The sequence below is a fragment of the Arachis hypogaea genome, chromosome 16 (assembly GCF_003086295.3).
Source record: "Arachis hypogaea cultivar Tifrunner chromosome 16, arahy.Tifrunner.gnm2.J5K5, whole genome shotgun sequence".
NCBI lineage: Eukaryota > Viridiplantae > Streptophyta > Magnoliopsida > Fabales > Fabaceae > Arachis > Arachis hypogaea.
The window spans coordinates 138,553,596-138,614,739 of record NC_092051.1 but is presented as its reverse complement, the minus strand read 5'-3'; the positions used below and the strand labels follow the sequence as shown (position 1 = coordinate 138,614,739).

Sequence of the window (61,144 nt, the reverse complement as noted above, 5' to 3'; positions counted from 1 at the left end):
AGAAAGAGGTGTAGAGTCTGATAGTGAATCTGATTGTGGATCTTGGCACTCAGAAGATATGAATCAAGCGTTGAATTCTGATGAGGAGGATTGTGCGGTTTATCCACCGTATAACGAAAAAGCCAGGTTTGAAGAGCTAAAGCTTGAGGTAGGTATGATCTTCAAGACAAAGCGTGAATTTATGAATGCCACTAGGGACTATACTATACAGTGGAGTAGGAATATTGTTTTCAAGAAGAATGATAATGTGTGGGTTAGGGCTGTTTGTAGGGGATAAAATTGTCCTTGGGTAGTGTATTGTGCTTTGAAGAAGTCTGATATGTCTTGGCAGATTAAGACTTTAGTGGATAAACATACATGTCCTAAGAGTAGGAGTAATAGGGCTGATACTCAGGAGTGGACTATGAAGAAGCTTGTTCCTAAACTAAGAAAACACCCGACAATGAAGCATAAAGAGGTGTATGCATGGTTTATGAGAAAATGTAGCATATGGTTGAACAGTACATGTATCACTAGGGCATTCAGGAAAGCTAGGAAGGTTGTTGAAGGAGATGAGACTAAACAATATGGTCTGATTTGGGATTATGTCCATCAACTGTACACCACTAACTCGGGTTCAACAATTCAGGTTGGAGTGATTCTGATGCCTGCGAGTTCCCCACAGTTTCAGAGATTCTATGTGTGCCTCGACGCTTGTAAGAAAGGGTTTAAAGCCGGGTGTAGACCGTTGATTGGATTGGATGAGGCATTTTCGAAAAATCTACATGGGGGATAGATTTTGACTGCATGTGGGCAGGATGCTAACAATCACGTTTACGTGATTGCTTATGCAATTATGGGAATTGAGAACAAAGACAATTGGAGTTGGTTTTTGGAACTTCTTCACAATGACCTCGGTGACACACAGCATGGCTGGGTATTTATATCAGACATACAAAAGGTGAGGACCATTTTGATTTTCAAAAAGATTTTTAAGGGCTTTTCTGACTTAATGAATAACATTTTAAGGACTAATATGATTTAATGATAATCATTTGAGGACTATTTTAACTCATTATCTTTTCAAGTTTTGATGTTTATACAGGGGCTAATTCCAACTGTGAAAGAAGTCATGCCAAATGCTCACCGCAAATTCTGCGTTTGGCATATATAGAGGAATTTTTCAAAACAATGGGGCAGCATGGAATTGAAGGATATGATGTAGGAATGTGCTAGATCAAGAACTGTATCAGAATTTGAAAGAAACATGAACAAAGTAAAAATGATTAGTGAGCCTACTTGGGCATACCTTAATAAACGGCCAAAAGAAGCATGGACAAAGACACACTTCAGAGAGGAGCCAAAGATGGACACAATATGCAACAACGTGTGTAAGTCATTCAACGCGAAGATAAAGCATGACAGGGCAAAGCCCATCTTGACACTAGCTGAAGAGGTTAGGAGGATCATCATGAAGAGCATGATTGAGAACAGGTGAAAGTTGCTGCACTATCAAGGAATTCTTACTCAGGTTCAACAAAGCTGGCTAGAGGCAATGACAAAGCTGTCAAGAAATTGGTTTTCTCAATGGTCGGGTGATGAGAAAGAGGTGTTGTATGAAGTGCAAGGCTGGCCAACGAATATGGTGGTGGATTTGGAAAGTCGCACCTGCACTTGTAGATTTTGGCAGCTGACAAGTATAAAGAATGTTGGTATAGCTTGTGAGTTTAGGTTGTTATATTATTTTGTTAAGCTTATGAGTTAATGTTGTTATATAATATTATGTGAATCTGTGCATAATTTAATGTTGTTATATTATATTGTTGATGCACTCTATCCCCATCGAGATTGGAAGTCTGTGATTTGTCTTAGGTCTTACTTCATTTAAAGATCAATTTACTATTGAATGCAATATTATATGATACTAGATTTTAACAGTGAACTCTTGAGTCTCTTTATAGTATATGTCCATTGAATTCATTATTATCTTTTAACTAGTCGTCATATATTTTTGTAGAATGATATATTTTTGTTCTACTGAATAGTTAACTAGTTCATAGATTTCATTTTGATACCTGGTGCGGAATTTATAACCCACAAACTAACCGGCAAGTGCATCGGGTCGTACCAAGTAATACCTCAGGTGAGTGAGGGTCGATCCCACGAGGATTAATAGATCAAGCAACAATAGTCAATTGATTATTCTAGTCAGACAGTTAACATAAACACAGAAAATTACATAAGAGCAAACTAAAATTAGTTAAGAAAATAATATGATAAAAATAGTTAAGGTGTCAGAGATATTTAAATTTCGAATTAATATTCAATGTTAACTACCTTGATCATGCAAATATTATGTTCATGGCAAACCTTAAGTGATTAAACCCTAACTCCTTAGTAATTTAATCTCCTCTAACTCAATCAATCGCCAATTCCTTGGTCACTTGATTGAATTAGAAGATTAAGTTCAATTCTAGTTTATGAGCCACACAAACCCTAGATACCAAAAAATAAGACGATTATATGTCACGTATCGCGTTAAATCCAGATAAATAGAGAGTTGTGAGGAATTGATTTCAAGATGTAATTCTAATGATATAACTTTTCCAAGATTCAAATAGAATTCAAGTTGAATTAGAGTTATTTCCCAATAATAACTAATTCTTAGGATGAAGAACGAAACCAATTCTTAAACAATAATTAAAACATTAATCAAGAGTAGAAGAACAAATAATTATTAATCCATCAAAGTAAATAGAGCTCCTAATCTTAACAATGGAGGCTTAGTTCCTCATGGAGAAAATAAACCCTAGTAGAGAAAAGTATGAAAGTGTCAAATGAAAATTAGGAGAAGAGCCTTGGTCAAGATCTCTTCTCCTTTTATATCTAATCCTAATTAATGTAAAATATATTTTTTAAAATAAATAATATCTTTTCCTATTTGTAAATAAAATAAAAGTTTAATCAAAATTAATAAAAGATTGGGTGCTGGCTTCTTGGAGAAGTGGGGACCACCCCAAATTGCTGAACCTGGTGCCAAACTTGGGTTGGGCCAAGTTTGGCGCCACTCCTACCGCTTGAAATTCTCAATTGTTTCTTCATCCTGATGCCAAACTTGGATTTTCCAAGTTTGGCGCCACCAAGGCAGTATGCATGGGAAGCTTTGTGATGATCATGGCGCCATACTTGGAGATTGCCAAGTTTGGCACCCCCTCCTGGTCCAAATCTAGAGAGTAAGCATAGACTATTATATATCGTTGGAAAGATCTGGAAGTTGAATTTCCAATACCATTAAAATCGAGTCATTTGGACCTTTGTAGTTCAAGTTATGCTTGTTGGAGTGTGAAGAGGTCAGGGTTGACAACATCCATGAATTTTCTTTACACTTGTCTTCAATTTTTAGTTCCTCCTTGTGCTTTTACTTCTCTTTTCCTAAAATTTTCCTACAAGAATCATGAAATAAAAAAGATCAAAGTAATATCCAATTTAAGCACCAAAACTCTCCATAATTAAGCATTATGCATTTATTTTGTATATGAAAAAGCATAGAAAAGCCCAACATGATGCGCACGCATCAATACCATTTGAATGATGAATGGCTCATTGTGTATTTTGATTTCAATTAGTTTGATTAAGATTTTTACTATGTTGACTAGATAAAATTTTAAGATCCTAAAATATTATGAATGAAATATGTAGTACTGTTTCTTTAGGGAATTCTTTTAAATATATAAAGATTATGAATGAAATATGAATGAAATTATGTTGTTAAGCTTGTTTCTTTATTGTTTGTAAATTATGTTTCTTTAGTGAATTCTTTTAAATATATAAATTTGTGCTGAAAGAACATTTTTATGTTGTTGTGTGATGCTTTTGTCCTATTATGCAAAGGTATGCCCTGCACGCATGCCATCGTTGCCATTCAAGACAAGAATGACAAGGGGCCTGAGGAGTATTGCCATGAGTGGTTAACGATGGACGCGTATAGAAGAACATACTACTTCAATGTGAATCCAATAAATGGATAAGATCTTTGGGAAAAAAAAAGGGTCGCCAGCACCGGTTCCGCCTCAAGTTAAGATCAAGCCGGGTAGGCCCACAATGAACAGGAGAAAGGACAAAGATTAGCAACCTGTTGGCTCAAAGACACGGATGAAAAGAAAGTATAATCTAATACAGTGCCTGTATTGTGGTGAAGTTGGACACAACAGAAGAACGTACAAAGTGAAGAAACAAGAGAAAGCTGCTGAACAAGCAAGGCTTATTGGTACACGAAATTGTGATGTCCAGGCTCAAACAATCCCTGGCAACGTGAGCAACTTGGTACGCGCAATCGTAATTACACTTTGATTATGTAAAATTCATGGCTCTTTCTTTCCCTGGCAATGGCGCCAAGAACATGGTACCAATACCATGGTTCACAACTTCAATACAACTAACCAGCAAGTGCACTGGGTCGTCCAAGTAATACCTTACGTGAGTAAGGGTCGAATCCCACGGAGATTGTTGGTATGAAGCAAGCTATGGTCACCTTGAAAATCTCAGTTAGGCGGATATAAATTGATAATGAGGTTTTCGAAATTAATTAATAAAATAGGGATAGAAATACTTATGTAATTCATTGGTGAGAATTTCAGATAAGCGAATAGAGATGCTTTCGTTCCTCTGAACCTCTACTTTCCTGCTATCTTCATCCAATCAGTCTTACTCCTTTCCATGGCTGGCTTTATGCAAGGGCATCACCGTTGTCAGTGGCTACATCCCCTCCTCTCAGTGAAAAATATGCTCACATGCTCTGTCACAGCACGGCTAATCATCTGTCGGTTCTCGATCATGCTGGAATAGGATTCACCCTCCTTTTGCGTTTGTCACTAACGCCCAGCACTCGCGAGTTTGAAGCTCGTCACAGTCATTCATTCATTGAATCCTACTCAGAATACCACAGACAAGGTTTAGACTTTCCGGATTCTCTTGAATGCCGCCGTCATTCTAGCTCACGCCACGAAGATTCTGATTAAGAGATCTAAAAGATATTCATTCTAGCTTATTTCATGTAGAACGGAAGTGTTTGTCAGGCACGTGTTCATAGGGGAGAATGGTGATGAGCGTCACACATAATCATCACCTTCATCACGTTCTTGGGTGCGAATGGATATCTTAGAAGCGAAATAAGATGAATTGAATAGAAAACAGTAGTACTTTGCATTAATCTTTGAGGAACAGCAGAGCTCCACACCTTAATCTATGGAGTGTAGAAACTCTACCGTTAAAATTACATAAGTGAAAGGTCCAGGCATGGCCGAGATGGCCAGCCCCTAAAACGTGATCAATAGATCAAAAGATAATCCAAAGATCCAAAGATGTCTAATACAATAGTAAAAGGTCCTATTTATAATAAACTAGCTACTAGGGTTTACATGAGTAAGTAATTGATGCATAAATTCACTTCCGGGGCCCACTTGGTGTGTGCTTGGGCTGAGCTTGAGTGTTGCACGTGTAGAGGTCCTTCTTGGAGTTGAACGCCAGCTTTTGTGCCAGTTTGGGCGTTCAACTCTGGTTTTGGCTCCTTTTCTGGCGCTGGACGCCAGATTTGGGCAGAAAGCTGGCGTTGAACGCCAGTTTACGTCATCTATTCTTGGCCAAAGTATGGACTATTATATATTGCTGGAAATCCCTGGAAGTCTACTTTCCAACTCAATTGGAAGCGCGCCATTTCGAGTTCTGTAGCTCCAGAAAATTCACTTTGAGTGCAGGGAGGTCAGAATCCAACAGCATCAGCAGTCCTTCTTCAACCTCTGAATCTGATTTTTGCTCAAGTCCCTCAATTTCAGCCAGAAAATACCTGAAATCACAGAAAAACACACAAACTCATAGTAAAGTCCAGAAATGTGAATTTAACATAAAAACTAATGAAAACATCCCTAAAAGTAACTAGATCCTACTAAAAACATACTAAAAACAATGTCAAAAAGCGTATAAATTATCCGCTCATCACAACACCAAACTTAAATTGTTGCTTGTCCCCAAGCAACTGAAAATCAAATAGGATAAAAAGAAGAGAATATACTACAAATTCCAAACTATCAATGAAACAGAGCTTCAATCATATGAGCGGGACTTGTAGCTTTTTGCCTCTTGAATAGTTTTGGCATCTCACTTTATCCATTGAGGTTCAGAATGATTGGCATCTATAGGAACTTCAGATTTCGAATAGTGTTATTGACTCTCCTAGTTTAGTATGATGATTCTTGAACACAGCTTCTTTATGAGTCTTGGCCGTGGCCCTAAGCACTTTATTTTCCAGTATTACCACCGGATACATAAATGCCACAGACACATAAATGGGTGAACCTTTTCAGATTGTGACTCAGCTTTGCTAAAGTCCCCAATTAGAGGTGTCCAGGGTTCTTAAGCACACTCTTTATTTTTGCTTTGGACCTTGACTTTAACCGCTCAGTCTCAAGTTTTCACTTGACACCTACACGCCACAAGCACATGGTTAGGGACAGCTTGGTTTAGCCGCTTAGACCAGGATTTTATTCCTTTAGGCCCTCCTATCCACTGATGCTCAAAGCCTTGGGATCCTTTTTATTTGCCCTTGCCTTTTGGTTTTAAGGGTTATTGGCTTTTTGCTCTTGCCTCTTGGTTTTAAGAGCTTTTGGCTTTTTCTGCTTGCTTTTTCTTTTTTTCTTTTTATATAATAATTTTTTTCGCCTATTTTATTTTTTTTTCTGTAAGCTTTGTTCTTTGCTGCTTTTTCTTGCTTCAAGAATCATTTTTATGATTTTTCAGATTATCAAATAACATGTCTCCTAGTCATCATTCTTTCAAGAGCCAACATATTTAACATTCTTAAACAACAACTTCAAAAGACATATGCACTGTTCAAGCATTCATTCAGAAAACAAGAAGCATTGTCACCACATCAATATAATTAAACTAAGTTCAAGGATAAATTCGAAACTCATGTACTTCTTATTCTTTTGATTTAAAACATTTTTCATTTAAGAGAGGTGATGGATTCATAGGACATTCATAACTTTAAGACATAGTTACTACTACTAATGATCATGTAATGAAGACACAAACATAGATAAGCACATAACATAGAAAACGAAAAACAGAGAAAGCAAGAACAAGGAATGAATTCACCTTAGTGATGGTGGCATTTCCTTCTTGAGGAACCAATGATGTCTTTGAGCTCTTCTATGTTTCTTTCTTGTCTTTGTTGCTCCTCCCTCATTGCTTTTTGATCTTCTCTTATTTCATGAAGCATGATGGAGTGCTCTTGATGTTCCACCCTTAGTTGTCCCATATTGGAACTCAATTCTCCTAGGGAGGTGTTGATTTGCTCCCAATAATTTTGTGGAGGAAAGTGCATTTGAGGCATCTCAGGGATCTCATGGAAATGAGCTTCTTGCGCCTCTTGAGCTCCATGACTGGGCTCTCTTGCTTGCTCTATCTTTTTCTTAGTGATGGGCTTGTCCTCCTTAATGAGGATATCTCCCTCTATGTCAATCCCAGCCGAATTGCATAGGTGGCAAATGAGGTGAGGAAAGGCTAACCTTGCCATGGTGGAGGACTTGTCAGCCACCTTGTAGAGTTCTTGAGGTATAATCTCATGAACTTCCACCTCTTCTCCAATCATGATGCTATGGATCATGATGGCCCGGTCTATAGTAACTTCAGACCGGTTGCTAGTGGGAATGATTGAGCATTGAATGAACTCCAACCATCCTCTAGCTATAGGCTTGAGGTCCAATCTTCTTAGTTGAACCGGCTTGCCTTTGGAGTCAATCTTCCATTGAGCTCCTTCTACACATATGTCCATAAGGACTTGGTCCAACCTTTGATCAAAGTTGACTCTCCTTGTGTAGGGGCGTGCGTTCTCTTCCATGTTTGGCAAGTTGAACGCCAACCTCACATTCTCCGGACTAAAATCTAAGTATTTCCCCCGAACCATTGTAACATAGTTCTTTGGATCCGGGTTCTTACTTTGATCATGGTTCTTGGTGATCCATGCATTAGCATAGAACTCTTGAACCATTAGGATGCCGACTTGTTGGATGGGATTTGTTAGAACTTCCCAACCCCTTCTTTGAATTTCATGTCGGATCTCCGGATACTCATTTCTTTTGAGTTTGAAAGGGACCTCAGGGATCACCTTCTTCTTGGCCACAACATCATAGAAGTGGTCATGATGGGCTTTGGAGATGAACCTTTCCATCTCCCATGACTCGGATGTGGAAGCTTTTGTCTTCCCTTTCCCCTTTCTAGAGGATTCTCCGGTCTTAGGTGCCATCAATGGTAATGGAAAAACAAAAAGCTTATGCTTTTACCACACCAAACTTAGAATTTTGCTCGCCCTCGAGCAAGAGAAGAAAGAATAGATGAAGAAGAAGAAGAAATGGAGGAGAGGTAGAATGGGGAGTGTTTCGGCCAAGAAGGGTGTAGAGGGGTGTGTTGTGTGAATTTGATGAAGAATGGAGGGCTTTATATAGGGAAGGGAGGGGGGTTAAGGTTCGGCCATATGGGTGGATTTGGGTGGAAAATTGGTTTTGAATTTTTGAAGGTAGGTGGAGTTTATGAGGTAGGTTTATGGGGAAGAGTGGATGGATGTGAGTGGTGAAGAGGTGATGGAGAAGAGAGTTTGAGGTGATTGGTGAAGGGTTTTTGGGGAAGAGTGTTTATGGGGTTGTGTGAAAGAAAGTGGTGAGAAGAAGTGAGTGGAGGTAGGTGGGGATCCTGTGGGGTCCACAGATCCTGAGGTGTTCAAGGATTTACATCCCTGCACCCATTAGGCATGTAAAAATACCTTTGCACACAACTCTGGGCGTTCAGCGCCAGGTTGGTGGCCATTTTGGGCGTTCAACGCCCATTTGTGTGCCATTTCTGGCGTTGAACGCCAGAACCATGCCTATTCTAGCGTTCAGCGCCCAGAAGCTGCCCATTTTGGGCGTTCAGCGCCAGACAGATGCTCCTCCAGGGTGTGATTTTTCTTCTGCTTTTTTTGATTCTGTTTTCAATTTTTCTATTTATTTTGTGACTCCACATGATCATGAACCTACAAAGACATATAACTAAGAAAAATATAGTTAGATAAAAATTGGGTTGCCTCCCAACAAGCGCTTCTTTAATGTCAATAGCTTGACAGTGGGCTCTCATGGAGCCTCACAGATTTGCAGAGCTTTGTTGAGACTCTCCAACACCAAACTTGGAGTTTGGATATTGGAGTTCAACACCAAACTTAGAGTTTGGTTGTGGCCTCCCAACACCAAACTTAGAGTTTGACTGTGGGGGCTTGGGTTAACTTTGCTTTGAGAGAAGCTTTTTCTGCTTCCTCTCCATGGTTGTAGAGGGAGATCCTTGAGTTTTAAACACAAGGGAGTCCTCATTCCATTGAAGGACTATTTCACCTCTGTCAACATCAATCACAGCTCTTGCTGTGGCTAGGAAAGGTCTTCCTAGGATGATGGATTCATCCTCTTCCTTTCCAGTATCCAGGACTATGAAATTAGCAGGGATGTAAAGGCCTTCAACCTTTACTAACACGTCCTCTACTTGTCCATAAGCCTGTTTTCTTGAACTGTCTGCCATCTCTAATGAGATTTTAGCAGCTTGCACCCCATAGATTCCCAGTTTCTCTATTACAGAGAGGGGCATGAGGTTTATTCCTGAACCAAGGTCACACAGAGCCTTAAAGATCATGGTGCCTATGGTACAGGGTATTATGAACTTTCCAGGATCCTGTCTCTTCTGAGGCAATGTCAGTTGATCCAGATCACTTAGTTCATTGGTGAACAAGGGAGGTTCAACTTCCCAAGTATCAATGCCAAATAATTTGGCATTCAGCTTCATGATTGCACCAAGAAACTTGGTAGTTTGCTCTTCAGTAACATCCTCATTCTCTTCAGAAGAGGAATATTCATCAGAGCTCATGAAGGGCATACGGAGGTTCAATGGAATCTCTATGGTCTTTAGATGAGCCTCAGAGTCCTTTGGTTCCTCAGAGGGAAGCTCCTTATTGATCACTGGACGTCCCAGGAGGTCTTCCTCCTTGGGATTCACGTCCTCCTTTCCCTCTTTGGGTTTGGCCATTTTTCTTATGTCAATGGCCTTGCACTCTCCTTTTGGATTCTCTTCTGTATTGCTTGGGAGAGTACTGGGAGGGATTTCAGTGATCCTTTTACTCAGCTGGCCCACTTGTGCTTCCAAATTTCTAATGGAAGACCTTGTTTCATTCATGAAACTTACAGTGGCCTTAGATAGATCAGAGACTAAATTTGCTAAATTAGAAGTATTTTGTTCAGAGTTCTCTGTCTGTTGCTGAGTGGATGATGGAAAAGGCTTGCTATTGCTAAACCTGTTCCTTCCACCATTGTTAAAGCCTTGTTGAGGCTTTTGATCCTTCCATGAGAAATTTGGATGATTTCTCCATGATGAGTTATAGGTGTTTCCATAAGGTTCACCTAAGTAATTTACCTCTGCTATTGCAGGGTTTTCAGGATCATAAGCTTCTTCTTCAGAAGATGCCTCTTGAGTACTGTTGGATGCAGCTTGCATTCCATGCAGACTCTGAGAGATCATATTGACTTGCTGAGTCAATATTTTATTCTGAGCCAATATGGCATTCAGAGTATCAACTTCAAGAACTCCCTTCTTCATAGGCGTCCCATTACTCACAGGATTCCTTTCAGAAGTGTACATGAACTGGTTATTAGCAACCATGTCAATGAGTTCTTGAGCTTCTGCAGGCGTTTTCTTTAGGTGAATGGATCCACCTGCAGAAGTGTCCAGTGACATCTTTGATAGCTCAGATAAACCATCATAGAATATATCCAGGATGGTCCATTCTGAAAGCATGTCAGAAGGACACTTTTTGGTCAATTGTTTGTATCTTTCCCAAGCTTCATAGAGGGATTCACCTTCTTTCTGTCTGAAGGTTTGAACATCAGCTCTAAGCTTGCTCAGCTTTTGAGGAGGAAAGTACTTGGCCAAGAAAGCCGTGACCAGCTTATCCCAAGAGTTCAGGCTGTCTTTGGGTTGAGAATCCAACCATAATCTAGCTCTGTCTCTTACAGCAAAAGGGAAAAGCATGAGCCTGTAGACTTCAGGATCTACTCCATTAGTCTTAACAGTATCACATATCTGCAAGAATTCAGTTAAGAACTGAAAAGAATCTTCAGATGGAAGTCCATGAAACTTGCAGTTCTGCTGCATCAGAGAAACTAATTGAGGTTTCAGCTCAAAGTTGTTTGCTCTAATGGCAGGAATGGAGATGCTTCTTCCATGTAAATTGGAATTAGGTGCAGTAAAGTCACCAAGCATCTTCCTTACATTATTATTATTTTCGGCTGCCATCTCCTCTTCCTGTTCGAAAATTTCTGAAAGGTTATCTCTGGATTATTGTAATTTAGCTTTTCTTAATTTTCTCTTCAGAGTCCTTTCAGGTTCTGGATCTGCTTCCACAAGAATGTTCTTATCCTTGCTCCTGCTCATATGACAAAGAAGAGGGCACAGAAAAAATAATAATAATAATATGGATCCTTTATACCACAGTATAGGGATCCCTTTGTGAGTGAAAGAAAAGAGGGAGACAAAGAGTGTGATGTAAAGAAAGAAACACAACTGTGAGGATGGCAGAGATGTGAGATGAGATGTTAGTAGATGAATAAATAAATAGAATAGGATGGGAGAGGGAGATTTTTTTCGAAAATAATTTTTTTGAAAAAGGGTTAGTGATTTTTGAAAATAGTTTTTGAAAAATGTTAGTAATTTTCGAAAATTAAGATTTAAAAATTAAAATAATTAATAAATTAAAAAGAAATTTTGAAAAAGGGGAAGATATTTTCGAAAATGAGAGAGAGAGAGTTAGTTAGGTAGTTTTGAAAAAGTTAAGAAACAAACAAAAAGTTAGTTAGTTAGTTGAAACAAATTTGAAAATCAATTTTGAAAAGATAAGAAGTTAGGAAGTTAGAGAAGATATTTTGAAATCAAATTTTTGAAAAAGATAAGAAGATATTTTTGAAAAGATATGATTGAAATTGTTTTTGAAAAAGATTTGATTTTTAAAATTACAATTAATGAATTGATTCACAAGAAATCACAAGATATGATTCTAGAACTTAAAGTTTAAATCTTTCTTAACAAGCAAGTAACAAACTTGAAATTTTTGAATCAAAACATTAATTGTTATTGTTATTTTCGAAAATTTGGTATAAAAATAAGAAAAAGATTTTTTTGAAAAGTATTTTTGGAATTTTCAAAAATAACTAAGAATTTTGAAAAAGATTTGATTTTTGAAAAAGATTTTGAAAAAGATAAGATTTTCAAATTGAAAATTTGATTTGACTCATGAGAAACAATTTGATTTTAAAATTTTTTGAAAAAGTCAATCCAAATTTTCGAATTTGATGAGAGAAAAAGAGAAAGATATTTTTTTGATTTTTGAATTTTTAATGAAGAGAGAGAAAAACAAGAAAAATGATGCAATGCATGAGAATTTTAGATCAAAACATGTGATGCATGCAAGAATGCTATGAATGTCAAGATGAACACCAAGAATACTTTGAATGTCATGATGAACATCAAGAACATATTTTTGAAAAATTTTTAATGCAAAGAAAATATGCAAGACACCAAACTTAGAATTCTTTAATGCTTAGACAATAAGAATTCAAGAATGCATATGAAAAACAAGAAAAGACACAAAACAAAAAATCATCAAGATCAAACAAGAAGACTTACCAAGAACAACTTGAAGATCATGAAGAACACCATGAATGCATGAGAATTTTCGAAAAATGCAAGATGCACATGCAATTGACACCAAACTTACAACATGACTCAAGACTCAAACAAGAAACAGAAAAATATTTTTGATTTTTATGATTTTCTAATTTTTTTTGGATTTTTTTTCGAAAATTATATGAAAAAGAAAAAATAAGGATTCCAAAATTTTTAATATGAATTCCAGGAATCTTGCCATGTTAGTCTAAAGCTTCAGTCCAGGAATTAGACATGGCTCACTAGCCAGCCAAGCATTCAATGAAAGCTCCGATTCAAAACACTAGACATGGCCAATGGCCACCCAAGCTTCAGCATGTAATTCAGACATGACATGCCTGACATACCCTACAGTCGTATAATAGCTGATGGTTGGAAGCCTCAGTCCAAAAGAATTTAGACATGGCTTTACAGCCAGCCAGGCTTCACATGCTTCATGAAACACTAGAATTCATTCTTAAAAATTTTGAATCTAAAATTTTTTTTCGAAAACAGGTGAGAAAAATTTGAAATATTTTTGAAAAATTTTTGAAAATAAAATAAAAAGAAAATTACCTAATCTGAGCAACAGGATGAACCGTCAGTTGTCCAAACTCGAACAATCCCCGGCAACGGCGCCAAAAACTTGGTGCACGAAATTGTGATGTCCAGGCTCAAACAATCCCTGGCAACGTGAGCAACTTGGTACGCGCAATCGTAATTACACTTTGATTATGTAAAATTCATGGCTCTTTCTTTCCCTGGCAATGGCGCCAAGAACATGGTACCAATACCATGGTTCACAACTTCAATACAACTAACCAGCAAGTGCACTGGGTCGTCCAAGTAATACCTTACGTGAGTAAGGGTCGAATCCCATGGAGATTGTTGGTATGAAGCAAGCTATGGTCACCTTGCAAATCTCAGTTAGGCGGATATAAATTGATAATGAGGTTTTCGAAATTAATTAATAAAATAGGGATAGAAATACTTATGTAATTCATTGGTGAGAATTTCAGATAAGCGAATAGAGATGCTTTCGTTCCTCTGAACCTCTACTTTCCTGCTATCTTCATCCAATCAGTTTTACTCATTTCCATGGCTGGCTTTATGCAAGGGCATCACCGTTGTCAGTGGCTACATCCCCTCCTCTCAGTGAAAAATATGCTCACATGCTCTGTCACAGCACGGCTAATCATCTGTCGGTTCTCGATCATGCTGGAATAGGATTCACCCTCCTTTTGCGTTTGTCACTAACGCCCAGCACTCGCGAGTTTGAAACTCGTCACAGTCATTCATTCATTGAATCCTACTCGGAATACCACAGACAAGGTTTAGACTTTCCGGATTCTCTTGAATGCCGCCATCATTCTAGCTCACGCCACGAAGATTCTGATTAAGAGATCTAAGAGATATTCATTCTAGCTTATTTCATGTAGAACGGAAGTGTTTGTCAGGCACGTGTTCATAGGGGAGAATGGTGATGAGCGTCACACATAATCATCACCTTCATCACGTTCTTGGGTGCGAATGGATATCTTAGAAGCGAAATAAGATGAATTGAATAGAAAACAGTAGTACTTTGCATTAATCTTTGAGGAACAGCAGAGCTCCACACCTTAATCTATGGAGTGTAGAAACTCTACCGTTAAAATTACATAAGTGAAAGGTCCAGGCATGGCCGAGATGGCCAGCCCCTAAAACGTGATCAATAGATCAAAAGATAATCCAAAGATCCAAAGATGTCTAATACAATAGTAAAAGGTCCTATTTATAATAAACTAGCTACTAGGGTTTACATGAGTAAGTAATTGATGCATAAATTCACTTCTGGGGCCCACTTGGTGTGTGCTTGGGCTGAGCTTGAGTGTTGCACGTGTAGAGGTCCTTCTTGGAGTTGAACGCCAGCTTTTGTGCCAGTTTGGGCGTTCAACTCTGGTTTTGGCTCCTTTTCTGGCGTTGAACGCCAGATTTGGGCAGAAAGCTGGCGTTGAACGCCAGTTTATGTCATCTATTCTTGGCCAAAGTATGGACTATTATATATTGTTGGAAAGCCCTGGAAGTCTACTTTCCAACTCAATTGGAAGCGCGCCATTTCGAGTTCTGTAGCTTCATAAAATCCACTTTGAGTGCAGGGAGGTTAGAATCCAACAGCATCAGCAGTCCTTCTTCAACCTCTGAATCTGATTTTTGCTCAAGTCCCTCAATTTCAGCCAGAAAATACCTGAAATCATAGAAAAACACACAAACTCATAGTAAAGTCCAGAAATATGAATTTAACATAAAAACTAATGAAAACATCCCTAAAAGTAACTAGATCCTACTAAAAACATACTAAAAACAATGTCAAAAAGCGTATAAATTATCCGCTCATCACTTATGCAACTTCAACTTGCAGTAGTTGCTGCTCCTGCTGATGCTAATGCTCAACATGCACCTAATGGAATCTCGATTGATCTTGTTGCTCAAGATCCTACCAATCCACCAGCAGCAACTTCAGATGTACCAACTGAGATGATCCTTGGCCAATCAGAAGGGGTTTCGGTTACACAAGAATCTCAATCTTTATCTGTTTCCAGCCAAGTATGATACTTTATTTGTAATCTATCTTTTGTTATAAATTATAATGTTCCATAATGTAAATATGATTAGTGAATTGACTTTATCTTTCATGATGATAAAATGCAGGACAAAGTAAAATCAAGGCCTCCAAAGCTTCATGTTGTTAAAGGAAAAGCAACAACCCCAGCCTCACCACAACCGGCTACAGCTGCAATAATTCCGGTTTCAGCTGAAACAATTAAGGGCACCAATTCTGCTACTGCGAAAAAACTTGCTAGCTTAATGACTTTTGTGCCAACTCCTGGATTCAAACACTCGAGGAAGAAAGACAAAGATGTTTTGAGTTGTGTTGTGTATTAAAGGCTGAATTATGTATTTTGTAAAGGGTTAAGGATTAGAATCTTTATGTATTATAGACATATTGAAGTATTTTGTACAACATTGTTCATATTTTAGTATAGCCCAAAATTAGGTAACTTATGCTTGATATTATGAAGACTTGATTAATAGGTTTAGTATTATTGTGAAGACTATATTAGCATGATTATATGGACATGCAAATGCTTCGATTTCAATACATATGATTAGACTTAATTTATCTTATGAGTGATTAAGTCTTTATTTTTATTTACTTATTTTTAGAATTGTGTAAAAATTTATTAAACTAATGTCAAAAAATGCAGGTTGCATGATTGTTAATGGATATTCAAAAATGTCCAATCTCATTTATTACATTTCACCAATACTCTTAACAAGATCCAACAAAATAACAACATCACCAATACTTTTACAAGTTTTTTACTTTCCCATTGAATTGACAAAAAGTGCTCCAACTACTAACATAAGCATTATTACTAGGACAAACATGAAAATAAGCAACATCTTAACTACTCTGACTTCAACTTCCAAACTACCCATTCTCCAACTTAGTTTCACTTTCCAATCTTCATAATCACTTTCAACTTCAAACTCTTCTTCTGCCCCACCATTTGCAACGTCAAAAACTTCATATTCATTATTATCTATCCAACTAAAGTAGTTACAGTGGCTAACTTTTTGCAGATGTCAAGTGAAAAAATTGAATCTCACGTTAATGATGAAAGGGGGTTCAAGAAACTATGGATCATACCAATTTAAACTCACCCAATATCTTGGACAAGTGTGAAACAACCTTTTTGATTTTCTGGTGTTTCAGATTTCTTGATCACAGTTTTCAGTCCACAAAAACAGGTTTTGTCCATGTTCATTCTCCTTTTTCGCATGGAGGAGCTAGAGCCGAAGCTACCCAGCGATCGCAGTGATAACCCACCACTTCGTCCTCCACCGACGCTCCGCATCGTGGCTTCTAAACCTGGTGATGTCTTTGCACCACTGCAACACCACTCCTCAAGATAGATTAATGTTTCCGTTCAATTTGGGGATTGGAGTTTATAAAATGGGATAAGGACTATTTTGACATAATAAGGTGAACATATCTTATCAGTTTTCAATTGGGTACACAACTGTTAACACACCTGTCACTTAACGGTCCACGTGTATTATCGTTAACGGAATCTGTAAGCCCATAAACGGAAGGACAAATCTGATTGATATCAAATCTTTCGAAGACTAATTTGATTAAAAAAAATTTTCGGGGACAAAAATAACGATTGTGCAATTTTCGGGACCAATTTCACCATTAGCCCTATAAGAGCCCGTTTGGGAAGGAGCAGAAGCTACTTTTTCTGACTTTTGAATTATGAAAAGTCACAGTACGCGTGTTTGGCACTATTTTAAAAAGAACTTTTAACTTACCAAAAAGTTAATTCATAGCTTTTTGAAGAAGTAGAAATATATGACTTCTCCTCCTCGATGAGTCATTCTATCATTTCCGTAAAAAAAAAATTCAAAACAAAAAAATCTACTTTCATTCTTGGCTCTGTAAATATTGGAAATACTCCCCACCACCATTTTCACCCAAGGTTCCATCTGCTATAAGCATTGGCCTTCCACCATCATTTTCACATAATGATTTATCTGCTCAAAAATATTGACCCTCCACCACCATTTTAAAATAATGTTTTATCTAAACCACCTATTGTATATATTTCTTCCAGTTTTTTTAATCATTTTATCACTCTATTTTTATTATTAAATTTGTATTTAACATTGTGTGTGGTATAAAATCTCAGTTTTATTTTTATTTTTTTCCATGTGATTTTAATTTTATATAGGATTAATCTCCACATACAAGCCTTTTCACTATACAAGTTATACAAGTCCTGAAAATCCCTAATCCCTAAAATGCGCCTCTTATGGCATGTATATTTCACGCGCCTTCTTAACAGATTTTTCAATCAATCAACGCACAAATATATAATTTCCTTTTTCGAAAAGGATTTTGTTTCCTTTTTTGAATTCCTTCTGCGTTTTCTTGTCTTTTCTCTTCGATCTCTTTCATGCGTTTCTCTCTCCCTTCTCCTTCGCCGTTTACGTAAGTTTCTCTCTCTGTTCTCTTTCTTCGTTTTTCTCATTTTCCATTGTTTCTGAAATTAGCTCTGAAATCGTTTTGAAGATAATGGATGATTCAACTTCAGATTATCAGTTGAACGAGAGCGAAGTGAATTTTGAATTTGAATCCAATGAAGTTCCTGAGATGTGGTTTAATTCCAGTTAATAATTGAATTTGAATTTGAATCCAGTTAATAGTTTATAATTGTGTAGTTGAATAATGCGTGAACCTTGTCTGTAAAATTTGCTGTTTATTATTCCTTGTTTGAATTGAATCTAATGTACTAGTTCTGATGAATTTTCTGCATTTTATATCAGACGTTTGGGTGTAAATCAGGAATATTTGGGTGTATTTTAGAAAAGTTTGGGTGTATTTACAGTTTATGACTTTTCATCTCACTGAGGGTGAATTGTCTTATTCTTTTAGTTGAATTGTTTTAGTTTCTGTTTAATGATGATTCATGAATCTGATTTTTGTTATTTTTTATGATGGTTTTATAGTTCTATTTGCATTCTATAGTTTATGCTTATTTTAATATGGTGTATTTTTGGTGTATTTTGCAGCCCCTCTATGGTATTGATGAGCAGTTTGTTCTCCACATACAAGCGTTTTTCTCATACAAGTCTTTACAAATCTTCTCCTCTTTTTATTGTTTTGAATCCAATCAAGTGGCTGAGGTGTGGTTCAATTCAGAAGTAAAAATGTAGCATTAGAGGAAACATTTTTCTGTACAAAAATGTTATTTGTACACTAAAATCAGCTACTAAAATCAGCGACCAATGTATTTGTGTATAAATACATGTGTGGTTTAATTTATTTTCAATGTATATTTCTATTCCAGTAGGTATTTTATACTGGTGGCTGACTTTGGTGGCTAATTATAGTATACACGTAGCATAACTCATTTCTGTATTTGCATCAAATTTGGGTGTAAAACAAAGATATTTGGGTGTAACACGAAGATATTTGGGTGTATTTTAAGAAATTTTGGGTGTAGTTTTATTCTGATAAGTTCTGCATAATTTAGAACTCTTTCTTTTCCTCCTCCTCATCTTCTGCTGCTTCTTTTTTTTTCATCATCATCACCATCTTCTTCTTCTTTATTTCTTATTCATCTTTTCCTTTTTATTTTACCTTCTCAAGTTTCTTCTTGTTTTACTCTCTTAACAAGAATAAAAACAAAAAATCAAACAAAGAAGAAAAAAAAACACATAATGCTCCAAAATTACTTGAAAAAGGATGAACTTACATTCATTTAACTAAAAGAAATAAAGAAATAAGGAAAAGAAGAAGAAAAAAATATAGCATTAAAGGAAATATTTTTCTGTACAAAAATACTATTTGTACACTAAAATCAGCCACCAATGTATTTGTGTATAAATACATGTGTGGTTTAATTTATTTTCAATATATATTTGTATTTCAATATGTATTTTATACTAATGGCTGACTTTGGTGGCTAATTTTAGTGTACACGTAGCATAACTCATTTCTGTATTTGCAGCAAATTTGGGTGTAAAACGAAGATATTTTGGTGTAACACGAAAATATTTGGGTGTATTTTAAGGAATTTTGGGTGTATTTTTATTCTGATAAGTTCTGCATAATTCAGAATTCTTCTTCTTCCTCCTCTTCATCTTCTGCTTGTTCTTTTTTTTCATCATTATCACCATCTTTTTCTTCTTTTTTTTCTTATTCATCTTTTTCTTTTTGTTTTACCTTCTCAAGTTTCTTCTTGTTCAAACAAAGAAGAAGAAAAAATACATGATGCTGCAAAATTACTTGGAAGAGGATGAACTTACATTCATTTAACTAAAAAAAAGAAAGAAATAAGGAAAAGAAGAAGAAGAAAAAAATGCAGCATTAGAGAAAATATTTTTTTGTACAAAAATGTTATTTGTACACTAAAATTAGCCACTAAAATTAACCACCAATATATTTGTGTATAAATATATGTGTGTTTTAATTTATTTTCAATGTATTATTTGTATTCCAGTATGTATTTTATAGTGGTGGCTGACTTTGGTGGTTGATTTTAGTGTACATGTAGCATAACTCATTTCTGTATTTGCAGCAAATTTGGGTGTAAAACGAAGATATTTAGGTGTATTTTTATTCTGATAAGTTCTGCATAATTCAGAACTCTTCATCTTCCTCCTCCTCATCTTCCGTTTATCTTCTTCATCTTCTTATTTCATATTCTCATAATTCTTTTTTGGAGGAAAAAATCAAATAAAGAAGAAAAAAATACATAATGTTGCAAAATCAAAAGAAGGAGGAGAAACACGATGATGAAGATGAAATATGCGAAGAAAAAGGAGGAGAAACACAAAGAAAAAGGAGAAGAAGAAGGAAGAAGAGGAGGAGAAGGAGAAACGCGGAAAAAAATGACAGTTATAATTTTCATCGAGGAAGAAGAAGATGAGTCGTTCTTAACGGTGAGTGAGCGCTTTGGAAATGTGATGCGCGTGTTAACACACTTTTGTGGGTGAGTGTAGCTTCTGTTGTGTGTTGGCCTAACTTGTAAGACTTGTAAACCAAAAAGACTTGTATGTGTAGCATAACTATTTTATATAACTGCTATTATTTTTATAGTTAGTTATAGTAAGTTCTTGACCCCAATAAAAGAGGAGGAAATTCTAATAGAAGTAAAAATAAAAAAATAAAAAATAGTAACAAAAATATACATTGACACACATTTCACATTTATTTTTTATTTTTATCTATCATGTTATAAACAATAAAACATCAAACACTAACTACACAATAATTTCTTTGACATTGCCATCAAGATTATTGTAAATTAAAATTTTATTACTATTTATCACATACAAGAACACCGTTATGGATAAAGATGAAGTAGAAGAATCAGTTTCTACCTAAAAAATAGAACTAATAAGAGAGCAAATAAATAATTAATTGCCTAAACAATTATAATCTTAGTGATTAGGTTATAGAAGATCAATATTTAATATTGAAAAGTATTTGCTATCATGTTATTTTAATTTTCATTTTTTTTGAAAAAAATTATATTTTTTGAATTATTTATCTAAACGCTACAATTTTAAAATAAGTATTTTTATGACTAAAATTTTAAATACAAAATATCTTATTTATAAGCTGTTATTAATAAAAGTTCTTGAATTTTAAACTTTTTTCTAAAGAGCTTATTTAAATGGTTAAGTATATAACCCAGCAATTTTCCGACTGTCCTTTCCTCTCCTCTCCTACCGCGTCTGCTGTTGTGGCAGACTTGTGCAAAGAGAAGAAACTGGTCACCTCTCGATTCTCCTCCCTATTATCAATTTATCATAAATTTCTCTCCCCTCTGACACGCTCTCTTCGCTCTCACACGCAAAAATGGGCGACAAGAAGAGAAAGCGAGCACGAAAATCGAAAGCTGCAACTGACGAAGAAACCGCATCCCCAGACCATAACACCACCACCACAAGCAGCAACGCCACCACATCCAAGAACGACGTCGTTGTCATCCCTGCCCCCGAACCCGCCGAAACCAGTGACCCGGAGTCCCATGGGCTACGCCGTGGCCGGTCCAAGAACAAGAAAAAGAAATCGCCGCCGACCTCCGCGACGGTGCCGGATCGGCGTAGCTCCCGGATTGCGGAACAAAATGGGGACTACGCAGCGACGGGGTCAGTGGCAGAGCCGCCGCTGATGCCAAAGTGGGAGGGCAGCGGGGCCGCAGCGAAGGTGGTGCCGTCAATGGACGCGGTGGTGAAGGTGTTCTGCGTGCACACGGAACCGAATTTCTCGCTACCGTGGCAGCGGAAGAGGCAGTACAGCTCCAGCAGCAGCGGGTTCATCGTGGCGGGTCGGAGGGTGTTGACCAACGCTCACTCCGTTGAGCACCACACTCAGGTCAAGCTCAAGAAGCGTGGGTCTGATACAAAGTACTTGGCCACCGTGCTAGCCATTGGGACCGAGTGCGATATTGGTAACTGAAAATTTTCGGTCTTTGTTAATGTATTTTCTCCGATCTGTATTTGAACTTCTTGATAGCGTCTAGTTCTTTTGAGGGTTTGCGTTTGTTGAGGTTCCTTCAATGTTAGAACTTGTCTGTGTTACTATCCAAATGGAAAACTTGTAGCACTACAAGGAATTGAATGAAAATGACAATGACAGTGACGATCTTTACTTCGTGTTGAATATATAATTGCATTAGGGAGAGGAAAATATTGTGATATGCATGTAAAAGAAGAATTATATATCATGTTACAATTTATCTTTGTTTTGAAGCATTCCTTTTTATTTTCAGTTTCTAAAAATTGGAAAAACGTTTATATATCATCGAATGGATCCTCTCATTTGTTTTGTGTGCAATCTTTTAGTATTCAACATCTTCTCAAACATGTTTTCTGTACTTAAAGAGTATATGGTAAGAGATCATACTTGACTAAATAATTGAGAGGAAAAAATTAAGAGGATTCATTTGCTGTTATCAGGGTTTTGGATGGTTTCTGCTGTAATGCTGTTAATTCCTGCTATTCTGTTACATTGGGCAGGAAGTGTTAATATACCTTCTAATGGTGTAGGCATTGATGCATTGTAGTCAACCCCACTCAGTTATTAGTACTAATTGTTGTATTATTGTATGTTTGTGGATGATGTTAGGCTACACACACACGTTATTTATTAATTCATCTACACTTCTTTTTTCCTTCTGATAATGTTTCAGCATTATTGACGGTGAGTGATGATGACTTTTGGGAGGGAGTTTCACCTGTTGAGTTTGGAGATTTGCCTGTACTGCAAGATGCTGTGACTGTTGTAGGCTATCCTATTGGAGGAGATACAATATCTGTGACTAGTGGTGTTGTTTCACGCATGGAGATACTCTCGTATGTTCATGGTTCTACCGAACTTCTGGGACTTCAGGTAATGGAAATTCTCAGTTCTTAATTTAACTACGTATTTCTTGAGCTACCCATATATATGTGTGTGTGTGTGTGTTACACTGACTATTGCTGGTGACTCCTCAAATACCTCTACAGATAGATGCTGCAATAAATTCTGGGAATTCTGGTGGACCTGCTTTTAATGATAAGGGAAAATGTGTGGGGATTGCATTCCAGTCTCTTAAACACGAAGATGTGGAAAATATAGGATACGTAATACCCACTCCCGTTATCCTACATTTTATCAAAGACTATGAAAAGAATGGGGCTTATACAGGTACTGAGAATAATGCTTCACTTGTCAAGCACATCATCCCTCTCTTTTCTTAAATCCTTAAAAAAAAAAAAAAAACAAATAAAGATCCATCCCTAACTAGAAAACCAATAATAATTAAAAAAAAAAACTGTAGATGAGAAAGTGCTTAGCTGCTTAGCTGGAGAATTCTATTTTCAATTTATTCTTGACTTTTTTTTTGGGTTATACCTTTTGGTGCCCCCTTCCTTCTCCTGGTTGGCCTTCACAATTTAATGCATGTGTGTTTAGTGTTTACCATTTTTTACTGGTTGACCTTAACAATTTAGTGCATTTACTTATTGTGTGTTTGACAGCTAGATCTCACATCTTAACTGAATTTATCTTCAATGAATTGCTTTTCAGGATTTCCTGTTCTTGGAGTTGAGTGGCAGAAAATGGAAAATCCTGATCTGAGAATGTCAATGGGGATGGCATCTGACCAGAAAGGTGTGCGTATTAGAAGAATTGAACCCACAGCTCCAGAATCTCATGTTCTAAAGCCATCTGATGTGATTATTAGCTTTGATGGGGTCAATATTGCCAACGATGGAACAGGTAATCTGCCATGTTTTTACTTGGTTAGCATTCTCAATATCTGTAAAATGTAAATTTGCTCAACTTTCCACATATCATTCCCGTGTTTCCACCTATCGTATCATTATATGGATTTGTGCACAACTAGAAAACGTGCTAAGAAATAATGAATGCTTCTGAATTGTTATTTGGTTCCTCCTTCATATGAAATATCTTTTGAAATCTTGAACATTTATTATAGGTTTGGATATGGTTTATCCTTAGTGCTAGTGGAAAAGTATTTGAAAATGTTACTCTGATTTCTTCTTTATTGTGACCATTGATGCTACAAAATGGGATTGAATTTATATATCTATGTTATGGAATTCATTTAATGTGTAGAAACCTGATCCTGTTTTGCTTTAAAATTCATTAAATAAGGTTAACTCATTGTTCCATTGGTTTATGGAGCTAACATTCTAATTCTGGGATATATTTGTAGTTCCGTTCAGGCATGGGGAACGCATTGGTTTCAGTTATCTTGTCTCTCAGAAGTATACTGGGGATAGAGCTCTAGTAAAGGTTTTACGTAATTCAGAGATACTTGAATTTAACATAAAACTCGCAACTCATAAGCGGCTTATTCCAGCACACATCAAAGGCAGGCCTCCTTCCTACTATATAATTGCTGGATTTGTTTTTACTGCCGTTTCAGTCCCATATCTTAGATCTGAGGTTAGTAATTATTGTTGTTGTTGTTATTATTATTATTATTTGTGTAAATCAAGTATCATTAACAAGAGAAGGATATTACAAAGGTATGAAGGATAAGCAATTTTTACAAAGTCTCCCCAAAAAAGTTCATGCAGCTTGCATCAAGTAGAAGCAAGATGCCTAATCTTATCCCACATGGCTGGCTTGTTTAGATGTTTGTCGATAAAGATGCTGGAGTTACATTCCAGCCAAATACCCCAAATTGTAGCATAAATAGCATGCTGCCACAAATATTTGGCTTTCTTCCTCGTCCTCCCATAACCAACAAATGCAGTCAACAAGAATTGATTTGAGTATCCTACACTCCCAATACTAAGTACTTAATAATGCATTCCGGAAAACGTTTGTCACTGGATAATGGGAAAACAAATATGATATTTGATTTAGAATTCAACGCAAGTGTTAGCATAGCTAAAATAACCATATGTGATCTGCGAACCTACTAAACATCATTGGTATTTTGGTATTAAACCTGTTAGGTATAGTTTCCAAATGAAGAATTTGATACTAGCAGGAGCTTTAGATTTCCAAATAGGTTTATTAAGTTGGAAGGAGGATGTATTTGTGGAATGAGTTAAGAATAGAAACAGGAACAGAAAGTAAGATTTACAAGAAAACAATTTAGAGGGATTATTGGTCCACAATGTTTCAGGATGACACTGAATTGTTTGGGATTTGAAAATAATGGAAGTCCAAAGAAAGGTATAGTCCTAAAAATTTTGAATTGGAGAGTTATGTAAAGAAGACAGGTGAGAAAGGAAAGAGGAGCCTCAGAACCAATGATCCTCCCACAAGTTAAAGTGAGAACCATTACCTACTTTTAAAGAATGCAAATATCTATGGCCTTTGGGAAATAAATTTCCAATGGCTAGAATGAGCAGCTTGAAAGGAAGTGTTAGCATCCCACCCTCCCTTTTCCAAGCCATTCTTGTTCTGGGTAACCTGATGCCACAAAAAGAGTGAGCCTCATAGAATCTAGTTGAAGACTTGAAGGTATGAGACTTGATACCTACATCAAAAGTATGGGATTATAGTGTGGAGTTTATAAGGATTTGGACTTTCAAATAACAGTAGTTAGCTTTTTTGATAGGGAGTTCTCAGATTTTTATCAATTGATATCAGTCTTCCACCATGTTATGGCTAAACGGCATGGCTGGTGATGCGAACATTGTAGTGTTTGCTTGTTATTCGCAATGGAGGGAGTTGTATCTACAGGGACTTGACACTAGAGTCAGGCATGAGTTGCAAGCGGTATTAGGTTTAGAACTAATACCTGACACATGCATTATGCATAACGTGTGGTTAGGTATGATTTTAAACCTAATACGTCTTGCAACCTTGTCGGACTTGAGCATTAGATTTCTTACTGGTACTCTCCATTGGGAATAACAAGATTGGTGCGAGAGGATCTATGACGGTTTTGTGTCTCCTACCCATCTCTCTCCAGTGTTGTTCAAGTAACTTTGTATACAAAGAAATGGGACCATTCAATGATTTTTATACAAACCTGTCACGTTTGATTCAATATATATTTTGTTTTAACCCTAAGCAAGGTATCTATTTTCGGAACAAAAGTGATATATTTGGATTTAATATTCACACCGATGTTATCAATCCTATGGAATTCTTCAAGCATTTCAAAAGGATCGGCTTTGATGATCAGTAGTAAACAAATCAGGACCCACTGCCTTTCCCATATCCATGCTTTAAACTTCTTCACTTCATCTTATTCAGGGTTTCTCTTAAGAAAGGAAGCTACTTTGTGGGTGGCAGGATACCAATATAACCCTCCAAGCAAAGGTCTAGAAGGTTCCCGTTGAAATAACTGTCCTCATAGAATCTTGTGATGTCTTTCGTGCACACCACTTTCTCTAAATTTCCAATGCTTTGATTACTAGTAGTGTTTTTCCCTTTCTCCATGCCGCTGGATATGTCACTCAAAGAAAAAAATTCAGAACTTATATCTTCTTTAGCCCATTGGATCCTTGTCTTTTGCTTCTAACTTATTTTTCCTTTCAGCAATATAATGTCATAATCATTAAGCTAAGAGACCTTCTCTCAGTAATCTCTATTCCCTAGTTCTATCCAAATTCAATTTGTTGGAGAGCCTTGGAGCAACCATTGAGTTGTCTTCATGTGACAAGGTCACGTGTTCAAGTTGTGAAAACAGCCATTGATGTAATTATTAGGTTAGGCTGTGTACATTACACTCTGAGTGCGGCCCTTTCTCGGACCCTGCGTTAACGCGAGATGCTTGTGCACTGGGCTGTCCTTTTATATATATATATAAAAGAAGAATGTCATTTAGATAGAAGAATAATACAAGGAGAAGGGAGGGTAAAAGGTCCAGGTCCTCTATGCAATGGTAAAAAAAAAAGCCAAAAGAACTATTCATAAAGCATTGCTTCCAATCTCTCAACATGTCAGATAGAGTCTTTAAATGAAATCATGAACTTTACAGCAAATGAATGCTTAATGTCTAATCCTATCCCACAAAACTTGCTTGTCAGAAAATTTTTCATTGAATGTACACGAATTGTGCTCCAACTAAATACTCCAAATTGTAGCATATAAATCATTTTAGATTGTCATGAACTTATATCTTTCCAATCCTTGGACTGCTGTAGTGTTGTCTAGATTTAAACATCTTTCATAATAGGAACATAACTGCTACAAGAAGTTGCCATATGTTCTCATATCCAAATTGTAGCATATAAATCATTTTAGATTGTCATGAACTTATATCTTTCCAATCCTTGGACTGCTGTAGTGTTGTCTAGATTTAAACATCTTTCATAATAGGAACATAACTGCTACAAGAAGTTGCCATATGTTCTCATATCCAAAGGTGTTTTACACTTTGACCTCATATCATCATGCAGTACTCCAGGTGGAGCACTGGCAGAATCTTATTTCTTTGTTTGAGCATTGTATGTGGATTAAATCCTATATTTAGTGCTTGTATCCCCAATTAGATTCCCCAATTAGATCTGAATTTTCTTTATGGAAGTTCAAAATTATTCAATGTTATGATTGTTTATCCATCAAGTCCAAAGTAAAAAAGGCATCTATCATTTTGCAACAGTGCATATAAAACCAATGTTATTGTGATTTCTGGTTGCAAGTTGTAAAAGTAGTGTTTTAAATATCTTAAATTTGTGTCTATGATTACAGTAAATTTTATTTCTGGAAATTATCTTTTGTTGTTTGAGTATATATTTGTTACTAACTTTATTATTGCTTCTTAATTTGTATGATCCAGTATGGTAAAGATTATGAGTTTGATGCTCCAGTGAAGCTCCTAGAGAAACATCTACATGCTATGGCACAATCTGTTGATGAGCAACTTGTTGTTGTTTCTCAGGTCTTGGCCTATGCTATCCCTTATTTTAATTTTTTCTTTTTTTTTTATTGGATTTGCTGTTTAACATTTGCTCTTACTTAAACTTTACTATATAGGTTCTGGTGTCTGACATTAATATTGGATATGAGGAGATAGTTAACACTCAGGTAAGAGAACATTTATTGATATTAAATTATTAATTGTTATAGATCTAAATTAATGGTTGATTTGAAATGCCTACCCCTTCTCTTTTTGGATTCATATAGGTTCTTGCTTTCAATGGTAAGCCTGTGAAGAATCTGAAGGGCTTGGCCACCATGGTTGAGAACTGTGATGATGAGTTTCTAAAGTTTGATCTGGAATACCAACAGGTTCTCTCTCATGGACTCAGTCGTGTGAATTTTTTTTTTTTGACTTTCTAAAGTTTTCTGAATTAACATTTAATCTAACTTTCGTGTATCAGTAAGCTGCCCATTCTTCTCTTTACCCATTCTTTACATATTTCGTTTAAGCATATATTTTTCTAGTTTCTTATGTGGAATTTGATTTGTCATATCAATTAGAAGTTGTTTCTTTCTCTATCTTTTACATAATTAAATTGAAAGTAAAACTACACTTTAGTCCTAGGAAAATTTTCATTTAAAAACTTAGCCTGTAAAAGATTAAATGTACTCACTTTAGTCCTTGTAATATTTATGTTTCAACACTTTAGTTTGTAAAAGATTATAGGCTTAAGTAAGTTTTTGGTCCCTGTAAAATACTCGATTTTTTGTTTCGGTCTACTAAATTTCAAAAGTTGTCTATTTTAATCCTTCTTGTTAGTTTGCTTTAAAGAGTAGTTTCTATATTGTAGAAAATTTAAGAAATATAAGACTGCTAAGAAGGAGACAAAGGTGGCAATAAGAGAGTCAAAACAAGAGTGTATGAGAGTCTTTATCAGTATTTGGGTACGAAGGATGAGAGATTTGGATCAAATTAAGTCATTAAGGACAAGAATGGTGAGATTTTGGTCACTGATGAAAGTATTGACGAAATATAGAAGAGCTACTTTCACGAGTTATTTATCGAGAGAGAGGAGACTCTTTTGTATTTCAGTTGCATACAAAAAAGAAGACCAAAATTTTAATTATTATTGAAGAATTTGAGAAGTTGAAGTAAAGGAAGTCCTAAAGCTGATGAAGAATGAGAGGGCAGTAGGCCCAGACAATATTTATATTTGGATTGAAGTTTGAAAAGATTTAGGAGGTGTTGGTCAAAATATGCATGCGACAATAGATATCTATAAAAAGTTAAAAACACACAAATGTTTAAAATTTTGATCAAATTGCAATATTTTATTTTTGGGTAAGCCAAAGAGAGAGCAAAAAGAAAAGTACACAGGTCTAAACAAGGAAGCCCCGATGAGATAACTACTTCAATTCTCAAATATTTATAGCTCAACAACTTCATTGTGAATCAGATGAATACTTATTCAAATTTTGAATGTCCCACTTTTGCAGATAGTAGTACTAAAGACCAGCACTGCCAAGGCCGCAACCATGGATATACTCACAACACATTGTATACCGTCGGCAATATCTGATGACCTGAAAGCATGAAAGGCATTGGCGAGAGCTATTTCAATTTTCACTGTTGCTTTGTGGTATGTTTTTCGAGGGGTACTAAACACGTGTTATCAGATTTTTGACCATGAGATCTATATAGTAGACGGTGAGCTGAACAATGAAGCACGCAGAGGAGACATTGAAATCTGGCGGGGAGTATTTGGGGGAATTTGAAATGCATCAGCTGCTTAGATGCATCTTGTCATTTTCATTGGCGGTTGAATGCTTTCTACTCTATTCATGTCTATCATTTAATATCTTTCCTCAATCAGAAACATTATATTCCTTGTGGAGGAATGGATAGGAGAGGGTAGGGACTAGGGAATATATTTCCCTATTTAGAGAAATTGTTCCCCCCAAAAAATTTGACATTGTGGTGTATTATTTTTCTTTAGTTAGGACGAGGCATGTAGACTTTTCATATTGAGGATATTAATGTTTGATTTGTAATAAAAGGCAAATAATTTGAAATATTCTGCATTTTTTAAGGTATACATATTTTTTTGTCACTTTGGGGTATGGTTTGGAATGAGGGTTGTATTCCTCTCTATTTTAGGGATTACAACGGTTCTATGGGGCTGGGACTTGTTCCCATCCCCAGTCTCTGTTTTTCAAAACTCTCCGTCCTTATTACTATTCGCCTATTCGGTTGGGAAAAGAAAAACTTTCGATTCGCTTGTTAACTACACTCAATACAAATTCATGCCATACATAAGATACAAAATTTTATTGTGGCATCCATTAAAAAAGAAAAACACAATGTTGCTCTTACTCTTTTTTTTTTTTTGTATCTCTGCACTCTTTCATTCTGTATCAGAGTAGGCACCATTGGTTATTACTGATTTTCAATTTCTTTTTTTGGTTTATTTAGCAATATTTGCTGACTTAATACAAATTAAGCTGCACAGAAGCTTTTGGAAACCTATCATGGAAAATATGTTACAACAAACACACAAGCTTGCTTTCTTTTCATATCTTCAGAATACACGTTCATATTACTCCCACCTGCTGATAGAATGCTTTCTCTTTAGAAATTTTGGTTTATGTTCCTTGCTTTGTGGTGTAAGTACACTACTCTCATTCAATTGAACTGTTCCTGATGGGATTTTTTATCCTTATATGCTTCTATATTTGTTCTTTCTGATTCTATCTTCCATCTACTCCGTTTCTTTTCTGGCTTCTCTTTTGGGATATTTTTCATTGCTTAGAGCTTTGAAGAGTAGTTTGGTCAGTTATATAAGTGAATGTTTTTCTTCAGATAAATCACTTTTATAGCTTTGCAAGAGAGGAACATTGTTCTCTGTAGTTGGTAACACCGGGTTTGAGATGTTTTCATCCACCTCTTCTGCTGCCTTACCCCACATTACTGTGTAAAATCCAATTGATATTATTGTTGCTCCAATTAGACTGCAAAGTGGAGAAACAATTTAGTGGCATTTGCAGATGTATACATGTAACCGAGTTTATCCGAAAAGCCAAACACATACCTTCCAAGGTGAAGAGAATCACCAAGAAACATGACTCCCATGGCTACAGCTATGACAATCGAGAGTGGCTTGAACATTGCGACGTAGACAGGTCCCTTTATGCGTAATACCCATGTGTGGACAGCATTGTTCAAGAACGATCCGAAAATTCCCTAAACATATGAAATGCATCACCAAATTTTTTTTTCAGATAAATAGCATACACTATACCATAAAGTTCTGTTCTACTTTGTGTGTATCTTACAGAGCAGAGGACAGATGCCAATGCTGTATCTACTCCTATTTTCCAAGCATCTGGATTTGTCTCTGTAAAAATGGCAACAATTGCGGCCATGATGCTTACGCATAAATTGTAATAGAAGACAACAGTTAGTTCAGCAGGGTACACCTTCATGATTTGCACCTGTAAAATATATTTAGTCCAAAATTAGATAAACTATTAGAATTAGCCCCTCTGAAACTTTCTATAGCAGCCGGGAAATTCGTACTTGTACAATGTACCACATAGGAACCAATATATACTCAGCCATCAGTAGAAGGCCGCCGATGGCCCAACTTTGATCCACAGAACTGAGATTGTTAATTGGAGGTTGAATTGAGAACGAAGGCGCATGAATAATGATGATCGGTGGTCCTTTGTAAAGAGTTACAACGAATGCTCCTGATATTGATACTATGGTGCCCAAGACTTTAGCTTGGCTGCTTGAACTTTTCAGAGCCACTTTTTCCATCCTTAAAACATTCAACAGAAAACATGGTGTACAAAGTCAGCATAACAATATGAATCATAAAGAAATCATCCATCTGAGTAGTTTAAACTTTAAACTTAGTCATTAACTATTCTTCAGTAAGGATATTGAACTAATGAATGGGGTGACAGGATCATCAGCTTTTCGGAAAATGAAATTCATTTATTGCATTAATTCAAATAAACCGTTTACATGCAGAAGAGGTGGTTTAAGTAGTATATGCAGTTAACAACTTGTAGCAGAAAACAAATTACTCTGAACAGCAATGTAAGTTGAAGCTAAATAAATACTCCAAGCTGGCTCACACCAAGTTAAACATACGATTTATACTTCTCCAAAATCGGAAACAAAATTTTCTTAGTAGTAATTACATTAATTCTTTGAATAACTGTAGAACTTCAGAGGATCGCTTTGAAAGGTTCTGTCATGAATTTGGTTATAAGAAGCCAGCAAGATCTAATAAACTGTCAAAATAAAGACAAAATTTAAAAATAATAATTATATATAAAGAGATTGTTAAGTGAAGTTGGCACAGTGGTAGGGGCACACTACGATCCCTCTAAGGAAAACTTAAGGGTGCATTTGGTATGCATTTCTATTCTCTGTTTTTATTTTGACTATTTTCTGTTTTCAAAATTTTGTAGAAAAAAATAATAAAAATAATAAAATTTTATTTTCTATTTTCACATATTGTTTTCTGTTTTTTCTTCAGAAAATTCTGAAAATAAAAACAAAAAGGCAAACCAAACACATTCTACTAATCAAGATACCAAGAGTTAGAAGAGCATGTTTATTTGTAAGGTTTATCAATTCACTCTTTTGTTTTTTCAACAAAAAATGTCATTGTAACTTACAAAAAATTATGTTTCGATTAAAAACTGCCAAAAATGGGAAGTTATTACTACTTGGGAAATCTAGGAATCAAAGTTGGACACAAAAAAGTAGTTAACCAAACGTAAAAGAAAAACACGTTAACCAAAACTAATGATTGAGAAGTCCTTAACCATTGAAAATGCAAGACAGCGAGATTCTTTTGCTATTCATATCAATGGAGGTAAGGAACCTGAAAGCGATGGCGAGCAAGAAGGTAAAAGCCGGCACCAAATTGCTGATCGCCGAAGAAAGAGTTGGCGAACTGAAACTGATTCCTGTGTACCCCATTATCTGAGATGAGCATCTTCAATTTTCAACAATCCATCAGTAACCAAAAACAAATAAAGCAAAGACCAAAAGAAGTAACAGAAGAAATCCAAGATCCACCAAATTAAAAATAAATATTGTTACAATTTGCATGTACCCGATGAGGCCAAGAAAAGCAATTTTAGTTGCAACTGGCAAAGTAAGAGGAGGAAGCACTCTTGATCTGCAAAACAGAGAAAGTAACACAATATAACATATTTTTGTTTGCAAATGAAATGATTGTAAAAGTCAATAATAACCTTGAGGAGATGAAGGGAGCAGGAAGAAGCAGAATAGCAGCAACCGCATAAGCATAAACAACAAAGACATGGTAGCTCATGCCTTTCATGGTAGCTGCTTTGAACAGAGTGTTCAATCCAACATTCACGCATTCCATGCTCACCATGGCACCCAAAGGAACCAAATCATTCAACAACTTTCTCGCCATCTTCCTCTTCCTCTCAAAAAACTAACATGCAAATGCAATATTGCGAGACTCAAGTTCAAGTTCGGTAGTGAGGGAGGAAAAGGCTTCTGCCAAATGATGACAACTCGACCATTTTTTTTCTTTTTATTTTTTTAAAATATTATGTATATATTTGTATATATATTATTTAATTTATTTTTAATATATATTTTATACAAATAATTAATTTGGTAAACCTAGATTATTTTTGTTAAATGAAAATTTTAGATATGTGGACAAAATTTTTAGGCAGAGAGAGTAGCAGAGTAGAGTGTTGCTATGAAAATAGTCATTTTGGTTTCGTGGCATCACTTTCAAGATAAAGAAGCTTTGATCATTTGGCGTATTTGTGTGTGAGAGTGACTTTGGTTATAATGGGTGACGTAGAACACAAGCAGAAATATTAAATTGTTGGAAGATAAGAAATGTGATGTGAAACGGATCTTCCTTGCAATAATTTAGGTGGATATGGTTTGCTGGTCTTCACTACTTCATACTATACTAATAATCAACTTGTGTGCGATCCACAAGACAACTTTACTTTAATTTTAGTAATTAAAATTTAAAATATTTGGCTAAAAAATTTTTGAAAATTAATTTAAAATATTACTCTTTAATTTTTGTATCATGCTACTTTAGACCAATTGCCGTTTTGTCAAACTGTATAGTGTATACGACCGTATACAGAGGAAGCACGCACTTTTCTTTTCTTTTTTTTGTTTATTACTTATGATTAATCTTTTATTTAATTTATTTTTTTAATAAAATTATAATTTATATTATAAAAAAATTATACTAAAAATAGTATACGAAAATTACAATTATAAAAAAAATACTAAAAATAATTAAAAAATTAAATATTTACTTTAATAGTGATTAAAACAAATGTAAAAATTCTTGATAATGTTTTTTATATAGAATTTTTTTAATATTTTTAGTATTTTTTTTAATATGCTATAATTTATTATTATTATTATTATTATTATTATTATTATTATTATTATTATTATTATTATTATTATTTACGGTTAATTTTTTGTTTAATTTATTTTACTTAATGAAATCAATAAATCATATTATAAAAAAAATAATAAACAAACATTACAATTATAAAAGTGTATAATACCAAATAAACAGTTAACAAAAAATAAAAATAATAAATAATAAAAAAGAGCTCATATAAATAGAAATAATAAGAATTTCATAAATAATACAATAACATATATAAAGAATAAAGTTGATAAAAAGTAAATAAATATTTAATATTGATGGTTAAAAATCGTTTAATGAAACGAAGAAACTAAGAATCGTTACTTTTTTATAAACGTTTGCGCTCATAGATAAAAAAATTAGTCAAATCAAAAATTAAAATTTTTAAAAAATTAAAAAAAAAATTTCTTCTATGCATTTGTCAAACACATTTTTTTCCTTACGGTTAATTTCAAATAACAGGAAAGATGCTGCCAACTTTATAAAGCACTTCAATTTGCTCAATAACAAGGAAAGATGTTAACACAGTCATTATCAAATGAGTGCATAAATTCCAAATTTGTCATTTCTTTTGTTTCATAATTGATACAATAAATCATTAAAGAAACCTTACTGCCTGACAAGGAGTTTTCATCTTGAAACAATTTATCTTCTTTTGCTTGTCCTCAAATAACAGAATAAAACCCAGTAGATACTATCACGGTTCCAACAACACTGAAGTTAAGAGAAAAAGATTATTAAGCAACAATAGAAAAATAAAATTAACTAATTAAGTATATAGTGTGAGTTGATCAGAAATTAAATAGTTTTAATTGATAGATAATATACCTTTTAAGATACAAAGTTTCACTAAGGAATATGATATTCATAGTAGTAGCGATGGTAATTGAGAGAAGCTTGAACATTCACACATATACAGGGCCTTTTCGGTTGAACATTCACACTTATACGGGATCTTTTCGGTAGAGACACCACAGTGTTCAACAACGTGCTGCACAGTGTCTGCAACACGTGTATATTATGCTTTTTATAGGATTTTTTTTAAATTGCGAAATATGTTATTTTTTGTATTTTGGATAAGTTCGCCGCACCTCTGAATTTTTAGTTTTATATGAAGTTCGCTTTATTCCATGGCGGACTTTGAGTTAAATCCACAAAGAGAAATTAAACATTGAAAAAGATACTATAAATAGAGAATACAATAAGTATTACTTTCGACAAAAATGACGGTTATTATTATCGTCTCTACAAGAGTACACAAGAGTACACAGGACACAAGAATAAGAATCTAGTTTGGTTTAATTTGAATAAAAAGAAAAGTTCGAAAAATTAAATACAATAAGCATAGTTTCTTTAATATCGCTGACGATTATATCACCTCCAAGAGTACACGAATACACAAAAGTATATAAATAAGTCGTTTCTAACTCGAAAATGTAGGAATTTGAAATTCGACCAAGATGTTGCGAACTTTATATGAATTTTATAAAGTTTGTTGGGTACGGCGAACTTGTCCCCACAGATAAAAAAAAAGAGAAAGTCTATGAAACAGCACTTTTATTAAAATACGACGAGCACTTGACCAGCAAAAAAATGAGTAATTTTATGTTATTGGATTAAATCTCACACCATTAAAAACATCAATGATAATTTTTTATGACTACACATCACAAAATTTGCTGACCTTAACACTCTTCATAAAAAACGTTGGATTTCATAATATAAGGTTTGATTAATTTTTTTTAAAAAAATAAAGGTTTTTTTTATTTTATAATAGAAAAAATAGGACAAAAAACAAAAATAAGTCAAGGGAGAAAATAATTTACGTGAATCAGCCAAAACGAAAACTGCTTCATAAATCCACCAATGCACATTTATATGTAGTTCGAACCAGCTAAATTTGATCTCCATTTCTACATAATTCGAACCAGATGGGTTGGAATTATACACAAACACACGCACACACTAATTCGAACCAGCTTAGTTTGAATTACACACAGTAATTCATAGTATAATTCGAATTATGTTGTTAAAAAATTAATTTATTAAAAATTTATTAAAAAATTAATAATCTAAAAATTAAAAAAATATATATTTTATTTCATACGTTAAAAAAAAGCTAACAAAATATTTAATTACGAGACTTCTTTAAAATATTAATGAGCTATCAATTTGAATTTCATACAATACTTTTTTGTCCATTTTTAATAGCTCATGAATATTTTTTAATAAAATTTTTTAAATTATACTACAAAAAATATTTTATTCTATGCAAAATAATTTAAAAAATGGCTTAAAAAATGTTAGGAGTACTATAAAAATTTGTAATGTTCTAATAACTTAGGTAAATACATGCATGTACTCAAATTTTAAATAAAATATTTTACATAGTCAATAATAATTTAGAAATGAAAGAAAATATTTTATTCCATACAAAATAATTAAAAAATATATTTTATTCTATACAAAATAATTTTAAAAAATGGCTTAAAAGATGTTATGAGTACTATTAAAAGTTTGTAATATTCTAGTGATTTAGGTAAATATATGATAAAAATATTTTTTCTTTAATTTCTAAATTATTAGTGACTATGTAGAGTATTTCTTTAATGTCCTAAGTCATTAGGACGTTACAAATTTTTATAGTACTTCTAACATTTTTTAAGCCATTTTTTAAATTATTTTGCATAGAATAAAATATTTTTTTGTGGTATAATTTAAATAAATTTATTAAAAAATATTCATGAGCTATCAAGAATGGGTAGAAGAGTATTGTATAGAATTCGAATTGCTCACCATATAATTTGAATCAGAGTGATTCGAACTTCTCCATGCGTAATTCGAATCATGTAATATCTCACCATATAATTTAAATAATTTTATTAAAAAATTATCATGAATATTTTTTAATAAATTTATTTAAATTATATCACAAAAAAATTATTTAATTCTATGCAAAATAATTTAAAAAATGGCTTAAAAAATGTTAGAAATACTATAAAAATTTGTAATGTCCTAATGACTTAGGACATTAAAGAAATACTCCACATAGTCACTAATAATTTAGAAATTAAAGAAAAATATTTTTATCATGTATTTACCTAAATCACTAGAATATTACAAACTTTTATAGTACTCATAACATCTTTTAAGCCATTTTTTAAAATTATTTTGTATAGAATAAAATATATTTTTTAATTATTTTGTATGGAATAAAATATTTTCTGTCATTTCTAAATTATTATTGATTATGTAGAATATTTTATTTAAAATGTGAGTACATACATGTATTTACTTAAGTTATTAGAACATTACAAAGTTTTATAGTACTCCTAACATTTTTTAAGCCTTTTTTTTAAATTATTTTGCATAGGATAAAATATTTTTTGTAGTATAATTTAATAAAATTTATTAAAAAAAATTATTAAAAAATATTCATGAGCTATTAAAAATGGACAGAAAAATATTGTATGGAATTAATAGCTCATTAATATTTTAAAGAAGTCTCGTAATTAAATATTTTGTTAGATTTTCTTTAACGTATGAAATAAAATATATATTTTTTAATTTTTAAATTATTAATTTTTTTAATAAACTTTTTAATAAAATTTTTTTAATAAATTATTAATTTTTTAACAGCATAATTCGAATTATACCATGAATTACTTTGTGTAATTTGAACCAAGCTGGTTCGAATTAGTGTGTACGTGTGTTTGTGTATAATTCGAACCAAGTTGGTTCGAATTAGTGTGTGCGATGTTTGTGTATAATTCGAACCCATGTAAAAATGGAGTTCAAATTTAGTTGGTTCGAACTACATATAAACGTGTATCGATGAATTCATAAAGTAGTTTTCGTTTTGGCTGATTCGCGTAAAATTTTACTCCTCTTGACTTATTACCCTGATTTGCCCGAAAAAATACCTCTGTTTCTAACTCTTTTCTATAACATTATTCTACAAAAATGCTAAAAAAATATTATTTATACATTAAATAATTAATCATTAAAATTAATTATTATATATTTATGTACAAATATGTTGTTTAGTTTATTTTTTAAAATATATTTTATATTTTAATATATATTTTATACTAATAACTAATTTTAATAACTAATTTTAATATACATATAATATAATCATTATACCAATGCTAAATAAGCGTTTGTTATTATATTAATTTTGTACTAATATATAAAATAGTATTTTGTTACAAAGATACAAATATATTATTATTCTGTTCCAATAGATAATTTCTTTTATGTTTTCTATACTTTTTAAATAGGAATAGAAACTCTAAGTAGGGTTTGTTTCTTTTGTTTTTTTTTTAAATTTTATAAAGAACAAAAAACGAGGTAAATATAGAAAATAAAATTGTATTACTTTTATTATTTTTTTTTGGTTTTCTTCTGTTCTTTACAAAATTTAAATAACAGACAATACTAAAAAAAAATAAAGGTACAAATCAAATATATCCTAAATTTTTATATTTTTATTTTCAGAAATAAAATCTAAACTCAACGTAAAAAAATCAATTTTAAAAAAATAACTCCAAGACATGTGATAAAGAAGAAATAAATTATTAAGAGACCGAATGAATCAAATAAATATAGAGCGTGTTTGGTTTGTGTTTTTATTTTTTATTTTTATTTTTAATATTTTTTATTTTTTAAATTTTATAAAAAAATAAAAATAAAAAATAAAATTTTATTATTTTTACTATTTTTTTTATAAAATTCAAAAAATAAAAAATACTAAATATAAAAATAAAAAATAAAACGCAAACCAAGTGTACTATACAATTTTATTTCCATCTCGTTATCCGAAGATATTTTGATTCCCAAAATTTGTGTCTCATATATGTGTCACATGAGTAACAAAATGATATCTTAAGAGAATTACTACCGAGTATATAATAGCCACCAATGTTATATCAGGTTTTAGTCTCCAAGCACTCAAATTCCTTTCCGCTAGATAACTGGGGCAGCAACCATAGTCCCAAACAAGTTGAATAAGAATACAACAATCCACTTTGCTTGATACAATTTTATTGCGAGGAGTGCTAGGGAGGTAGCAATTTTTATGATTTGTAGCCATTAAATAGTTATTAATGATAATTTTAATGGTGTAAGATTAGTGTGAGATTTTATCCAATAACTCACTTTTTTTATTGATTACATGCTGGTCACAATTTAAAAAAATTACTAATTTTTTCTTTCATGACATGGGTCTGTTCATAAATGCTGTCCACAATTCAACCTTGCTTTCTTAGAATTCTTAATCATACATACAATTTAGGATAAAATATAATTTACTCTTCTAATATGTTTTCTTATACGAAAATAATATCTAATAACATTTTAAATTGTACAATTTGACGCTCAAATGCTATCAAAATAGTGGAAGAAAAGAGTTTAATTTCTACTAAATTACTTTCCAAAATTATTTTTCAATTAAGGAAGAATTATAAACCCTAAAACACATCATGTAAAAAAATATTAGAGAATAAATATTATCATTCCTAAATTCTTTTTTTCTTTATATATAATTCCAAAAAATTATGTGTGGAGTGGCATTATAAATGAGTGACATTTTTATTTTTTTTAAAATTAATATAAATATGTCTTGTTTTGATATGATGTTATATTATATCATAATGATGTCAAATTACACCATTTAAAATGTTTGGAAATAAATTATTTAGTGAATTACCAGCATAATGTAGCAAATGGACACTAGAATATAGGCTAGTGCTAGTAGGAATCCACCCCAAATCCAAGCCATTGTGAAGAACCAATAAGTAGCGAATTCATTGAGGGGGGTGATGACGGAGAAGCATCATTCAAGACTTTTGGTCCTTTTGTAGAAAATAACTATGAATGCACCTGCTATTGATATAACTGAACCCAAAATTTTTGCCTGAGTGCTTGAACTCCTTATTAGAGTTATCTTTTCCATCCTTCAAAATTCAAACAAATTAAAGAAGCACAAAGATATCACAGTAAAGTGAACTCAAAGGGATGATCCTAATAAAAGTCACATTTAGCAAATGATCCTCTTACTATATATATATATTGACATCAAGGTCCTTTTCTAGTAGTCAATTCAGGCATATGTTAATATGAACATAAACATTTTTGTAGAAATTCTCTATCGCTAAAATTGGTATCCTAAACTCATCAAATCACACTTATCACAGAGTATAGAAAATTATTTTTTAATTAATTAATTTTATTATAAATTCAAAACCGATAAATTCTTAAGAATAATCAGTTGACTAAGTAATATCCCTAGTCTATAAGAAATCTTTTATATATAAAGAAGAATACCAAAATAAACTCGAGGATTTTTATTTAAGTTTAATTATTTTGTTGGTCTTTATAATTTTATCAAATTTTTAATTAGGTTATTATACTTTTTTTTTCTTTCAATTAGATCTTTATACTGCTTTTAATTTTTAATTACCTCTTTTTTAATGTAAAAAATGTTAGATTTAATTGAATATTTTTTCATAAATTAAAGGTATTCATAATTAAAAATCTAACTAGAACTTTGATCGCATGTATTTTGAGAGAAATATAATATTCGGTTAATTTTAACATTTTTTTGTATAAAAAGACATGATTACAAAATAAAAAACAGTGTAGAGACCAATTAAAAAGTAAAAAATTCAGAGACCTAATTAAAAATTTGGTAAAATTATAAAGACCAATAAAATAATTAAATATTTTATTTAATTAATATATTTATTTTCGGGGTATATATAAAATTAACTCAACGTTATACTCGCTTATTATCTCTTGCTAAATAGGAAGCATCTCTGGTGATAATTAAGGTACTGTTGAATGAGAAGCAGCAAACCTGAAAAGAACAGCAAGTATGAATATAAACGCTGGAAGGAGGTTGCCAACAGCGGCTAATTTTTTTGGATATGAACCAAGGGTTGGTGTAACGCTCGTTTATGGCGCTGAGAGGTGTTTAACTAGTGTGTGATGGCGGTTAGCTAACGGAGGAAAATCGGACGGTTCGATTTCATGCAGGGGGTGAGGGGCACAAATCGGACTGTCCGATTTGTGCGTGGCGAAGTTGCATGCATGCAAATCGGACCATACGATTTGTAGCATGCGTAGGATTTTTTTTTTTTGCCCAAGGAAATCGGACCTACCGATTTGAGGGCTGATTTCAGAAAAACTCCAGCTAACCCAAATCGGACCCAGCAATTTCTGGGTTTAAAAAAATTTTTGGGCGGGCTTTCTACTAATCGGACCGTCCGATTAGTTAGTTCTAAAAATTTCGAATGGCCATACATGCGGTCGGATGGTCCGATTTGAGTGTGATATATATATATATAGATGTACCCACCAATCTGAGCAGCTCATTTCATTCCTCCTCTTCGGTGCTACAATTCTCTAAACCTCTTCTCTGCAAATCTCTTCTTCTTTATTTTTAGATCTCTTCTTCTCTATTATCATGGATGATAGAGTAAGATTAAAAGTGTATTATCATGGCCATATTTTATTACAAACATCAGAAGGAGTGAAATTTGTGTGTGATAATCCGTTAGATACTATTATTCCATTCAAACTGTCATTTGAAGAATTAAAAGGGGTCATTTGTGAGAGGATGGAGTCTCAAATATCTAGGAGAGTGTCGTGTATTCTATACAGATATCCTATATCTGTCTTTGGTGGGTTCGTGCAATTTCAAACGAAATACGTGACCGACGAAGCGAGCATGCAAGAAATGTTTTCAGTGTATCTTGAAAGTCGGTCGCGAATGACGTTTATCGAACTGTATATCGAGTTCGAGCAATCTGCAGCGGACCGAGATATTGAATTGGAAGATTACAACAGTGATAGTGAAGAAGAGTTCGAAAGTAACTACGAGGTCGTTGATCCCGGTGTAGACGAAGATCAAACTGACGAGGCTATGGTGGCAGATGTGGCGGATGTGGCAAATGCACTAGCAAATCAGCAGCCATTTGTGGAGCCGAGTTTCATGCGGTCGTTGGATTTGGAGGCCATGCATGCACCGGAGTTTCCTCAATATGTAAATGCAGGTGCGCCGTTAATTTAAATTAAGATTTGTGATAGTATGATTTGTGTGCCATTTGGGCCCGACTGGCTGGTTTGACTGGACTGGTCCGGTTCAACTGGACTAGTCAGTTTGACCGGACCGACTTGGTCGACCAAAATGACTGGTTTGACCGGACCGGTCATATAGAACGGACCGGCCGGTCTGACCGAGCAGGGCATTAGGATGGGACTTGATGGTTTGACCGGACCAATCGGTTCAACTGACAGACCAGTTCGACCGAACCGGTTGGTTCGTCCGACAAACTGGTAATCCGAATCTTAGACCGGTCCGGTCTCATGGTGAGACCGCAGAAGGCAACGAAAATTGTTGAATTGTTAGTAAAATTTTTTTACTATGCTTTATTTTTTAATTACATAAGACCGGGTAGATCAGTTAAACCAGTGATCTGACCGGTTCGATCACCGGTTTGGTTTTGAGAAGTATGGTTTCCATTGTTCTGTGCTTATTAGTTTATTACATTATTAGTTCTGACAAGTCTAAAATTTGTGATGTTGTTGCCGCAGAGCTTCCCCTTATGTCGGATGGTGAATTTACTGTGGGAATGGAATTCAGTTCTAGGGAGGCAGTGATTAAGGCGATGAAAGATTATACAATCCGCAGAGGTGTAGATTATCGGGTGCATGAGTCAGAACCGACGACATTCTATGCTAAATGCACCCAGTATGGTGCATGATGTGATTGGCTAATTAGGGTGAGCAAAATGTCCAGAAAGTTCTGTTGGGAGATAAGGAGGTACAATGGTAGTCACACCTGTACTAGGGCCACCATTTCTCAAGATCATTCGAAGCTGGATTCCAACACAATTGCAGAAGCAATAAAGCCATTGGTAAAAGCTGACCCGTCTATTAGGGAAAAATCAGTGATTGCGGAAGTACAGTCAAAGTTTAACTACACCATTAGTTATCGCAAAGCATGGTTGGCAAAACAGAAGGCAGTGGAGTCAATTTTCGGAGGGTGGGAAGCTTCGTACGAAGCCTTGCCGATATGGTTTGAGGCCATGTGTCACAAGGAGCCATCCGCAGTTGTTCATTTTGAAACAATGCCTGCGTACTAGGGAGATGACTTGGTTCCTAATATTCGTGTGCTACACCGAGTCTTCTGGAGTTATTACCCTTGTATTAGAGCCTTCAGACATTGCAAGCCAATAGTGCAGGTAGACGGAACTCATTTGTATGGAAAATACAAAGGTTGTTTGTTGGTTGCAGTCTCATAGGACGGCAACAACAACATCGTGTCGATTGCATTTGCGATAGTTGAGGGAGAGACATATGAGGCTTGGCACTTTTTTCTGAGTAACTTGCGACAGCATGTTGTGACACGTGACGGTGTGGGTCTTATCTCTGATCGACAAGATTCCATTAGGTCTGTTATTGCTCATTGTCACGGAGCTTGGTCTCCTCCCAGAGCATTCCACATGTTTTGCATTAGACACATAGAGTCCAACTTTCTGAGGAAATTCAAGGCTCCGTATCTGCAGAAGCTTATCGTCAACATCGGTATGATAGTTACGATTACATTTATTCCTGAACTCAGTTATTATGATGAACGTTTTTTATGGTGGGTCCTTTTTTATATGACAGGTTACTCGCAAACAGTTCGCGAGTACGAGATGCATTATCAGCGTTTACGTGAGCGGGGTGAGGCTTATACCAACTGGTTGGATCGAATTCCGCGTGAGCAATACGCTTTAGCATTTGATGGGGGATATCGATGGGGTCATATGACAACCAATCTAGTAGAATGCATCAACTCGGTACTGAAAGGGGCTCGCAATCTTCCAGTCACTGCACTTGTTAAGGCAACATTTTACAAGCTTAATGAATTGTTCACCCGAAAAAGGGCCGAGACTGAGGCTCGAATTAATGCAGGACATGTGTTCTCTGAGCTTGTAACCTCCAAACTACATGCAAATCAGCGGGCAGCAGGAAACATCCAAGTGAGTTGCTTTGACCGACAGAATGAGGTATTCGAAGTGCGTGAGTGTCCGAGTGGTGTGGAGTATGCAGTGGACCTCCGTCAACAACGGTGTGACTGTGGTGAGTTCTAAGTTGACCGGCTTCCGTGTCGACATGTGTTTGCTTGTTGTGCAAACCAACGTCTTGATTGGCAATTGTATGTACATGATGTCTACAAGATGGACCAGGTTCGATGAGTGTACAGGGCTAGGTTTAGGCCACTTGGGAATCCAACAACATGGCCTGTTTATCATGGACCTCGATTCGTAGGTAATCCATTCCTTAGACGGGTATCCAAAGGTCGGCCAAGGATGACCCGTTTCTTGAATGAGATGGACACTCGGATGTTGCGTGGTCCTAGGCGATGTAAGCAATGCGGGGCCGAGGGCCACAGCCGTAGTAGATGTCGTCAACGTGGTGGTCCAAGCAATCCGCAGTAGATGGACGCTCGATTTAGTGTATGACTTTGAATATTTTATATATTGTATGACTTTCGTATGTGACGTTATTGTATGACGTGATTAACAATTCCAATTCAAGACATAATTCCTTCTTTTAAATAAATCAATCTCAAAATATATCATGTTTAAAACCAAATCTTTTTAAATATTTACTTCAAACGAAACTTTCAATTTTATAAAATTTCGGCAGCATCTCCTCTAAAACTCGGACTTTGCCACCCTATTCGGGTCCCATCCAAATATTTCTCACACCTGTTCTCAACCATTTCCAAATCTCAAACATTCTAGAAAATTGAACCAGTTCCATGAATAAGTCCAATACAGTCTACATAAGTAAGTCCAACATGCTACATAAATAAGTCCAAGACATGATACATAAATAAGTCCAACACATGCTAGATAAATAAGTCCACGACAAGATACATAAGTAAGTCTAACATCATTTTCTCATCGCCCATTTTACATCTTTGACTAATTTCTTGCATTTCTTTGCAACCTTCTTAAAAGCGGATGGGGTATACCGACTAGCGCTCCGCCCCTATGAAAACATTCAACAAACAACTAAGTCAACAATCAACTAATTAAATCAACTAATTCAACAATCAACTAATTAAATCAACTAAGTCAATAATCAACTAATTAAATCAACTAATCGACTCAAATAATCAATAACTAACTAATTCAACAAACAACTAATTGAATAATCAACTCGATTAATCAATAATGAAGTCAAATAATCAATGACCAACTAATTAAATCAACTAATCAACTCAAATAATCAATAACCAACTAATTCAATAAACAACTAATTCAATAATTCAATAATGAAGTCAAATAATCAATGACCAACAAATCGTTTTACCTGCAGTAGGCGCTGAACCATCATCTGGACCATCACCCCCATCATCATCATCCTCACCATCCGCCTCATCCTCATCGTCGTCCTCATCTTCATCGTCATCGTCATCCTCATCTGCAACCTCATCCCCATCTGGATGGTCAACCAGAAAGTCATCATTGTCCTCATCAACTGGCTGATAGCTCTCTAGAATTAGATTCATCGGAACACGATGATCAAATCCGCTCTGTATGATACCCCTCGTGGCATCATCACTCATACTAGAGTCAACAGAAACTCTACCTCCGGAAGTACCAGAAGAGGTGAGCTGTCGAGGTCTTGTATCCAATGACAATCTACCTGGAGCAATCCCACTCGGTCGGGCCATCTGGTCGGTGAGAATGTCTCTATAAGCTGGATATGGGTAACCTAGCACAGGAGCCATGAACCCAAGTAGCTGGCTAAAAGAACCCTGTTCACCTGATTCTTGGTGCGGGACACTCCAGTACTGCTGATATACTGGTGGAGTCAAGTAATCCGCAGAATGCGTGTCAGGAATGTATGGAGTGAACTGCTCAGGCTCTTGTTGTGCCTGTGTTTGTGAGGGAGGCGGTGGTGGTTGCGGTGGGGATGGTGGTGGTGGTGATTGTACGTCTTGGTTCTCCTGATTATGCATAGGATCACCGGGCTGATTCTCTTGCGGTTCGATCTGTGACAGATGCAAGTGTAAACCAAATCTACCTCGATACCAATGCAAGTAGATATCTGCCTGGTGCTGGGAGGGCACCGTGTCATCGACAAGAATATGACTATACCGGTTCATCCAATGCATAACCCAGATTGAGTGGGTTCCAGACCAATCTTGATTCTTCGGACCTGTCAGAACTTCGCCGTGTGCTTCACCTAGGTCTCGCTCCTGATTAGGAACGCCTTGAGTCAAGCCAAATTGCCTCCTCAGTCTATCAGATGTATGCCACTCAATACATTCAAAAGATATAAGTGGAACTGTGGCACTCCAAATAGCAGAATGCTGGCGGATGTCAGGAGGAATCACGTCCGGATCGGTCCTTCCAATTGCATAAGGCTCCCAAACAAACTGCACACATTATGCAAGTAACCGAGGATTACACACAGAATAATAACACGGATAAACAAAAAGAACTACTTATTTATTACAACAAACCTGTCCTTCTTGCAGAACATCCAGATCTCTCCTATAGTTCTCAAGGGTACGAAATCTATAAGGCCGATTCTGACGTTCCCAGTTACGCCACCTAACATCAAGCGAGTCGCTAACTTACATTTATGGAGACAATTTAAAATACACTATTTAAAAGCTTTTAGTAATTAAATTTACCTATTTGCAATCGGAAAGATTCGAGGATTGCTTGGAATCGGCGCAATGAATGGTAGATGGGTCCAAGCCCAGGCAAGCAACAGTGTCAGCGGACCATCAATCTCCTTACAGTCGACACGAGTTGCCCTACACAACGCTCTGTACAGGTGTGCCAGGCATACCGATCCCCAGCTGAACTGTATTATCCCGACAAAGTTACGGAGTAATGGGAGAAACTTCCAGTGCACCCCTGCTCCAGACTTATCTCCAAATATAACGGTCCCAAACAATAACATTATGTGGCACTTCACGTACCTCTGAATCTGGATATCATCATCCAACACTAACTGATCCTTCAATGCTCGAAACCACGTCAACTTGATGAAACTTCCCCTACAATCTGCCTGCCTAGGTGCAACACCAAACTGATCCAAGCATTCAGCCTCTAACGCCTCATAACTACTCAGTGTCGGTCCCGTAACTGGCAAACCATTCGTCGGAAGACCAAAAATTAACGCCACATCCTCCAGTGTCACAGCACACTCACCAACCGGAAAATGGAAGGTGTGAGTTTCGGGGCGCCATCTCTCAATCAGAGCATTAACTAATGCCGACTGACATTGGACAACTCCAATCTGTGAAACATGATAAAAGCCGGTGTCCCGTAAAAACTCCTCCACTATTGGATTGTACCGATCCGGCAGCATGTAGTGGTCACATTGCAACATTCTAGATCCCTAAACAAAAACAATAATATTAATAAATTAACAAATTAAACTTAAAAGAATCAAATTTTCATTATCAAATAACCAGTTACACATAAGAATCAATAAATATAATAATAATAACAATACAATACTTTATACAAATAACTATTATATTATCTACTAATATTCAAATAACTAGCTACTCTATTTTATTCTATTCTAACAGCAAACATACAATAAAAAATCAATCACTAACCCTTTATTAAATATTTATATTAAACTTATAACATAAATAATTAATTCAATAATTTTTAATTCATAATATTTATTTACGAATGACTAATATAATATTAAGTAGCTACAAAAAAATTATTTATTATTAACAATTAAAACTAATTTACTTATTTAAATTCACACGTACAACAGAACAATATTAGCACTACTATATTCTATTCTACTGATAATTAAACGCTACTAGCAGTAATAATTAATATTATTACAATAGGCAGATTTTATAACAATTAATATTAATATTACTTATTCTATTTATTTATTTATCATACATCCAAATTTTTTACTAACCGTGTTATTATTAACAATATTATTATTGCAATTATTCTATTAATAACAATAATTAACTTATTATTATAATGTAACATATCTGAACAATATTAATACCCAATAATCTCTAATAATAATTTTTAATTCATAATATTTATTTACGAACGACTAATATAATATTAAGTAACTACAAAAAAATTATTTATTATTAACAATTAAAACTAATTAATTTATTTAAATTCACACGTACAACAGAACAATATTAACACTACTTTATTCTATTTTACTGATAATTAAACGCTACTAGCAGTAATAATTATTATTATTACAATAGGTGGATTTTATAACAATTAATATTAATATTACTTATTCTATTTATTTATTTATCATACATCCAAATTTTTTAATAACCGTGTTATTATTAATAATATTATTATTGCAATTATTCTATTAATAACAATAATTAACTTATTATTATAATGTAACATATCTGAACAATATTAATACCCAATAATCTCTAATATCATTTTTAATTAAACTCAAATATCTAAATATTATTATTCCACTAATTTATAACATTATTACTATAATAAACTATTACTAATCTCTAACATTATAATTATTATTTTAACTAAAATAAAAAATTTTGGAATAGAAACTTACATAGTTAAGATGATCAAGATAATTAGGAATGTGAAGTTTTGGACGATTCACATCTTTTATTTTTCTTCTTTTAGGCATACTTTCCTGTGTGGTCTAATTTTTTCAGCTCAAACCTTCAACAATGGAGTGAACTACCGTGGCTGGGGTGGGGTATATGGGAGAAGAGAAATGGAACAAAGTGAAAGTGAAATGGGAAAGGGAAAGTGAAAGTGAAACTGGCTTAAGGGAGCTCGGGTGGTTGGGATCATTTCATCTTTGCTGGACCAACGTGCATGCGCGACACGTGGCTGGGGGCGCAAATCGGACGGTCCGATTTGTGTACCTGCCCAGCCTGAAATCGGACCGTCCGATTACTGATCCTCAAAACGGACCATCCAATTTCTTCGATCCTGACCGTCACACTCCGGTTATGCACCATGCAGCCCCATAACGTTGTTATACACCACTCCTCTCCCAATATTAAAAATAAAAAAGTGGCCAACAGCGGAAGCAAGACTTGGCGAACTGAACTCAATACCTTTATACCCACAAATTTGGGGAGTGGCTCTTTTTCGGTGGGAAAAAATTGGATAGTGTCCAGTGTTTGATCTTACCATTCATTGTTTTCTCTCTCTTATTAATTTCTGATCCTACTTATAGAATTAAAGGTGAGAGATCACACTTTATTCTCTCCAATGAAAAAAAATAGAGAGGATCCATTTTTCAAATCTGCAGTTCAATAATAATAATAATAAAATTTATTATCTAGCATTATTCTAAAAGTATAAATCATAATAATCATATAATGACCATCATATATGCACGTCAAAAGTTAATTACAAAATTAATTATTTATATAAAATATATATTAAAATATAAAATATATATTTAAAATGAGTTATATGAGCGTTAATTTTTAATGTGCATCTAACATATTTTAATCATATATACATGAATTTTTTAGGTCGGATAGAGTAACATCCACAACTTTATTTTTGACAAATAAGCTTAATTAATAGAATGAACTACCAACGTGGTCTCTGTCCATTTTCAAGAATGACAATGCGATCTCTCAAAATAAAATTGATCCACTTCGGTCCCTATTCCCTAATTTCGTCACACAACGTGGTCTCTGTGCATTATTCTCCAGGCGAGACTTGACGGAAAAGGCTGAGCTGTCACATTTGAAGCGTGACCTTCATATGAGCTGGATGACGTATTCATTCAGTGCCTAAGTGGACAAGTTCAAATGGACAGGGGCTAAGTTGTCCAACGCCTTCACCCTAAAAATGATGTTCGCACGGGAATTAACGTTTCAGTTGCTTCTGAAACGTTGTGTTTCCATAAAACCCCATCGTCCAGCCTTCACATTTACAAGAAAATCCTAGGAGAAAAGCTTCCTCACTTCTCGAGACCACTGTGGATGCTGGGTTGGTGGAGGAAAGCGCTGACGTTGCTACTTACAAGGGTGCTGACGACGTCATAATTGACGGCAGTTTGGTGGTGTTGTTGACGAAGCTGGACGGAATCCTGTGACAACACTTCACACAGTTCGGGTTAGTGATTTTCTAGAAAGCATTTGTCCCTTGTGCTTTGTGTGGTCCAACATTTTGATTCTGCTTCTGACAACGCACCATTATTGTTTGCAATCCTTTGTGGTCCTGGTTATAGAAAAGTTTAAATAATGCTAAACTTTGTGTATTTTTGTAAAAATTAAATAATGTAGTGATGGTCATTCGTGTTTAAACATTTTTATTGTTAGGGAGAGTTTATCAAAGCTGGAATAAATCTAATTGCAGATGTCTGAATATATGGTCATTCTTGTGTTTCACCATGGGGGAAGATTTGTCAAAAACTCTGAGGGTGTCCTCTGCAACTTGGATGGTAAAGTGAAGAGGTTTCTCCCGTTAGACTTGGATTACATAAATTTCTTTGACTTCATTGAATTATTTAAAGAATTGGGTTACCGGGAGTATAAGCAGATGTTCTGGCTTGATATGGGAGAACCTAATATGAAAGGTAGACTTCATGTAATTAAAGGAGATATAGAAATTAATCAGATGAGGAAGGGTAAGTTGAGGTACAAGAAAACTGATGAGCTATACATCTATTTTGAACACGATCTAGACATGCCTGAAGTAGTTGAAGAAGATGTGGCTGGAAAGACTGTTGTGTTGGATTCTTCGTCATCATCATCTGATGATGATGGATACGAGACAATAGAGGATGAATCTTACAAGCCTCATCCTCCTAGATTTGAGACAAATAATAGCAGTAGTGAGGAAGAAAAAAAAAGAAGAAAAAGGTTCCAAAAAAGGGAGTTTCAGCAAAGAAGAAGATGAGTAATAAGACTACTGGGTATGCAACTGAAGATACGAGTACTGGTGAGGACCAAAGAACTAAGAAAAAGAATAGTGTGCCTAAAAAAATAATGTCACCTAAGAAAAATGAGAGTAAGAAGAGTGGTTCATCTAGTAGTAGGCCAAGCCAATCACCAAGAACTGCTAAGAAGAGAACATCTAAAAAGTATTCTGGTGTTAGAAGAAGGCATATCTTAAGAGATGAATTAGGCAAGGAGGGGATGGAGGGTCAAAATAATGGGCCTCGACCAAGTATTAGGGCTGGACAAACAGAGCAGAGACATGGGCCTGTAGGTGAATCAGGTGAGGGTCTTAGTATGGGTGATAGACCTAGTAACCCAAGATCAGTCCCAACTGATGTGGAGATGGATAGTGATTATGAGAAACCATATGAGTATGAGAGTGAGGGAATTAATAGCCCAGTTTCTTCTGAGAATGAGGAAAGGACAACATATGACTCTTTTAGTGAGAATACTAAGTATGGAGAGGTAGTGTTTAAGATTGGTCAGATGTTCCCAACAATGGACTTGTTCAAGAAGGCTTTGAAAGACTATTTTGTATATGAGGGAAAGGATGTGTTATACATAAAAAATGAGAAGCATAGGCTGAGGGCTGCATGTGCTACTGAAGATTGTCTATGATTGATTTTAACCTCATGGAATAGTATTAGTAGGTGTTTCCAGGTGAAAATTTTGATAGATGAGCACACTTGTGGTAGAGACTATGGTAGCAACATGGCCGATAGGGGTTGGGTGGCATCGAAACTCATTAAGAGACTACTTATCCATCCTGAGATGAAACCAAGACAAGTAATGGATCACATGATAGAGGAGTACAATGTGCAGCTTAACCGAAGGATGATTGCAATGGCTTTGAAAGTAGCTAGAGAGGTGGTTGTTAGCAATGCACGGACACAATATGGAAAAAGTTAAAGACTACTTGATGGAGATTCATCGGAGTAATCTCGGGTCTACAGCATTGATGGAGACAATACCACAACCTGAAGCCCTCCCATTGTTTGATAGGTTGTACATAAGTTTAGATGCTTCCAAGAAGGGTTTCATTCAGGGTTGTAGACCGTTAATTAGTCTAGATGGCTATTTTTTGAAAGGCTATTATAGTGGTAAGTTACTGAGTGCAGTGGGCCAAGATGTGAACAACTATTTTTTCATCTTAGCATATGCTGTTGTACCTAATGAATGTAACGATACCTGGAAGTGGTTCCTAACGCAGTTGCAAGAGGACCTGGGACTGGTGACGCAGCATGGATGGAATTTCATAAGTGATCAGTAAAAGGTAAATCAAGAAATTTTGCTTCATTCTTTTGTACAATTGATGGAAGTAAGCCTAATGCACACCATAAAAACTGTGTTTGTCTAACTATTGCAGGGGCTAGAATTAGCTATCAAGGAAGTAATGTCTAATACACACCACAGAAATTGTGTGCTTCATATTTGGAAAAATTTTATCAAGCACTTTAAGGACCAACAAACAGAGTAAATGGTATGGGAATGTACAAGATGCACAACTTTCTAATAATTCAATCGCTGCATCAAAAAAATGAAGACAATCAATTTGGGTGCATGGGAGTATCTCCAGAGATTTGATCCGGCAGTGTGGACAAAAGCTTATTTCAGTCATGGGCCAAAGGTGGATAATATTAGCAACAATATGTGCGAGGTGTGGAACACCAAGATCGTAGAGTATCAGGAAAAACCAATCTTAATAATGTGTGAAGACTTAAGGTGCTATCTAATGAGAAAAATAGCAACACACAAGAAGAAGCTAGAGAATCATAGTGGTCACTTGGCACCAGTACAGCAGAAGAAATTGGACGAGTTTGTCAAGCCTAAAGCTAACAAGTCGAGAGCCATCTGGGCTGGAGACAATGATAGAGTGTTGTTTGAGCTTCATAGAGGAACTAACAAGGTTGGAGTCAACCTTCAACAAAGGACCTGCACTTGTAATGTTTGGCAACTTACTGGTAAAGTTGATTATTAATCCATCCTTATTTTACCTATGGTCAGCAGTTGAATTATAATTCATACTTTGACTCCTATGGTTACTTATGTTTTATTTTATACTTTGATTTATTGTCTTATTGTGACATTGATATGTAATTCATGCTTATATCTTGTGGATTGCATGTCTGGATCGTGTTTGTTTTTAGGAATGCTTTGCTGTCATGCTGTTGCAGCAATGTATAAAATTAGTCTTAAGCCAGAGGATCATGTGCATAAATGGCTCACCATGCAATCAATTAAAGCAACATACATGCATTGTATTAAACCAGTTAACTCAGAGGAGTACTGGAACCCTTGTGATGCTCCAAAGACAGAACCACCCAACATTAAGAGATCAGCTTATAGCCCCAAAATAAAGAGGAAGGTAGATCCTGTAGAACCTGAGATGCACACAACTAAAACCAGAAAAATCTTTGAAGTGGCGTGCATCAAGTGTGGATAGCTTAGCCATTACTATAAGACTTGTAAGAATGACCTAAAAGATCCAAATTGGCAACCATTGACAAAGAAGGAGAGAAGAGTTGCTAAGGGAAAGGGTTTATAGATTGTAACTTTTGACCCAAACCAGAATTGAGGCCAGGTAATTAGGTTTCGAATTGGATCACTTTATAAATTGTTAGGGGTTTAAGAGTCACATCTAAAAATTGTGAAGGTTTTATGTGTCTCATTTTAAAATACCACTTATTATAGCTTGTTTATATAAATAGGATGGAGGTTCTAATGTTAATCTGAACAATGATAATGTACAACCTGCACCACCTATGGATCAACTGGTAATATCTTATTGTTGTTTAAGTTACATATTTGAGTCTCCCTATACTAACATGTTTATGTTACTGTGATAGACAAAAGCAAAGAAGAACAAAAAGAAAATTCCAAAGACATTACCTAGGAAGGATAATTTTGACCCTCAGGAACAGAGAGATAAAATTTCCCTTTCACAAAATGCACCCCAAGCAAAAGAGGTATAGTGATTTGTCACTATTATTTAACTTGTTTGTTACTTTTAACTCATTAATTTTTGGTTACAGGTTGCAAGAGAATCTATCAACCTGAATCAGTCACCCCCTCAATCCAACTCCACCCCCAATCTTAATCATGTCCAGAGAAGAAAACACCCTATTGTTAGGCCCCGACTGGCGACTGCTCCTATATCGGTTCCACCTTCATTTGAACTATCTACTCCACCATATGTTCAAGAAGCATTAGGTCTCAGACCCTATGTTCCAACCGAACATAATGTGAACCCGAGGACAACAATTACTAATGTCCCCCTTTAACAAAGTGCTATTTCTACTGAGACCATGGCTGCAGCAAGTTTCGAGACTGCAGCAAGGCTTTTCAAGTTCATTTCTACCCCTGTGTTTAGACCTCCGAGAAAGACTTGATCTCTGATATGTTGCTATTGACATAGATGATATGAAACTGAACTCCTTTTGTTATTATTTTGATGTCGGCGTTTACAAATTTAGGAAAAACTTTGCTTTATTTAAGTTTATGTATGCATGTTTAAGTCAATTTGAAACTCTACTAGATTGAATTAGAAGATGTTTTGGGTTCAAGGCTACATGTTGGCCTTCTTTTTGTTGTTAAAGGGCTATATGTTGTCCCTTTCTCATGCTGAACAAGGACAAGATTGGTTGTTTTGTGTACATGTTTTATATAAAGCATCTTTTTGGTTTGTTTATCCAATATTTTTCATTGATTAATTTGTGTGACTTCATGCTGCTAGAATGCATCAAAGTAGTAACAGACCATTTTCATTGAATCAAATCATTATCTCATCTGAAACAACATACATACTTCTGAAGTTAGTAACACAAATTAAAAGTTAAACAACATACACTTTTTAAAACAAAATACACTTTAAACCTAGTATCACAGAAGGTTTTCTGCTAGCCAAATGTGTAACACCCTACAACACAGAGTTTAATCCTTAAGTCATAAAATAGAGGTGGTGAGGTATTACGACCTCTAAAAATAAAGTTTAGCATATATAGTAGTGTGAAAAATATGTATAACTAGGAGCCTTTGAAGAAAAAAGGGTAAATCAAAACCGTTAAATTGAAAAGTGCAACACTCAGGAAACGAGATTACTTGTGTGCTAAGAAAACCAAGGTTCATAAATATACATAGAAAAAAAGTGGGAATAGAGAGTCAAGGGTACAAAATAACAAGCTCTTAACTCAGCTTGCGAAGCTAAGGCTGGCCGGAGAATATTTACACACACACACACACACATATATATATATCCCAAAATTCAAAATACAAAGATAAACCCTAATTCTCCATAAACCTCTAAGATGTACAAAATAAAATAGTTGTTCGGAGAGTTTAGTACATATATAAACATCAACTATGCATCAAAATAAAACCCAGAAACCGCTCCGCTACAGAAGTCCAGATGCCTACCGAGGAGCCTCTCGACCTGCATCTGAAAAATAACAACACAGTATGGGGTGAGAACCGGAGGTTCTCAGCATGGTAAAGGTGTCATGCACATAATATATAAGATCCTGGGAATGCCAGAGGCAATCTTAGAACGCCGACACTCAAATTATAAAGCTTAAAAGTATTAAACAGGAGCCATAAAAGGTGGTCTTCTAAGGATATCTAAGTTTAACTGAACTTAACCTTAACTCTAAGTCTTTCCTCCTTTCCTCCATACCTCCATCTCCGATAATTTGCATAGACAAACAAACAGACAAGGCAAGTACAGATAGAAAACAAGTAGTTCAAGTAACAAGTACAACAATTAGCATAATATAATCAATTAGGCATTCCCAATTAACGCATAGCAAACAAAGCACACATATGCATATGATGAATATCTATCCTACTGGCTGTTGATATCAACTGTCGGTTATGTAGCCATCCCGACTTGTTCTCAAGTTTAAAAATACACCATGGGAGAATTCCCAAGCTGACATAAGGAAGAGAATGCCCCCAAGCTCAATAATATCCATGGGACGAATCCCAAGCTGACATGGGGAGAAGAGACAACACCCCAAGCTGACATGGGGAAAACAATACCCCAAACTCAATGTTATCTATGGGACGAATCCCAGGCTGACATAGGGGAGACAATACCCCAAGCTCAATAATATTCAATTTTTAGCTTACATATGCATCTCCAGCATACTCGCGACACTACTGCACTTTCTCAATAAATAATAAGCATTTACTCATTCCTTTTATATTTTATGGTACACAATTATAAATTCATAACTCGTCTCATCGTCCTCAATTCGTTAATGTCCATGATTATCTCATTCATTAATCTCAATATCACATTACTCTTTTAACTACCTCATATATCTTTCTTCCATCATCTTATCAAAATAAAAGCCATCTTCTCCAATCCTTAGTTTAGTTATCTTCCTTCATCTCTAAGTTACCTCCTTTTTCCTAGCTTCATCCTATTGTTAAGCTTACTAACCAAATCTAGAGTTAACAGAATAAAAGTAGGGGTTTAGGGGTTTGAAATTAGGTTTAAAACTAAAAAACTCAGATTTGCTTAAACAGGGCCACGCGTATGCGTGGGCGTGCAAAAAGCCTTGCTCGCGCAAGCATACCCCTGCTCGCGTACGCGTGGATCCCAGCCCGCAAGGGTTGGTCACGTCGCGAGCGATTGGACGCGTACGCAAATACTGGGTCACGCGTACGCGTGGGCGTACGTTTTTCCAAAAAATTTGCTAAGGTATGAAAAGCTGCAGAATTTTCCAAATTCAATCCCAAAGTTCTGACGCGCATAACTTTTTCATTTTAAAACATTTTTCATCCGTTCTTCGAACGGCGTAATCACAGACCCAATTTTCATATAAAAGAGGTTTGAAACAATTTGGGGGTCCAGAAGCCAAGTTATGACTCGCCGAAGTTCGGTCAAAAACCAAAGTTAAACACAATCTCCAAACCTCATTTGCTTTAAAACTCAATTCCAAAGTCAACATACTATACCCACAACCACCAACACAACATGCCATTCTCAATACTCCAACAACCTTCATATCCTACCGTTTATCAAATCAACAATATCATGCACCAACCCCTTAAATACATCAACAAAATACTTATTTTACCTATCCAACATATATACATATATTATCATAAGTCACCATTTGACTCCATTCAACAAACACATTTCATAGCAATCCCACACAACCCTACTAGCTACTCATCATATCCCAAACCATCATACTTAATTTTTACCCTATTCACACCCTAAATCTCTTGCTTTCATCAATAAAACCATCATCATTCTATCATGCATACATATACAATCAAATCATCAAGCTTGCTAACAATATCCAAACACCCAAGGAGCATTTATTTCCACTATAACCATGATCACCAACACATACTTACTTATATCATCAACAATATCATTAAAGCTAAGGATCCAACATACATAATCATTCCAACATATCCTATGGTTCTCTAGCCTAAGTTTTCACATGACATTATATATTAAATACGCGAAACCTAAACCATACCTTGGCCGATTTTTACGTATTTCCCGAGACCACCCACTAATGCACCAAGCACAGCCCCAAGAGATCCGGACTCACCAAGGCAACATCACCAAATCTCCCACCAAGACTCAAGCTCCAATTAATATATATATATATATATATATATATATATATATATATATATATATATATATATATATATACATACACCTAACATCAAATTACCACACATGTACATATCCAAATTTAATACCCAATATAATTAGAGAATTAACTAGATTTCTAGGATTCTCACCATACCAATGGGAAATTGGGACAAGACTCGGCAAGTCCACCAAGTTAATTCAATCCTAAACACCGAAATTACATAAAATCTCAACACCATAGCCCAAGGAATTCGAAACTGGAAATGAAAAAATTGAGGAAAAAAATATGACTTTCTTACCTTACAATGTTATAGGCTTTGTAGAGTTCGACGTTGCGAACGCTTGGTCGCAAACGGTGTGGCGATTGAAGCTCAGAGTGAGAAGTTGTGTGGATTTGAAGTAGAACCAAGGGTTTGGAACCTTGGAATGCTCTTCCTCCCTCTCTTGGCTATGCTTCTGCGTTCTTGCATGCAGAAGAGAGAGAAGTGAGCTGAAGCTCACTTAAGTAAGTGGGTTGGTTGGGCCCACGGGCCCGGTTCGGATCCGATTCAATCGGTTCGGCCTGTTCAACCCAATCTTGGGCCGAATTTTTTAAAATTGGTGTCAAAATTCATATTTTAATTAGCTCTATTATATTAAATTATCAAATCTCATTTTCTAATTACTTTGATTAATAATTACTTTATTGGTTAGTTATTTACTAATTACTCGGGGTTTATAAAATGCCTTAAACAAATTTGGATATCACAACTCCAAATACAAAAGCAATAATCATAGCTTCAACACTAACGCAGCTAGTACCACTATTGGTATTACAATTTTTAGCTTCCAACTCTAACCCAGTAACTCTACCCTCTAGTTCCCTGAGTTTTTCAGCATCAACAGCAACAGCATCAGGTATCTGACTTTGATCTAGCTTCCAACCCTCAATAAAAGGAGAATTTTTGGGTAACTCTTCAAATGATGCAACATAATTATCCAACCATGCAAAAAATTTGCAATGCGGTGTTGAACTTTGTAGAATATACTCACTGCTAAGAAGATGTCACATGGAGTTAAAATCAAAGAAACTTAAATTAAATTTCAGATTACCTTGAAGTGTGGACATCCATAAAATAATCTGTTAGAGTTTAGTTCTGTTGAGGAGAGAAACAGTATCGCATGCGCCCCACAACGGCATCGTGGAGCAATGAACTTCTTCTTCTTCGGCGCACCAACACTTCCTGCAGATACGCTTAGAGCACTTCTACCTTCCTCTTTAAAAACTTCTTTTTCACTCCCATTCAATGGAACTCGACGCTAGTTCCTTACTGCTGCTCATGCCTCTGCTAGGTTTTCTTGTAAATGTGAAGGTTGGATGATGGGGTTTTATGGAAACACAATGTTTCAGAAGGAATTGAAACGTCAATTCCCGCTCGAAGACATCATTTTTAGGGTGAAGGCGTTGGACAACTTATCCCCTGTCCATTTGAACTTGTCCACCTAGGCACTGAATGAATACATCATCCAGCTCATGTGAAAGGTCACGCTTCAAACGTGATAGCTCAGCCTTTTCTGTCAAGTCTCGCCAGAGAATAACGCACAGAGACCGCGTTGTGCGACAGAATTAGGGGACAGGGACTGAAGTGAATCGATTTTATTTTGAGGGGTCGCATTGTCATTCTTGGAAATGGATAGAAGCCGGGTTGGTAGTTCACTCTAATTAATATTTTTTGAGGTCTTACGTAAGCATGCCCATGACAAAAATTTTGCAGAGAAGAGAAAAATAAAGTGAGGGAAGCCCAGTTGACCTGCATATATATGGAACAATAATAATATGCACAAATTTTGATCTCAAAAAAGGAAAATTTCATTATTTCAACTTGATCATATTAATTATAGTTGTGACTGTAAATTCGATTTCTCTGTTCTAAGTATAGGTTGTCATTTTCAGAAACAGGTATATACTATTCTTATACAACACACAAATCAACTTGTTTTTGCTACTATAACTCATTTTATATTTCCTAATTTAGACACTTCTTTAGATATCCCTGCTCTTTCTGTTAGTAATAACACTGCTTCTCAACTCCAACATCCTATTCCCTTCCTAGATTCTTCTTCTACTACTAATCTAAATATTGTTAGTAATTTTACTCCTTCCTCTTCTGATAATCACCCTTCTCTTTCTCACAATACTCATCCCATGATGACTAGATCTAAGACTGATCACTTTAAACAAGAAATAGATTTAATTTCTAAATCTGGCACAGCTTTTTTTAGAAAATCCACCAAAATCTCTATTTATAACCTTAACCATCTCCCAATGAAAACAAGCCATGCAAGAAGAATTTGATGCATTGCAAAGAACAAGCACCTGGATACTAGTTCCTAGATCTTAGCATTGTAAAGTGATAAAAAGTAAATGGGTATTTACCATAAAAAAAACTCCCTGATGGTACTGTTCAGAAATACAAAGCTAGATTGGTGGCTCAGGAGTATCACCAATAACAGTTAGATTAGTGTTAAGTAATGCTCTTTCCAAAGACTGAATAATTAGACAACTAGATTTTAATAATGCTTTTTTAAATGAAAACTTGAATAAAACTATCTATATGTCACAACTGTTTGGTTCTAAATAGGATGCTGCTACTCATGTATGCAAACTCAATAAATCTCTTTTTGGTCTCAAACAAGCACCAAGGAATTGATTTCTAAAACTTAGTACCATACTTCAATCCTTTGGCTTTCAAAGTACAAAATCTGATATCAGTATATTTAATAAACGTGGTTCAAATTATCTAGTTTATATCTTATGCTATGTTGATGATATTATTATAACCGGTAATGATGCTATTGAAATTGACAATATGATTCTTAAGTTGAATAACATTTTTACATTGAACGATTTAGGACCACTTTTATATAAATAAACAACATTTTCACATAAATAACATTGGTCAACTCCACTTATCACATACTAAATATATAGTTGATTTACTTTTGAAATTAAGCATGAGGGAGACAAGTGCTATGCCTACCCCTATAATTTCTGCTTTACAACTTTTGTCTACAGGGTCAGAACGATTTGAGGATCCTAAATTATTTAAGTCTGTTGTTGGCACACTGCAATGTATTATCATAACATACAAGACTAAATTTGAGCTTTGTTATTAGCAAAGTAAGCCAATTTATGCACTCACCACTATTGACTCACTGGAAAGCAGTAAAGAGAATCTTGAGATACCTTTAAGGAACTAAATATCATGGCTTAGTCTATCACAAATGTACAGATTATAGGTTGTATGGATTCTCTAATTCGGATTGAGCAGCAAACTTGGAAGATCGAAGGTCAATCTCTAGTTATTATATATTTTTAAATACTAATTTAATCTCATGGTCATACAGGAAGCAAACTAATATAGGAAGCAAACTAATATCAGCAAGTCCTCCAC

The 61,144-nt window shown here is 35.0% G+C and overlaps 3 protein-coding genes and 1 non-coding gene across 5 annotated transcripts; 3 read left to right on the top strand and 1 right to left on the bottom strand.

Annotated features, from left to right (window-relative positions):
* Positions 1-10,836: 10,836 nt before the first annotated feature.
* On the top strand, positions 10,837-10,944 carry LOC112760756 (small nucleolar RNA R71). The gene has a single exon (XR_003181180.1). It is a non-coding gene; the product is annotated as a small nucleolar RNA R71 (small nucleolar RNA).
* A 9,997-nt stretch (positions 10,945-20,941) lies between these two features.
* LOC112755255 (protease Do-like 9) lies at positions 20,942-29,715 on the top strand. The gene is made up of 9 exons (XM_025803224.3): positions 20,942-21,752; positions 22,494-22,693; positions 22,810-22,990; positions 23,372-23,563; positions 24,024-24,256; positions 27,558-27,659; positions 27,755-27,805; positions 27,905-28,009; positions 29,138-29,715. The coding sequence occupies exons 1-9, from the start codon at positions 21,158-21,160 to the stop codon at positions 29,234-29,236; spliced, it is 1,758 nt and encodes a 585-aa protein (XP_025659009.1). The 5' UTR covers positions 20,942-21,157; the 3' UTR covers positions 29,237-29,715.
* Positions 29,716-29,945: 230 nt separating this feature from the next.
* LOC112755257 (WAT1-related protein At3g28050) lies at positions 29,946-33,468 on the bottom strand. 2 transcript variants are annotated; one of them, XM_025803226.3, is made up of 7 exons: positions 32,918-33,468; positions 32,776-32,841; positions 32,542-32,655; positions 31,218-31,461; positions 30,974-31,132; positions 30,730-30,881; positions 29,946-30,649 (listed from the first exon to the last, which is right to left on the bottom strand). In XM_025803226.3, the coding sequence occupies exons 1-7, from the start codon at positions 33,103-33,105 to the stop codon at positions 30,475-30,477; spliced, it is 1,098 nt and encodes a 365-aa protein (XP_025659011.1). In that variant the 5' UTR covers positions 33,106-33,468; the 3' UTR covers positions 29,946-30,474. The 2 variants fall into 2 exon arrangements, with proteins under 2 accessions (XP_025659011.1, XP_072077404.1); XM_072221303.1 differs by having other exon boundaries at positions 33,000-33,193.
* Positions 33,469-42,908: 9,440 nt separating this feature from the next.
* Positions 42,909-44,603, top strand: LOC140180277 (uncharacterized). Its single transcript, XM_072220735.1, has 5 exons — positions 42,909-43,229; positions 43,422-43,704; positions 43,789-44,144; positions 44,215-44,320; positions 44,434-44,603. The coding sequence occupies exons 1-5, from the start codon at positions 42,909-42,911 to the stop codon at positions 44,601-44,603; spliced, it is 1,236 nt and encodes a 411-aa protein (XP_072076836.1).
* The last annotated feature ends 16,541 nt before the right edge of the window (positions 44,604-61,144 follow it).

Bases quoted from the DNA above. Each gene is read 5' to 3' on its own strand.
- LOC140180277 (XM_072220735.1), top strand. From the start codon at position 42,909: ATGTCCAGAAAGTTCTGTTGGGAGATAAGGAGGTACAATGGTAGTCAC. The intron at 43,230-43,421 runs GTTGTTCATTTT...GCAGTCTCATAG, and splicing joins GTCACAAGGAGCCATCCGCA to GACGGCAACAACAACATCGT. The intron at 44,145-44,214 runs GTGAGTTGCTTT...TGGAGTATGCAG, and splicing joins GGGCAGCAGGAAACATCCAA to TGGACCTCCGTCAACAACGG.
- LOC112755255 (XM_025803224.3), top strand. From the start codon at position 21,158: ATGGGCGACAAGAAGAGAAAGCGAGCACGAAAATCGAAAGCTGCAACT. The intron at 22,991-23,371 runs GTACTGAGAATA...ATTGCTTTTCAG, and splicing joins AAAGAATGGGGCTTATACAG to GATTTCCTGTTCTTGGAGTT. The intron at 23,564-24,023 runs GTAATCTGCCAT...ATATATTTGTAG, and splicing joins TATTGCCAACGATGGAACAG to TTCCGTTCAGGCATGGGGAA.
- LOC112755257 (XM_025803226.3), bottom strand. From the start codon at position 33,105: ATGGCGAGAAAGTTGTTGAATGATTTGGTTCCTTTGGGTGCCATGGTG. The intron at 32,842-32,917 runs GTTATTATTGAC...TCTGTTTTGCAG, and splicing joins GCTCCCTTCATCTCCTCAAG to ATCAAGAGTGCTTCCTCCTC. The intron at 30,650-30,729 runs GTATGTGTTTGG...TCCACTTTGCAG, and splicing joins GATTCTCTTCACCTTGGAAG to TCTAATTGGAGCAACAATAA.